Source organism: Bos mutus, chromosome 11, assembly GCF_027580195.1.
Source record: "Bos mutus isolate GX-2022 chromosome 11, NWIPB_WYAK_1.1, whole genome shotgun sequence".
NCBI lineage: Eukaryota > Metazoa > Chordata > Mammalia > Artiodactyla > Bovidae > Bos > Bos mutus.
The window spans coordinates 13,473,162-13,543,216 of NC_091627.1; the positions used below are offsets into that span (position 1 = coordinate 13,473,162).

Below are 70,055 nucleotides of genomic sequence, written 5' to 3' on the forward strand. Positions count from 1 at the left end.
AACTTCATATATATACATTTTAATAACTTTTGTGACTTTGTTTATTTTTTCTTCTTCTCCTTTTCTTTAATATTGTATTTCTGAAAAATCCAACCTCTACTCTAGAATTTTAATCTTTGCTTTTTGCTATTTGTTATCAATTTTGTACCTTTAAGAACCCAATCTTCAGTACCCACTTTTACTTGGGAGTGAGATTACTGGATTGACTGCTCTCTCGCCCTTTGGACTCTCCTTTTTCTCCACTAGGTTGCCTCTGTCTCCTCCCTTCCCTCTCTCTTCTCTACCCAACTCTCTGAATCTCTGTGTGTTCCAGACAGTGGAGAACACTTAGGGAACTGATTACTGGCTGGATCTGTCTCTCTCCTTTTGATTCCCCCTTTTATCCTCCTGGCCACCTCTGTCTCCTTCCTCCCTCTTCTCTTTCTCTGTATAACTCCATGAACATCTCTGAGCGGGCCAGACTGTGGAGTGCACATAAGGAAGTGATTACTGGCTAGCTTGCTCTCTCCTCTTTGATTCCACCTCATCTCATTTGGGTCACCTCTAACTCCCTCATCCCTCTTCGCTTCTCCATGTAACTCTGTGAACCTCTCTGGGTGTCCCTCACTGTGGAGAAACTTTTCATCTTTAACCTAGAAGTTTTATCAATGGTTCTGTATAGAAGGAGAAGTCTTGAGGCTACTGTAAAAATAAGACTGAAAACCAAGAAGCAGGAGGCTTAAGTCCAAATCCTGAGAACACCAGAGAACTCCTGACTCCAGGGAACATTAATTGACAGGAGCTCATCAAACGCCTCCATACCTACACTGAAACCAAGCACCACCCAAGGGCCAACAAGTTCCAGAGCAAGACATACTACACAAATTCTCCAGCAACACAGGAACACAGCCCTGAGCTCCAATATACAGGCTGCCCAAAGTTGCTCCAAAACCATTGACATCTCATAACTCATTACTGGACACTTCATTGCACTCCAGAGAGAAGAAATCCAGCTCCACCCACCAGAACACCGATGCAAGCTTCCCTGAACAAGAAACTTTGACAATCCACCTGTACAACCCCACCCACAGTGAGGAAACTCCACAATAAAGAGAACTCCACAAACTGCCAGAATACAGAAAGGCCAACCCAAACTCAGCAATATAAACAAGATGAAGAGACAGAGGAATACACAGCAGGTAAAGGAACGGGATAAATGCCCACCAAACCAAACAAAATAGCAAGAGATAGGGAATCTACCTGATAAAGAATTCCGAATAATGATAGTGAAAATGATCCAATATCTTGAAATCAAAATGGAATCACAGATAAATAGCCTGGAGACAAGGATTGAGAGGATACAAGAAAGGTTAACAAGGACCTAGAAGAAATACAAAAGAGTCAATATATAATGAATAATGTAATAAATGAGATAAAAAACACTCTGGAGGCAACAAATAGTAGAATAAGAGAAGCAGAAGATAGGATTAGTGAAGTAGAAGATAGAATGGTAGAAATAAATGAATCAGAGAGGAAAAAAGAAAAACGAATGAAAAGAAATGAGGACAATCTCAGGGACCTCCAGGACAGCGTTAAATGCCCCAACATTCAAATCATAGGGGTCCCAGAAGAAGAAGACAGAAAGACAATGAGAAAATACTCGAGGAGATAATAGGTGAAAACTTCCCTAAAATGGGGAAGGAAATAATCACTCAAGTCCAAGAAACCCAGAGAGTCCCAAACAGGATAAACCCAAGGCAAAACACCCCAAGACACATATTAATCAAATTAACAAAGATCAAACACAAAGAAAAAATATTAAAAGCAGCAAGGGAAAAACAACAAATAACACACAAGGGGATTCCCATAAGGATAACAGCTGATCTTTCAATAGGAACTCTTCAGGCCAGGAGGAAATGGCAAGACATATTTAAAGTGATGAAAGAAAGTAAACTACAGCCCAGATTACTGTACCCAACAAGGATCTCATTCAAATATGAAGGAGAAATCAAAAGCTTTACAGACAAGCAAAAGCTGAGAGAAGTCAGCACCACCAAACCGCTCTCCAACAAATGCTAAAGGATATTCTCTAGAAAGGAAACACAAAAAGGATGTATAAACTCAAACCCAAAACAATAAAGTAAATGGTAATGGGATCATATGTATCAATAATTACCTTAAACATAAATGGGTTGAATGCCTCAACCAAAAGACAAAGACTGGCTGAATGGATACAAAAACAATACCCCTATATATGTCGTCTGCAAGAGACCCACCTCAAAACAGGGGACACATACAGACTGAAGGTGAAGGGCTGGAAAAGGATATTCCATGCAAATAGAGATCAAAAGAAAGGAGGAGTAGCAACACTCATATCAGATAAAATAGACTTTAAAACAAAGGCTGTGAAAAGAAACAAAGAAGGACACTACATAATGATCAAAGGATCAATCCAAGAAGAAGATATAACAATTATAAATATATATGCACCCAAAATAGGAGCACCACAATATGTAAGACAAATGCTAACAAGCATGAAAGGGGAAATTAACAATAACACAATGATAGTGGGAGACTTGAATACCCCACTCACACCTATGGATAGATCAACTAAACAGAAAATTAACAAGGAAACACAAACTTTAAATGATACAATAGACCAGTTAGACCTAATTGATATCTATAGGACATTTCACCCCAAAACAATGAATTTCACCTTTTTCTCAAGCACACATGGAACCTTCTCCAGGATAGACCACATCCTGGGCCATAAATCTAGCCTTGGTAAATTCAAAAAAATTGAAATCACTCCAAGCATCTTTTCTGACCACAATGCAGTAAGATTAGATCTCAATTACAGGAGAAAAACTATTAAAAATTCCAACATATGGAGGCTGAACAACATGCCACTGAAAAACCAACAAATCACAGAACAAATCACAAAAGAAATCAAAATATGCATAGAAATGAATGAAAATGAAAACACAACAACCCAAAACCTGTGGGACACTGTAAAAGCCGTGCTAAGGGGAAAGTTCATAGCAATACAGGCATACCTCAAGAAACAAGAAAAAAGTCAAATCAATAACCTAACTCTAAACCTAAAGCAACTAGAAAAGAAAGAAATGAAGAACCCCAGGGTTGGTAGAAGGAAAGAAATCTTAAAAATTAAGGCAGAAATAAATGCAAAAGAGACCATAGCAAAAATGAACAAAGCCAAAATTTGGTTCTTTGAAAGGATAAACAAAATTGACAAACCATTAGCCAGACTCATCAAGAAACAAAGGGAGAAAAATTAAATCAATAACATTAGATATGAAAATGGAAGATCATAAGACAACACAGAAATACAAATGATCATAAGAGACTACTATCAGCAATTATATGCCAATAAAATGGACAACGTGGAAGAAATGGACAAATTCTTAGAAAAGTACAACTTTCCAAAACTGAACCAGGAAAAAATACAAAATCTTAACAGACCCATCACAAGCATGGAAATTAAAACTGTAATCAGAAATCTTCCAGTAAACAAAAGCCCAAGTCCAGACGGCTTCACAGTTGAATTCTACCAAAAATTTAGAGAAGAGCTAACACCTCTCCTATTCAAACTCTTCCAGAAAATTGCACAGGAAGGTAAACTTCCAAACTCATTCTATGAGGCCACCATCACCCTAACACCACAAGCTGACAAGGAGGCCACAAAAAAACAAAACTACAGGCCAATATCACTGATGAACATAGATGCAAAAATCCTTAACAAAATTCTAGCAATCAGAATCCAACAACACATTGAAAAGATCATACACCATGACCAAGTGTGCTTTATCCCAGGGACACAAGGATTCTTCAATATCCACAAACAAAACAATGTAATACACCACATTAACAAATTGGAAAATAAAAGCCATATGATTATCTCAATAGATGCAGATAAAGCCTTTGACAAAATTCAACATCCATTTATGATAAAAACTTTCAGAAAGCAGGAATAGAAGGAACATACCTCAACATAATAAAAGCTATATATGACAAACCCACAGCAAACATTATCCTCAATGGTGAAAAATTGAAAGCATTTTCCCTAAAGTCAGGAACAAGACAAGGGTGCCCACTCTCACCACTACTATTCAACATAGTTTTGGAAGTTTTGGCCACAGCAATCAGAGCAGAAAAAGAAATAAAAGGAATCCAAATTGGAAAAGACATAAAACTCTCACTGTTTGCAGATGACATGATCCTCTACATAGAAAACCCTAAAGACTCCACCAGAAAATTACTAGAGCTAATCATGAATATAGTAAAGTTGCAGGATATAAAATCAACACACAGAAATCCCTTGCATTTCTATACACTAATAATGAGAAAACAGAAAGAGAAATTAAGGAAACAATTCCATTCACCATTGCAACGAAAAGAATAAGATACTTAGGAATATACCTACCTAAAGAAACTAAAGGCCTATATATAGAAAACTATAAAACTCTGATGAAAGAAATCAAATAGGACACTAATAGATGGAGAAATATACCATGTTCATGGATTGGAAGAATCAATATAGTGAAAATGAGTATACTACCCAATGCAATCTATAGATTCAATGCAATCCCTATCAAGCTACCAATGGTATTTTTCACAGAGCTAGAACAAATAATTTCACAATTTGTATGGAAATACAAAAAACCTCGAATAGCCAAAGCAATCTTGAGAAAGAAGAATGGAACTGGAGGAATCAAACTGCCTGATTTCAGGCTCTACTACAAAGCCACAGTCATCAAGACAGTATGATACTGGCACAAAGACAGAAATATAGATCAATGGAACAAAATAGAAATCCCAGAGATAAATCCATGCACCTATGGACACCTTATCTTTGACAAAGGAGGCAAGAATATACAATGGATTAAAGACAATCTCTTTAACAAGTGGTGCTGGGAAATCTGGTCAACCACTTGTAAAAGAATGAAACTAGAACGCTTTCTAACACCATACACAAAAATAAACTCAAAACGGATTAAAGATCTAAACATAAGACCAGAAACTATAAAACTCCTAGAGGAGAACATAGGCAAAACACTCTCCGACATACATCACAGCAGGATCCTCTAGGACCCATCTCCCAGAATATTGGAAATAAAAGCAAAAATAAACAAATGGGACCTAATTAAACTTAAAAGCTTCTGCACAACAAAGGAAACTATAAGCAAGGTGAAAAGACAGCCTTCAAAATGGGAGAAAATAGTAGCAAATGAAGCAACTGACAACCAACCAATCTCAAAAATATACAAGCAACTCCTACAGCTCAATTCCAGGAAAATAAACGACCCAATCACAAAATGGGCCAAAGAACTAAATAGACATTTCTCTAAAGAAGACATACAGATGGCTAACAAACACATGAAAAGATGCTCAACATCACTCATTATCAGAGAAATGCAAATCAAAACCACAATGAGGTACCATTTCATGCCAGTCAGAATGGCTGCGATCCAAGTCTACAAGCAATAAATGCTGGAGAGGGTGAGGAGAAAAGGGAACCCTCTTACACTGTTGGTGGGAATGCAAACTAGTACAGCCACTATGGAGAACAGTGTGGAGATATCCTTTAAAAAACTGGAAATAGAACTGCCTTATGACCCAGCAATCCCACTGCTGGGCATACACACTGAGGAAACCAGAAGGGAAAGAGACACATGTACCCCAATGTTCATTGCAGCACTGTTTATAATAGCCAGGACATGGAAGCAACGTAGATGCCCATTAGCAGATGAATGGATAAGAAAGCTGTGGTACATATACACAATGGAGTATTACTCAGCCATTAAAAAGAATACATTTGAATCAGTTCTAATGAGGTGGATGAAACCGGAACCTATTGTACAGAGTGAAGTAAGCCAGAAAGAAAAACACAAATACAGTATACTAACGCATATATATGGAATTTAGAAAGATGGTAACGATAACCCTGTAAGCGAGACAGCAAAAGAAACAGATGTATAAAAGAGCCTTTTGGACTCTGTGGGAGAGGTAGAGGGTGGGATGATTTGGGAGAATGGCATTGAAACATGTATAATATCATATATGAAACAAATCGCCAGTCCAGTTTCTATGCACGATACTGGATGCTTGGGGCTGGTGCACTGGGACGACCCACAGGGATGGTATGGGGAGGGAGGTGGGAGGGGGGCTCAGGATGGGGAACACGTGTATACCTGTGGCGGATTCATGTTGATGTATGGCAAAACCAATACAATATTGTAAAGTAATTAACCTCAATTAAAATTAATAAATTTATTTTTTTAAAAATACTATAAAATAGAGAGCCCAGAAACACACACACCCTGCCCCCTGTTGGTATACACTTGACACAAATGAGGTGCATTTTTTCTTAAGTGCAGCTTAAGACAGTTGGAAAATCACATGCAAAAAATGAAACTGGATTCTTACCACATACCATATGCAAAAATTTACTCCTGATGAGTTACAAACTTACATATGAAAACCAAAAACTAAAAATGTTTAGAAAGTAATATAGGAGAATATCTTTTTCTCCTAAAGATAGAAAAATATTTCTTTAATAAGAAACAGAAAGTAAGCACTAACCATAAAAGAAAATTGTAAATTAGACTGTGTTACTATCAAAGACATCATAGCAGAAAAAGACAAATAACAAAATAGTAAAAGGTATTTGAAATTCAAAAACCAATTAAAAACTCAATTAAAATAAGAGTACATAAAGATCCCTAGAAATCAGTAAGAAAAACAAGCAAAGCTGGGGCTGAGGGAGATGAGGGTCTAGGAAAAAAATTAAATAAACATGTCACAAAAGAGAAGAAAATCTAAATGACCAATAATCATATGAAAATATGATGTGTTACATTAATAATCAGAGAAATTAAAATTAAATAACAATGGGAAGCCACTGCACACCAACAGATAACAAAAATTAGAATTCTGAGGATAAATATGAAAAGTTTAAAAAATATGAAGCAATATAAAATTATGCTGTTAGTGGCAATATAAATTGTACAGTCACTTTAGGAAACAATTTGCTATCATCCATATAGTTCAAGTAAAGATATAGCAAGGTGACTAGGTTTAACAAGACTGTGCTGTACATTTGAAAATTTTTATGACAGTAGATTTTAAAAGTTGTCACTACAAAAATCAAAACTATGGATATGTTAACTAACATTATTGTGATCATCATTTTGCAATAAATACATCTGTCAAATCACTGTGTTGTACACATTGAACAATGTTCTATGTCCATTATTTCTCAATAAACTGTAAATAAATAGTATTTGTCAAGAGATTAAATTAATAGAAAGAAAGCCAGCCATCTGAATAGTAATTAGAAGATGCAGGACCCAAATCCAGGACTTTCTGTCTCTATAGTATTTACTCTTAATATGTAGATAAAATTTTTAAATTAAATTCACAGGTAAGGGAAAAGACACACATGTGTTGTATGAGGCACTGGCTTATACTGAGGGCAGTAGCAGAATGTACTTTTTCCCTATATCCTTGCTGTGAATGATATTCACCAAAATACACAAGTATTCTCTGTATAAAATCCAAAAGGAAATTTGCTCCCTGATTTCAGTGCCAAGAAGAGTTATATCTTCATTTAGCAGAGGAAGGACTTGAAGTTCATAGAGCTAAGTAACTTCTCAAAAGGAACTACTAAGAGACAAGAACAGCGTTCTAATAAGTATCTATTTTCCTCATTGCTGAACCCCAAAGCTCTGAGACTAAACTCTGAAAACACACGCATTATTTGATCCAAAGTCCGTTTGCTATATGACAATAACCATTGCCTGACCCTATGATTTAAGCCTATATAAACTTACACTAGCCTAATCCCACATACAAAAATGTCTAATCCATGTGCCTCCCCAGACACTGGAAAGCATATTTACACCATTGAACTACCCCTCACTGAATATCCTAAAAATTGCAACCTCCTCATTTTGGCTTGTCTTCCCCAGATTTAGAATACACCTTGGTCGACATCCGAATCCCCCAAATTCAAGTTTTCACCTACATAAGTATCTGTCCATCCCTCATAACTCATAGTTGGGGAAACAGAAGTATGCCCTTGAGATGTCACAGAGAGATTAAGAAGATCAAAGATCAGTCCCAACATCTAAACAGGAAGCCTCAGGGGTCCTCTGTCCCCTTGGAGACAAACCCCCTAGAGAGTTCATCACATCACAACATCCTTAGCCTAATAAGAATCTGAGAGGCCACAGAGGAGACCTCAGACTGTGAGAAGCTGGCTGTACTGCCACAATCAAGAGAGCCCTCCCACTTGAGTCAGAGCATCTCTGCCTTCTGAGATCTGGAGCTGGGAGAGCAGCAGTGAGCTAGGGACCAGGGACCGTTAAGAAAGAAGGACGGGGGTTGAGGTCAGGGAAGGAAAACGTGTTACCCCTTTGGAGTAGTATATCAGCTCCTCCTCCATCCCTGCTTGTTTCCTTGTCAATCAGCCCTGAATTTCATGGGAGACACATGAGGAAGCTGAGCTTTGACTGAGAAGCGGACGTGACTTGACGAACGCACATGGCGCACATCAGCTTCTGGAGAGGCTGAGAAAGAAGGAAAAGCATCTGGACATAGAGGTGAGCTTCAGAAGCTGGCCACCCACTTGGCTACTCCAACCCACTTTGGTACCTTACTTGTTTTCTCCCAGATACTTTCAAATATCTCACAGATTGAGACATCCTAAGGTCCAAGTAGAACTTCCATGTGGCATTTGGTCTTTAGTTCAACCAGTTTGATCTCTAACCCATTTATACCATTGGTTTTATTGGAAGTAAAACCCCACCAGTATAAGGGAAAGAAAAGAAAACCCATCATATTCACAGCCTGATCCACTCACCCTGTGCTTTTAGAACGATTCTTCCTGATTCTCAGATCCAAAATGTTCCTCCTTTTTTCTAGTCATCAACCTGTGTGTTCTTCACATCTGTGACCTGTAGCACCGAATCCCATTAATTCACTAACTCTGCACTAACTTTTGTATTCCACATTCCCCAGGCAAGCCTTCCATAAATACCTCATCTTTGAATATTGATTAGTGTGTGATACACTGCTTTACAGACATAGTATCTCAGTTGCTATTCATTAAACATCAAGAATGAGTTTGTGAACAGATGATGGAAGACAAATCAAACTCCCACAATTCAACTTTAGTCCAGGGCACTGTCCACTCCAGGACCCCAACTCCACTCACTAGACACACAGCGGTCACACATAGTCAAAATTTTCCACCTGATTTTGGCCAGTTTATCATGGAGATTCAAAATTTCAACTTCCTCCATCTCTACTTCACAGAAAGATAGGCTACCTCTTTTGCAACTCCAAGGATGCATTCTGATCATGGAAGAAGAAACATTGTCAGTTAAGGGACATAGAAGGGTAATTCGTGTAGGAAACTGTCAAAATGAGGAAAACAGTGTCTGTGCCTGATTGTGATAGACAATAAATATACCAAAACTGGAGGAGAGGTACATAATGCTTAAGAGCATAAGCTTGGTGTTTGATACCTGATTGCTATTCAACTCCTTAGTAACCATGAGCAAACCACTTCACCTCTGTAAACCTTAGTTTCCTGAAACAATGCATGCTTCATAATTCCTTATCATGGGATTTAGTCAAGTGCTTAGCATAGGTTTCATAGGGAATATGTATTTGTAAACACTGGTTGTTATTTTCTGCTTTAACTACTGATACACTCAAATCACTAGATGCATGAACAAATATTCCTTCCATAAAATTTTGCAAAATGATATCATGCCATGAGGTAAGGAGGATTAGCTTTCCATTCTGTGCCCAAACAAGGAAAATAAAACAATGTTGACCTAGCTTCACCATTCCTCTTAGACTGGCCCTGTTGGTTGTTTCAGCAAACCTTTACCCGTTCCCCAGATATGCAAAGTTAAATCCAATAGGATAACAACTTATTGTGCTTTAGAAGGAATGATGGTTCTGTGACTTCTGTGTTTCACCATCCACACCCTCCAGCCATCTCCATTGTCTTATAATACCCTATTTTGCTAATAAAACTTCTCTTCACCTGATATAATGTTCCATATTCTGTTTGTCCATGATTTATCTCCCAAAATACAACATGAACTACACAAAGCAAATATTATTTTTTGTTATGTTCCCATTAGGGAAACATAGTTTCTCCCAGAATAGGAACTAAGCAACTTGAAACAAAGAAGACCACTCTGATGGATTCTATAGGAAAACTCTTCTTCTGTCCCTACAGCTTGCTATATAAGGTCCTTATGATGCCCATGGATTTGGGAAGCTAAGACCACATCATGGACCATGAGGATGAGAAGCTTTCCCTGCATACCTGCTGTGAAAGTGAAAGTGTTAGTGGCACTATGGACTGTAGCCTGCCTGGCTTCTCTGTCCATAGAATTCATCAGGCAAGAATGCTGGAGTGGGTAGCCATTCCCTTCTCCAGGGAATCTTCCCAACCCAGTGATTGACCCAGGTCCCCTGCATTACAGACAGATTATTTGGGAAAGTACAGTTGCTACTGGTAACCAAAAAGCCTTGGTGGGTTCTCCTGTTTTGGACAATGGAATTGGAGCATGTGAAATAACAAAACAATTGCATATAACTTAGACCCAAGTCAATGGAAAGACTCAACCAAACCAGTAGTGTCTCTGAATTCATCCTCCTGGGACTCTCCTCCCGGCCTTAGGACCAGAAGCCACTCTTCATCCTCTTCCTCATCATATACCTGGTCACCATAACAGGGAACCTGCTCACCATCCACTCTGACCCTCAACTGCACACCCCCATGTATTTCTTCTTGAGTTTCCTGTCTTTCACTGACATTTGCTTCACAACAACCATTGTCCCCAGGATGCTGGTGAACTTTCTGTCACACAAGACCATCTCCTATGCTGGGTGTCTGACCCAGATGTATTTTATATATGCCTTGGGCAACACTGACAGTTGGCTTCTAGTAGTCATGGCCTTTGACCCCTATGTGTCCATCTGTGACCCCTTCCACTATGTCACCATCATGAGTCACCACCGCTCTGTCCTGCTGGTGGCCATCTCCTGCTCGTTGCCTCACTTCCACTCTCTCCTACACACACTTCTGCTGAATCACATCACCTTCTGTGACTCCAATATCATCCATCATTTTCTCTGTGACCTCAGCCCTCTGATGAAATTATCCTCCTCCTCCACATTTGTCAATGAAATTGTGTTAATGACAGAAGCATCTGCCTTTTTGGTGACTCCTTTTCTATGCATTGCTTTTTCTTACATACGAATCCTCATCACGGTTCTCAAAATTCCCTCAGCTGCTGGGAAACACAAAGCCTTCTCCACCTGTGGGTCTCACCTCACTGTGGTAACACTCTTTTATGGCAGCATTTTCTATGTTTATTTACAGCCTGTGTCCACCTACACTGTCAGGGACCACGTGGCAACAATTGTCTACACAGTTCTCTCCTCCATGCTCAATCCTTTTATCTACAGCCTAAGAAACAAAGACCTGAAACAGGGTCTGAGGAAGCTGGTGGTCAGGAGGAAACCTCAGGCAGCAGCCCCTTGATGAAAACACAAGGGAATCTTCCCCATTTGAATCTGGTTTCTACTGGGTCTTGGTGAACAAGCAAGCTCTTGGAGGTTAACATTTTTAACCCATGTGAGAATAGGCATTGTGGTCAATTACATCCATTGATGAAGACCCTTTATTTGACTTTGCTTCTGCTTAAATCATGATGTTCTTCCCCACTGTTTCTCCTCCTTCCTATGAAGATTCATTACTTTGCATCTTCCAGATGAGATGCTTTAAACCAATCTTTTTCACACAGATATTTCCTGAACAAATTTCTCATTTCAAGACTTATCCTCCAAAATCCTTCACATTTCAGTATATTGCTAAAAATCATTACTTAATTTGTAGCTGTTGGATGCCTTTGCAAACATTTGAAAGGGGAGACGGAAGGAGAGGAGGAGGAGAAAGAGTACATTTTAGCTAACTTTCATTTTGAATATTTTTATAATTCCTCATTTTTCTCATTCAAAAATGTTTTCTTGTTTAAAACTTCAGTTTTCACTTTTTCTCCTCTTAGTTTTTCTGTTCCTCACTTATTGTATTGCTATGACTTTATTTCTTTTCATTTCATCATTTTTTAACCAAACAACTAAAAATTGCTAATGACCAGAAAGAATCAAGAAATTATCCATTCCACAGGGGAATGCTGAAACCTTTCCTCCCTCCATCTATCACTAAATTATGTTTTAAAATATATAATTTAATACTTATTCTAGAAACTTCAAGTCTTAAGAATCTCACAGAAATATTGCCATAACCGTATGTTGAGTGTAGAGATTTTATTTGAGTGAATCTTAGTTTTTAATATAAAAATAGGCCAAAACATTAAATCTTATCAATAGGAAATAAATCAATTATGATTAACTGCATTATTGTTTTAATGCATAAGGGCTGTAGTAGACAGAGAATGGGAGACATCTGTGTTTCAAAAAATAGTGTGCATCCATAAAAAGCCAGGAGTCTGATCTTCAAAGCAGAAAGCTTTTCCACCCCATCATAATAAAAATAGTGCAAACTCCAAGTAGCAGACAGATTATATAGTGACTTATTTGGTAATTGCTGTTGTTCAGTCACTAAGGACCTGCAGCATGTCAGGCTTCCCTGTTCTTCACTGTCTTCTGGCGTTTGCTCAAACTCATGTCCATTGAGTAGGTGATGCCATCCAATCTTCTCTTCCTCTGTCTCCCCCTTCTCCTCCTGCCCTCCATCTTTCCCAACATCAGTTTTTTCCAGTGAGTCAGGTCTTTGCATCAGGTGGCCAAAGTATTGGTGCTTCAGCTTCAGTATCAGTCCTTCCAATGAATATTCAGGACTGATTTCCTTTAGGATGGACTCATTTGATCTTGCTGTCCAAGGGACTCTCAAGAGTCTTCTCCAGCACCACAGTTGAAAAGCATCAATTCTTCAACAGAAATGGAGGAAAGCAGCAGCTCTGGAGAGTCTCATCTTGCTGCATGCCTATAGAGGGTGGTAGGGTTGAACCAGAGCTGATTATCCAGAGAATTCCGGTTTGGGTTAGGACAGGTAGAAATCAGAAAAAGTGCAAGAACTAAGGCAGGTGAAGAGAGATCACCTAATGAAAAATAAAGGCAGGAATGGGATTCGATATTCCTTTCTTAAGAAACTACCTCAAAGCAAGAGTTTAGTGTTCTTAACTGTTTATCTCATGTGTAGTGCTGAGTCATGGCCAATAATGTTCCAGAATTCATTTTTCCATGAGACGAAGAATTGGACCAAACCTACATTAAAACAATTTTCTGAGACCTTTTATTTTGTTGTTGTTTGGTTGCTAAATCTTTTCCAACTCTGAGACCCCATGGCCTGCAGCATGCCAGGCTTCTCTGTTCTTCACTATTTCCTAGAGTTTGCTCAAATTCATGTCCATTGAGACCGTTTATATACAATTTATGTACAATTTAGAAAGACGATGTCAATGAGTTCCTTAAAGACCTGCCTAAACTATAGTAATTTGGGCTTATCACTTGAGTCACATATCATTACGTTTGCTGTTGCACTAGGAGGATGCCTGCCTTTGAACCTCTATGACATACTGTGACTGTCAGGTAGTAACTGCTACTTTATGTTTCTGTAGCCAGAATAACACCCTGGTTAAAGCAAGTACTTGATTGTGAGAGAGACACATTACTGTCCTCTGCCTGACACATTGGAATCTAATTTGGTCTTTCAACTACACCAGATTTCAATGTGGATGGAAAATTATACTGGAAGGAATTTACAAAGTTAAAATGGAACTGCTAAATGATCCAGCAGTTTCACTTCTGGATATTTACCTGAATTAAAGAAAAACACTAATCCAAAAAAATGCACCCTGATGTTCATTGAAGCATTATTTACAATAAAGAGGGTATGAAAGCTCACTAAGTGCTCATCAGTAGATTAATAGATTAAACAAAGATGTGGTGTGCATGACACAGAGCAGGCTGCTACTTTTGGGGGTGCCCACCCCCACGACCATCATGTCCTCTGCCTGCCTTTTGTCAAAGAGTAAGTTTAATCAGAGAAGAACTGCAGAAACAAAGGAAAACAGTCAAAGGAGACCAAATAATAATAAGGTGGTCATTAAGCTTGAACTAAAGTCAAGGACTTTTAGTGCTTTCTCAAGGGCTGTAGATAATATTCTGAGCCATATCCTGGGAGCTGTCTTATAGATACTAGAATACCCAGGTGGAGAAGTTAACTGCTTGATGACCAGACTGTACCCAGGACATGAGGGGCCACAATTCTGAGAACTGGCTGAAAAGAAATGGGAACATATGGACCCTGAAACTGAAGATTAACTGTACCTAAAACAACCAAGATGATGCTGGTCAGATCAACGATGACCAGTTTGAAAATGACTATGCTGTTTCTATACATTGCTCGCCCCCACTCCCACCCCGCCACCAGTCTGTCTGTAAAAGCTCTCACCCCCTGCTTGTTGGGGTCGGGGTGGAAGTCGGCCTTTGGACAGATGTCGATGTCGGCCACCCTTCCCCGCAGTTGCCGGCACCTGAAATAAAGCAAACTTTCCTTTCCACCAACCTGATCTGTCTGTTGACTTTTGAGAGGTGAGCAGCCAAACCCCACATACCTTTCAGTAACATGCATAGAAAATGGATGATTACTCAGCCATAAAAAATGAAATCTTGCCATTTGCAACAAGATGGATGAACTTGAGGCTATTATACTAAGTGAAATAAGTCACACAAGAGAAAGAGAAATACCATATAATATCACTTTAATATGTAATCTAAAAAACAAAACAAAATGAAAACAGGCTCATAAATACAGAGAACAAATGGGTGATAGCCAGAGGGGATTTGGAGGGGAGGGGGAAAGTGGAAGGGGATTAGAGATACAAGCTTCCAGCTATAAATCAACAAGCTGCAGAGATGCACCATACATCATAAGAAGTCTGGTCAATAATAATGTAATAACTCTGTGTGAGGACAGATGATGACTGATTCACAGATAGAGAACAAACTAGTGGCCGCCAGTGATGAGAGGGAAGAGCGGAGAGGCAATAGAGGCTTAGGGATTTTTTTTAAGGGTTATTATGGAATTATATGAAATCATGTAAGTGGAACTTCAAAATTGTAAAGGCACTATATAATTTAAAGAATCTTTCATTGAATAAAAACAAGGATCTAAATAAAACAGTTTCCCCTTAAAAAAATAAAACAGAGAAAGACAAGTACTGTCTGATAATACTTAAATATAGACTACTGAAAAAATAAACTACTGAAAAAAGGACACAGATTCATGAATACATGGAACAAACTATACGTTAGCAGTAGGGAAGAGGGGAGGGAAGAGGCAAGATGGGGTAGAGAATTAAGAGTTACCAACCACTATGCAGAAAATAAGTAACCTACAAGGACATATTGTTCACCACATGGAATACACCCAATATTTTATAGTAACTATAAATGGAATATGACTGTAAAATTATGAGTCACTATGTTGGATACCCAAACTTATATAATATTGTACATCAACTATAACTCAGTTTGAAAAAAAAATTTTTTTAATCGTCTGAGTGAGCAGATATAAAAGTTCTCACCAAAACAAGTCAATAAGTTTTAACCATGTAAACGTATGGATGTGTTAACTAACATTACTGTAGTGATCATTCTTCAACAAATACATGTTCTGTGTGAGGCAGTGGTACTCTGAGGGTGGTAGCAGAATGTGTTTTATTTCCTATAATATTGTTGTAGATATTATTCACCGTAATATACAATATTCTCAGTATAGAACTCAAAAGGAAATTTCATTTCTTGTTTTGGTGCCAGAATTGTTACACTAATTTTTCAGATGAAGAACCTGAAGCTTATAGAGGCTAAGAAGCTTATTAAAAGCAACTACTAAGTGACAAGGCCAACGTTCTAGGAAATATCTCCTTTCCCCAACACTTTACCTCAAAACACTGCTCTTAGTCTAAACTATGAAATACATACCTATTTTCCAAAGCTCTTTTGCTAAATGTGACAGTAACTTTTGCTGGAACCTGCCCTTTAAATATACATTAATGTTAACCTAATCTCACCTAGTAAAATATCTACTCTACATGCAGACAGACAGTGGAAAGCATGTACACACCATTGATCTACCCCCATGGAATCCCCTAGAAACTGCAGCCTTTCACATTGACTCATGACCTCCCCAAACCTAGAATACATTTTGGTCCACATCTGAGTCTCCAAAAATAAAAGTATTCACCCACATAAATATTTGTCCACTCTTGATAATCCATAGTAAAGGAAATTGAAGCATGCCCTTGAGATGTCACAGTGAGGTTTGGAAGCTCTGAGATTAGTCCTAACATCTAAACTGGAAGCCTCAGGGGTCCCCTGTCCCTGGGAGTCAGCAGTGCTGACAGTGATTCCCATTCTGCTTTCTCTGTCTGCTCTCTACTCCCTCTCTGGGGACAAATTCCCCTGAGAGGTCATCACACCTCAACTCCCTCAGCCTAACAAGTGCCCCAGACACCAGTAGAGCAGACCTCAAACTCATGAGAAGCTGGCTGGGCTTCCTCAATCAGGAGAGTCCTCCCACTTGAGTCAGAGCATCTCTGCCTTCTGAGATCTGGAGCTGGGAGAGCAGCAGTGAGCCCAGGACCAGGTGTTGGGAAAGAGGTGGGTGTTGAGGTCAGGGAAGGGAAACATGTTATCCCTTTGGAGTAGTAGATCAGCTCCTCCTCCATCCCAGCTTCTCTCATTGATCAGCCCAGAAGTTCATGGGAGACACATGAGGAAGCTGAACTTTGTGTGAGAAGCAGACGTGACCTGATGAACAGATGTGGTGCAGAACAGCTTCTGGAGTGCCTGGGAAGGTAAGAAAAGCATCTGGACATGGAGGTGAGTTTCAGGAAACTGGCCACCCACTTGGCTACTCCAATCCAGTTTGGTATCTTACTCTTTGCTCCAAGATACTTTCAAATAACTCATGGATTGAGAAGTCATAAGGTCCAAGTAAAATTTCCACATGCCATTTGGTTTTAAATCCATCCAGTTGGACTTCTAGGCTATCTATACCACATTTTAAAAAATGTTGGCTGCACCGCGTCTTTGTTGCAGCATGCGGACTCCTAGTTGTAGGATATGAATTCTTAATTTTGTCATGTGGGATCTAGTTCCCTGACCAATGATCGAACCCAAGCCCCCTGTGTTGGCAGCATGGAATCTTAGTCAACCAGTGATTGAACCCAAGCTCCCTGTGTTGGCAGCATTGAGTCTTAGTCGCTGGACCACCAGAGAAGTCCCCTTATACCACATGTTTTAATGGAAGCAGAGCCCATAAGTAGAATAGAAACAAAAACTATGGAATCCCCAGCCTCATTCACTCACCCTGTGCTTTTAGAATGTTCTTCCTTGTTCTCAGATCCGAAACCTTCCTCCTTTTTTCTAGTCATCAGCCTGAGTGTTCCTGAGATCTACAACCTGGAGTACTCAACCCCATTCATTCACCAGTTCAGTTCAGTTCAGTCACTCAGTTGTGTCTGACTCTTTGCAACCCCATGGACTGCAGCACGCCAGCCCTCCCTATCCATCACCAATTCCCGGAGTTAACCCAAATTCATGTCCATTGAGTCGGTGATGCCATCCAACCAAATCTCCACTAATTGTTGTATTGAGCATTCCCCAAGCAGCCCTTTCGCAAATGACTCATTTTTTTAACATTGATTTGTGTGTGATAAACTGCTTTACAGACAAAAACAAAGTATCTCCCTTGTTATTCACAAAACATCAGGAACCAACTTGTGAGCAGGTGATGCAGGACAAAACAAACCCCTACTTTTTGTCTTCAACTCAGGGCAGTGTGCATCACAGGGCCACAGCTCCACATACCAGACATATCCCAGTCGTGCATGGCCAATTATTTCTGCCTGATTATGGCCAGTTAATCATGGATATTCACATTTTCAAATTCTACCATCTCTACAACATAGAAAGATAACTCACCTCTCTTGCAAGTGAGTATGGGAGAAGAAACATTGTCAGTTAAGGGAATAGAAGGGTAATTCATGTAGGAAATTATCAAAATGAGAAAATAGAACCTTGCCTCATTGCAACAGAAAATTAATATACCAAAGCTAGAAGAGATTTAGCATAATGCTTGAGAGCATATGCTTAGAGTGAGTCTGAAATCAGAGTGGGGTTCAAATCCTGATGGCTATTTACTACCTTTAGTAACCTTGGGCAAATTGCTTCATTTCCATAAAACTCAGGCACCTGATGACAACACATATCTCCCAATTCTTTATTGTGGGGTTTAGTGAGATGTTTAGCATAAGCACGATATTGAAAACTTTCAATAAATATTGATTAATAACAATATTGACTTCATTTGCTCACTTAGTCACTCAGCCGTGTTGACTCTGCACACTTGGACGGTAGCCCCCCAAGTTGCTCTGTCCATGGAATTTTTCAGGCAAGAGTGCTGGAGGGGGTTGCCATTTACTTCTCCAGGGGATCTTCCAAACTACAGATCAAACCTGCGTCTCCTGTGTCTCCTGCATTGCAGGAGGATTCATTACCTACTGAGCCATCAGGATGTGTTGAGGTTTTTACAAGATTTTATGGAAGTAATATTTGTTATACATTGAGCTTTAAGTAATAATTATTGATTCACTCAAAGCTAAATGCCTAAACAAACATTTCTTCCATAAAATTTTGTAAAAACCTGAAATTAGCCTGACAATTTGACAGTGAGGGATAATGTAAGTGTGTATTGTGGAGATTTTTACAGTAACCAAAAATATATAACCAATATCTCAAAATGCTTACAAATCCCTATGGAATATGTCTATTCACAAGGCATGGGTGGATGTGCTGACTCTAAAAATTTTATTTAAAGCACTTTGCTAGTGTAAGATCTCTCATTACCTAGTTTTTTACAGCACCAAGAAACAGGTTTTTTCAATATCCACTGTTAGACAACTGGATATGATTGAAAAAAATGTATATAAATGTTTCTCATATATTTTTAAATAAACATATGAAAGAGGAATTTTTAAACATGAATTGAATAATCAACAAAGGATGCCCATCCTGTACACATGAGATTTAGGACAGGGGAATTAAAGAAAGGAAAAATTATATACAACTTGCACAGGCTGGTGATGATAGCATCCCATGAACTAAGAAGGATGAACCTCTCATTCTCTGCCAAGAGGAGGAAAAAATGCTGTTGAACTACATTTACCGTTCTTCCTAGATTTGCCCTGTTGATTATTTTCACAAATGCTCTTATTCTATCCAAAACACTGCAAAGAAAAACTTTAGAATTATGCAACAGAATTTGCTTTAATAAAAAATGAGGGCTCTCTGACTTCCCTATCTAAAATACCTCCACCTCCACTCCCCAGTCAGCTCCATTCTCTTAGGTTGCTCTATTTGCTTAACAAAATTTATCCATACCTGATACTATGTTATGTATTTGTTTGTTGATGATCTAACTCCCAAAGTACAACATAAACTACACAAAGGCAAAATTTGTCAGTTTTATTGCTATGTTCCCAGTAAGGAAATAGGACTTTTCCCAGAATAGGAACTAAGGAACTTGAATCAGAGAGGGCCACCTCTGGCAATTTCTAAAGGAAAACTTGTCTTCTTCTGTCTCTCCAGCTTGCAATACAAGGCCTTTATGATGCCCATGAATTTGGGAAGGGAAGAACACATCAACGACCATAAGCTGGACACGCTTTCCCGGGACGGCTACTAACAGTGACCAAATAGAGGAAAGAAAGACTTGCTGGGTTATCATGACTTGGGCTATGGAATTGGAATATGACAAATAACAAACCTTCTTGTATATGACTAGATGCAAGTCAATGGAAAGACTCAACCAAACCAGCAGAGTCTCTGAATTCATCCTCCTGGGACTCTCCTCCCTGCCTGAGGACCAGAAGCCACTCTTCATCCTCTTCCTCATCATATACCTGGTCACCATAACAGGGAACCTGCTCATCATCCTGGCCATCCACTCTGACCCTCAACTGCACACCCCCATGTATTTCTTCTTGAGTTTCCTGTCTTTCATTGACATTTGCTTCACAACCACCATTGTCCCCAGGATGCTGGTGAACTTCCTGTCACATAAGACCATCTCCTATGCTGGGTGCCTGACCCAGATGTATTTTATATATGCCTTGGGCAACACTGACAGTTGGCTTCTAGTAGTCATGGCCTTTGACCGCTATGTGGCCATCTGTGACCCCTTCCATTATGTCACCATCATGAGCCATCACCGCTGTGTCCTGCTGGTGGCCTTCTCCTGCTCATTGCCTCACTTCCACTCACTCCTACATACACTTCTGCTGAATCAGGTCACTTTCTGTGACTCTAATATTATCCACCACTTCCTCTGTGACTTCAGCCCTCTGGTGAAATTATCCTGCTCTTCCACATTTGTCAATGAAATTGTGATGATGATAGAAGGATCTGTTTTTTTGGTGACTCCCTTTCTATGCATTACTTTTTCGTATATATGAATCCTCCTTGCAGTTCTCAAAATTCCCTCGGCTGCTGGGAAATGCAAAGCCTTCTCCACGTGTGGGTCTCACCTCACTGTGGTAACACTCTTTTATGGAAGCATCTTCTATGTCTATTTACAGCCTGTGTCCACCTACACCGTCAGGGACCACATGGCAACAATTGTCTACACAGTTTTAACTTCCACCCTCAATCCCTTTATCTACAGCCTGAGAAACAAAGACCTGAAACAGGGCCTGAGAAAGCTGTTGGTTAGAAGGAAACCATAGGCAGCACCCTCTTGAGAAACACACGTGTGGATTCTGCTCCACTTGAATCTGGTTTCTGCTGATTCTTGGCAAACAAGCAAGTTCTTGGAGGTTAGCTTCTTTAACCCATGTGAGATGAGGCATCATGGGTAATTACATCCAGTGATGATGATCCTTCAGTTGGCTCTGCCTCTGCTTAATCAAGATACTTTCCCTCTCTATTTCTCCTCTCTCCTATCAAGAGTCATCACAGTGAATCTTCCAAATGAGATGCTTAAACTAATCCTTTTCCCACGGATACTTCCTGAACAAATTGCTCTCTTTTCAAGACTTATCCACCAACATCCTTCACATTTCAGTATATCGCTAAAAATAATTTCCTAATTTGTAGCTCTTGGATGCCTTTGTAAACATTTGAAAAGGGAAAGGAAGAAAGGAGAGGAAGGAGGAGGAGGAGAAGGACAAAGTACATTTTAGCTGATTTTCAATTTGAAGATTTTCATAATTCTTCATTTTTCTCTTTCAAAATTTTTTTGTTTAAAACTTAAGTTTTCACTTTTTCTCTTCTCTTGGTTTTCCATTCCTCCTTTATTATATTGCTATGTCTTTCTTTTCAATTTCCTCATTTTTCCAAACAATTAAAAATTCATTTTGATGTATGGCAAAACCAATACAACATTGTAAAGTAATTAGCCTCCAATTAAAATAAATAAATTTAAATTTAAAAAAAATTGCTAATGATCAGAAAGAACAAGAACCAAGAAATTATCCATTCAACAATAGGAATGTTGAAACCATTTTTTCCTCCACCTCTTCCTACAACTATATGTTTATTTTTTTTAATAAGAAAAAATTTGCCATATATCAACATTAATCTGCCACAGGTATACATTATATAATTTAATATTTCTTCTAGAAACTCCAAGTCTTGCAAAATATAGGAAGCTTGGGGCTGGTGCACTGGGATGACCCAGAGGGATGGTATGGGGAGGGAGGTGGCAAGGGGGTTCAGGATTGGGAACACATGAATACCCGTAGCAGATTCATGTTGATGTATGGCAAAACCAATACAATATTGTAATTAGCCTCCAATTTAAAAAAATTTTTAAAAGATAAAGCATTTTAGTATTAATAAGCAAAAAAATAAGCAAAAAAATATAATACAAAAATTTTTATGTAAAAATTTAAAAATTACCATAACCTCATGACCTAGAGGCAGTGACTGGTAATATAAAATTACACAATCACTTTGGAAAGCAGTATGGAAATTCTTATAAACATAAAAATACTTTATGTTTATTAAAAACTCAAAAATATTCATAGTATTTTATGTTAGGAAAAACTAAACACAAATTAAATGGTCATCAACAAGAAAAAGATGACCAAGTCATCAGTAAAATGCTGTACACATAAGATTTGTCATTTTACTAACTAAAAATTATGTATCACTTAAAAAAAGCCAGGAACCTGGAGATAATAAGCAAAGGCTTTGGGGATGATTCATCACTGGTGCACAATAAAGATTAATACCAGCTGAATGTGCGCTTCATCTGAATACAAGGGAATGAGAGGGTCAAGGGCAATGTTACCCTTCACCTCACAAAATTTACCTTCAACTCACCAATTTTCTCTTTGTCTCGTGTGGTGGCTCAGATGGTAAAAATCTACCTGCAATGCAGGAGACCCAGGTTCGATCCTGGGAAGATCCCTGGAGAAGGGTATGGCAACCCACTCCAGTATTCTAGTCTGTTGAATTTCATGGACAGAAGAGCCTGGTGGGCTAAATGAAGTTCCATGGTGTCTCAAAGAGTCAGACACAACTGAGCAACTAACACGTTCACCAGTTTACTCTTTGTCTTGGGAATCCAATTGATTTAAGTTAAGGGTACTATTTATATGTCCATACCAAAGGAGACAGTGCTGCTGAGAATTCTATTTAATTCCAACCAGTTTTCCTACAAAGGTCTGTATAGTCAAAGCTATGGCTTTTCCAGAAATCACATATGGATGTGAGAGTTGGGCCATAAAGAAGGCTGAATACCAAAGAATTGATGCTTTTGAACTGTGGTGCTGGAGAAGACTCTTGAGAGACCCTTGGACAGCAAGGAGATCAAACCAGTCAATCCTAAAAGATATCAACTCTGAATATTCATTGGAAGGACTGGTGCTGAAGCTGAAGCTCCAATACTTTGGCTACCTGATGTGAAGAGCTGACTCATTGGAAAAGGCCCCGATTCTGGGAAAGACTGAGGGCAAGAGGAGAAGCGGTCAGCAGAGGATGAGATAGTTAGCATCACTGACTCAACGGACATGAATTTGAGCAAACTCCAGGAGATAATAAAGAACAGAGGAGCGTGGTATGCTACAATCTATGGGGTCTCCAAGAGTCAGACATGACTTAGCAACTGAACAACAACAAATTTTGACTGTGCCTACTTCTAAAGGAAAAATGTTCTGGAGCATGCCTTCGTCCCAGTCAGTTCAGTCAATCCGTCGTGTCTGACTCTTTGCGACCCCATGAATCGCAGTACATCAGGCCTCCCTGTCCATCACCAACTCCCGGAGTTCACTCAGACTCAAGTCCATCGAGTCAGTGATGCCATCCAGCCATCTCACCCTCTGTCGTCCCCTTCTCCTCCTGCCCCCAATCCCTCCCAGCATCAGAGTCTTTTCCAATGAGTCAACTCTTTGCATGAGGTGGCCAAAGTACTGGAGTTTCAGCTTCAGCATCATTCCCTCCAAAGAAATCCCAGGGCTGATCTCCTTCAGAATGGACTGGTTGGATCTCCTTGCAGTCCAAGGGACTCTCTAGAGTCTTCTCCAACACCACAGTTCAAAATCAATTCTTTGCTGCTCAGGTTTCTTTACAGTCCAACTCTCACATCCATTCATGATGACTGGGAAAACCATAGCTTTGAGTAAATGGACCTTTGTCAGCAAAGTAATGTCTCTGCTTTTTAATACGCTGTCTAGGTTGGTCATAGTTTTTCTTTCAAGGAGCAAGTGTCTTTTAATTTCACAGCTGCAGTCACCATCTGCAGTGATTTTGGAGCCCCCAAAATTAAAGTCTCTCACTGTTTCCATTGTTTCCCCTTTTATTTGCCATGAAGTGATGGGACCGGATGCCATGATCTTAGTTTTAGGACAGCTAGTAATTGGAAAAAGTGGGAGAACTAAGGCAGCTGAAGTGAGATCACCTGATGAAAAATAAAGGCAGGAAAGGGATTCAGTGTTCCTTTCTTGCAAAACTACCTCAAAGCAAGAATGTAGTGTTTTTAACTGCCTCTCTCACATGTAGTGCTGAGTCAGGGCCAATACAGGATGTTTCCAGGGTTCATTTTTCCAGGAGATGAAGTATTGGGCCAAAGCCAAACTATAATAATTTCCTGAGACATTTTGTATATAATTTAGAGAGAAGATATCAATGAGTTTCTTAAAGACCTGCCTAGACAATAGTAAGTTAGGATTATCACTTTAGTAATATCACATATTTGCTGTTACATTTGCTGTAGCACTAAGACAGGGCACCTGCCTTTGAACATCAGTGACATACTGAGACTGTCAGCGAGCAGCTGCTGCTTTATGTTTCTGTAACCAGGATGACACCTTGGTTAAAGCAGGCACCTGAGTACAAGAGAGACATGTTTGGTCCTCCACCCTGTATGGTGGAATCTAACTGGTCTTTTAACTATAACAGACTTAAATTGGGTGGAAAATTATACTGGAAGGAACTCAAAGAGTTAAAAATAGAACTGCCACATGATCCAGCAGTTTCACTTCTGAGCATTTTCTTGAGGAAAACAAACACACTAATTGAAAAAAAAAGTGCACCCTAACGTTCACTGGAGCATTGTTTACCATAGAGAAAGTATGAAACTAATTAAGTATCCATCAGTAGATAAATAGATTTTAAAACAATGTGGTATGCATACAAAATAGAATATTACTCAGCCAGAAAAAATGAGATCTTGCCATTTGCAACAACATGGATGAACTTAGAGGGTATGATGCTAAGTGAAATAATCACACAGAAAAAAAAAATATCATATGATCTCACTTCAATGTGGAATCTGAAAAACAAAACAAGCAAAACAAAATGAAAAGTCTCACACGTACAGAGAAGAGATGGGTGGTAGCCAGAGGAGATGGACTTTGGAGGGGAGAGGGTATAATTAAAGGAAACTAAAAGATACAAACTTCCAGTTATAAATAAATAAGTTGTGGAGATGTAATGTACATCTTGGAGAAGGAAATGGCAACCCACTCCAGTATTCTTGCCTGGAGAACCCCAGGGATGGGGGAGCCTGGTGAGCTGCCACCTATGGGGTCACACAGAGTCAGACATGACTGAAGCGACTTAGCAGCAGCAATGTACATCTTAAGAAATAAGGTCAATAGTATTATAATAACTTTGCATGGAACAAATGATTACAGACTCACAGCTATACAGAAAGAACTAGTAGTTACCAGCGGGGAGAAGGAGAAGGGGAGGGGAAACACAGGGGTAGGGAACTTGTTAAAAAGGGTTACTGTGGGATTATATGAAATTGTGTAACTGAAACTTTTAAAAGTTGTAAAGCACATAGAACTTAAAGAATCTTTCATTGAATAAAAACAAAATGCTAAATGAAACAATTTCCCTAAAAAAACCAACAGAGACAAATACTACAACAGAGACAAATACTATATGATATCACTTATATATAGACTATTAAAAGACAAACTAATGAAAATGTTTAAAAGACAGAATCATAGATACATACACCAAACTATATATATAGCAGTAGGCAAAGAGAGAGGGAAGAGACAAGAAAGGGGTAAAGAATTAAGAGGTACAAACCACTATGTAGAAAATAAATAACCTACAAACACATATTGTTCAGCACAGAAAATATACCCAATATTTTATAATAACTATAAATGGAGTATAACCTTTAAAAATTGTGATTCACTATGTTGGATACCCAAACTTACATAATATTGTATATCAACCATACCTCAATTTTAAAAAAATTAAAGAAAGAACTTAACCTCAAAACACTGCTCTAGGTCGATCCATGTTGTTGCCAGAGGCAAGATTTCCTTTTTTCTGGCTGAGTAATATTCTATTTTGTATGCATACCACCTGAACTCTGAAATACATACATTTTTTTCCAAAAGCTCCTTTGTTAAATATGACAATATATTTTGCCTGACCCTGTACATTAAAAATACATTAATATTAACCTAATCCCACACAGAAAAAATCTAATCCACATGCACCCCAGACACTGGCAAGCACATACACACCATTGATCTCCCTCAACTGAATCCCCTGAAAAGTACAATGTTCCCACATTGACTTATGATCTGCCAGATCTAGACTACACCTTGGTCCATACCTGAATCCCCTGAAATAAATGTACTCACCCACATAAATATTTGTCCACTCATGATAGCCCATCCTGGGGAAACTGAAGCATAGTCTTGAGATGATGTACTGAGGTTCAGAAACTCTGAGATTAGTGCCAACATCTTAACAGGAAGCCTCAGGGGTCCCCTGTCCTCTTGGAGTCAGCAGTGCTGGCTGTGATTCCCATTTGCTTTCTCTGCCTACAGAGATTCAAGGACAAACTCCTCTGAGAGGTGCTCACATCACACTCCCTCAGCCTAATAAATGCCCCAGAGACCAGCAGAGCAGATCTCAGACTCATGAGAAGCTGGCTGGGCTTCCACAATCAGGAGAGTCCTCCCACTTGAGTCAGACCATCTCTGCCTTCTGAGATCTGGAGCTGGGAGGAGCAGCATCATGCTAGGGACCAGGCGTTAGGGAAGAAATGGGGGTTGAGGTCAGGAAAGGGAAATGTGTTATCCCTTTGGAGTAGTATGTCAGCTCCTCCTCCATCCCTGCTTCTCTCCTTGTCAATCAGCCCAGAAGTACACGGAAGACACATGCAGAAGCTGAACTTTGACTGAGAAGCAGATTTGACCTGATGAACAGATGTGGTGCACATCATCTTCTGGAGCAGCTGGGAAGGAAAGAAAAGCATCTGGACGTGGAGGTGAGCTTCAGAAGCTGTCCACTCACTTGGCTACTCCAACCCAGTTTGGTACCTTACTTTTTTCTCCCTGATACTTTCAAATATTTCATGGATTGAGAAGTCATAAGATCCAAGTAACATTTCCATATGTCACTTGGTTTTAAATCCATCCAGTTGGTGACTTCTAGGCACCTATACCATATGTTTTGGTGGAAGCAAAATCCTTCAATAGAAATAAGAGGAAAGAAAGAGTTGTATTCCCAGCATCATTCATACACCCTGTCCTTTTAGAGCTAATCTTCCTGATTCTCAAATCCAAAACCTTCCTCTCTTTCTAGTCATCAGCCTGGGTGTTCCTCACATCTCTGACCTGGAGGCTCCAATCTCATTAATTCACCAGATCACCACTGATTTTTAATATTCCACATTGCCCAGGAAGACCTTTCACAAGTGACTCATTTTTGAATACTGATCTGTGTGTGATAAACTTCCTCATGCACATGATATTCCCTATTTATAAAACATTAGGAATCAGCTTGTGAGCAGGTGATGCAAGATAAATCAAATCCATACTTTTTGTCTTCAGGGTACTGTCCACGGCACAGTCACAGCTCCACACACCAGGCACACCCCAGCCAAGCATGGCTAATTATTTCTGACTCACCTGGGCCCTTTAATCAAGGATATTCCAATTTTCAAATTCCACCATCTCTTCAACACAGAAAGGTAGGTCAACTCTCTTGTGACTATAAGAACATGGAGGAAGAAAGACTTGTCAGTTTAAAAGGGTAGAAGGATAATTCATGTAGGGAATTTTCAAACAATAAAAACAGTGCCTATGTTGATGGTGATTGATAATAAGTATACCAAAACTAGAGAAGGGTAGCATACTGCTTGGGAGCATGAGCTTAGAGTGAGACTGAAATCAGAGTAGGATTCAAATCCTGATTCCTACTCACTTCCTTCATGACCTTGGGCAAACCGCTTCACCTCCATAAGCCTCAGTCTCCTGATAAAAACACATGCCTCTCAATTCCTCTTTTTGGGGGATGTAGTGAGGTGCTTAGCATAAATGTGGCATGTAATAACTTTTCAATAAATAATTAGGTATTATTATTAACTCTACTAATTCACTCAAGGCTCAAGGCATAAACAAGGTGTTCTATAAAATCTTGGAAAATCCTGAAATTAGCCTGACAATTCAATGATGAAGAATGTGGTATTTTATACACGTGAATTAACTGATTATGAGAGCATCTGGAAATAGCACATAAGGAACGATGACACAAGGATTGATGAGTACCAACATCTTCTCGTGGATGTTTACAATATGCTTGTCTTTGTTTCAAGTGTTTTAACTGCCTTCTCTTACTAAACTTTCATGAGAATGTAGATATTTGTGTCCAATATTACATATGAAGTAAGTGAGGTTTAAAAATGTTTATTATCAGATAAAAATAAGCAGTTAAACCACAAATGATGTACCATTTCACACCAATCCAAGAATGTTAAATAAATTAATATGTAATAAATGCTGGAAGGGTGTGGAGAAAAGGTTGCACTTAGTGTTGGTGGGAATGCAAAGTGCAGGAGTTGTAGCCACACAGATCCAATCCCTGGGGTGATCTCCTGAAAAAAATGGCAATAGAACAGTATTCTGACCCTGAAAATCCCACTGCAAAGGAGCCTGGCAGGCTATAGTCTTTGAAACCAGAATTGAAAGAGACACGTGAACACACATGTTCACAAGACTTAAAGTCCTGTTTATAACTGGAAGACATATTTACATGTTTCCTAGATGTCCAATAAATAGATGAATGGATAAATTTTAAAACATAAATTGTATATTAACAATGGAATATTACTCAGCCATTAAAAAGAATACATTTGAATCCGAATCTAATGAAAGAGGGATGAAACTGATGATAGCCTGATTAGTTCAGGAGGGTTAACCCAGAAAGAAGAACACTTCATTCTGTGTCCAAACAAGGAAAAATACTGTTGAATTTAGACAGATGGTAACAGATATTCACTGTTGATTATTTTGGCAAATGCTTATTTCAGCAAAGAGACACAAAGTCTAGATGTTATAGAACTGAATTTGCTTTTGGAAAGAATAGGGTCCTTCATGTTGATGAGAGGCAGAACCAATGAATTATAAAGAATTAGCACTTAAAATAAATAAATTTATATTTAAAAATAGAAATGAAAAAAAACTCACCAGTCCAATGATCTCTATCTGCTTATACTAATAATACTGGTTTTTTTTAACAAATGTATCACTGGTTCAGTTCAGTGGACAACCCATGTCCAACTCTTTGTACCCTATGGACTGCAGGGGGGCTTCCCTGTCCATCACCAACACCCAGAGCTTGCTCATGGCATGTCCATTCATGTTGATGCTATCCAACCAAATCCCAATTTTCCCCTTTTCAATGTTTTAATCTTTCCCAGCAATCAACCTTTTCCAATTAAAAAAATAAATTTATATTAAAAAAAAAGTTTCATCTTCAGATTTTCCTCAAATAATATTCAGGAAATTTATAAAAAACTGGTTTGATCTGTTTAGTCCAAGGGACTCTCAAAAGTCTTCTCCAACACCACAGTTCAAAAACATCTATTTGTTCAATGATAGTAATAATTAATGCATCCATTCATGATCACTGGAAAACAACAGAGAACTAGATGCACCTGGTAAAGTAATGTCTCTGCTTTTAATACTCTTGCCTAGAGAACCCATAATTTTGGAGGAGCCTGGCATCTTTAGTTTACATGCCTGCAAAGAGCATCTGTATGATTTTGAACCCAAGAAAATTAAGTCTGTCACTGTTTCACAGTTTTCCAGTCTATTTTCAAAATGGGACTGGAGACCATGATCTTAATTCTTTGAAAATTGATTTTAAACACTTTTCACTACAGTTTCATGTTCACTGTAGAGATTTTTTTCTTAACTTTCATCTATAAATAACCAATATCTAAAAATGATTGAAATTTCTCTTAGGAATGATTCCAGCTATGAAAATCCAACCCGGATTTTGAATATGTACTGACTCTAAGTTAAATAAGCTTGACAATAAACACCTTTTTATTCTGTAACACTCTGCAGATGTATCACTACCTGATACTATTATTTTACATATTATGTTTGTTGATCTGTCACCCAAACTACAACATGAATGGCACAAAAGGCAAATATTTCTTAGTTGAATTGCTATGTTCCCAGTAGGGAAACAGTGCTTTCCCCAGATTGGGATCTAAGGAACTTGAATCAGAGAAGTCCACCTCTGATGACTTCTAAAGGAAAGCTCTTATTCTCTCCCTCCGACTTTTAACATAAAGCACTTATGATGCCCATGGGTTTGGGAAGGGAGGTCCACATCAAGAACCATGAGAGTGACATGGCCTGAATAGCTGGTAATGATGACCAAATAGAGGAAACAAAGACTTATCATGATTTGGGCTATGGAATGGTAAGATGTGAAATAACAGAATGTCTTGTATTTAACCAGACCCAAGCCAATGGAAAGACTCAACCAAACCAGCAGTGTCTCTGAGTTCATCCTCCTGGGACTCTCCTCCCGACCTCAGGACCAGAAGCCACTCTTCATCCTCTTCCTCATCATATACCTGGTCACCATAACAGGGAACCTGCTCATCGTCCTGGCCATCCGCTCTGACCCCCAACTGCACACCCCCATGTATTTCTTCTTGAGTGTCCTGTCTTTCACTGACATTTGCTTCACCACAACCATTGTCCCCAGGATGCTGGTGAACTTCCTGTCACATAAGACCATCTCCTATGCTGGGTGTCTGTCCCAGATGTATTTTATATATGCTCTGGGAAACACTGACAGCTGCCTTCTGGCAGTCATGGCCTTTGACCGCTATGTGGCCATCTGTGACCCCTTCCACTATGTCACCATCATGAGCCACCGCCGCTGTGTCCTGCTGGTGGCCTTCTCCTGCTCATTGCCTCACTTCCACTCACTCCTACATGTACTTCTGCTGAATCAGCTCACCTTCTGTGACTCTAATGTTATCCATCATTTTCTCTGTGACATCAGCCCTCTGATGAAATTGTCCTGCTCCCCGACATTAATCAATGAAATTGTGATAATGACAGAAGGACCTGTTCTTTTGGTGACCCCCTTTCTATTCATTACTTTCTCTTATATACAGATCCTCATTGCAATTCTCAAAATTCCCTCAACTTCTGGGAAACACAAAGCCTTCTCCACGTGTGGTTCGCACCTCACTGTGGTAACACTCTTTTATGGAAGCATCTTCTATGTCTATTTACAGCCTGTGTCCACCTACACTGTCAGGGACCACGTGGCAACAATTGTCTACACAGTTCTATCCTCCATGCTCAATCCTTTTATCTACAGCCTAAGAAACAAAGACCTGAAACAGAGTCTGAGGAAGCTGGTGGGCAGGAGGAAACCTCAGACAGCATCCCCTTGATGAACACACAAGGGAATCTTCCCCATTTGAATCTGGTTTCTACTGGCTTTTGGTGATCAAGCAAGCTCTTGGAGGTTAGCATTTTTAACCCATGTGAGAATAGGAATTGTGGTCAATTACATCCATTGATGAAGACCCATCAATTGGCTCTGCCTCAGCTTAAATCATGATACACCCCCTCACCATTTCTCCTCTTTTCTATGAAAATTCATCACATTGCATCTTAGAAATATTGCTTTGAGATAAGCCTTTTCTCACAGATATTTCCTGGACTAATTTCTGTCTTTTATCAATAATTATCCTCCAAAATTCTTCAATTTCAGTTAATGGCTAAAACTAATTACTTAATTTATAGTTGCTGATTGTCTTTGTAAATGTTTGAAAGAGGAGATAATGAATGGAGAAAAGGAAAAGGAGAAGATGGAGTATATTTTACTTAATTATCTCAATATCAGGATTTTTTTTTTGCATTTATAGAGATTTTATTCAAATATCAACATCTGAAAAACATTAAATTACACTTCTCATTAAAGTTGGCACATTCCTAAACATTTACAGGTCCCCATAAATGCAATCTTACATGTATACTTTTTATTTTTTTCTTTTCTTTAATTTTTTAACTTTACTTTACTGTATTCGTTTTGCCATATATCAACATGAATCTGCCACAGGTATACACGTGTTCCCCTTCCTGAACCCCCCTCCCTCCTCCCTCCTTGTACCATCCCTCTGGGTCATCCCAGTGCACCAGCCCCAAGCATCCAGTATCGTGCATCAAACCTGGACTGCTGACTCGTTTCATATATGATATTATACATGTTTCAATGCCATTCTCCCAAAGCATCCCACCCTCTTTAATAACACCTTAATTTTCTCTCCAAAACTTTTTCTTGGCTTATTAAGTTTTCACTTCTACTACTCTCTTATCTTTCTCCTGATTTACTATATTTCTATGGTTTTATACCTTTTCAGTTTCATATTTTTTTAGCACACAACTCCCAAATGCTAATGGCCAGAAAGAATGAGAATCATGAATGATAACATAAAATTATCCATTGCGTAGTATGTATATTGAAACATTTCTTACTTCTGTCTATCCTTAAACCTACATGTTTAAAATATACGATTTAAACTGTATTCTAGAAACACCAATTCTTGAGTCTGACTTGAAGGTATATTATTAATATCATAAGTGTATATTGATTCCAGACAATTTATTTTAGTCAATCAATTTTATAACAGATAAAAATTTGGGAAAAACCTAAAATCCTACCAATAAGGACTGGAGAAACTAATTGTGATTAATTATCGAATATAACAATATGCAGCAGGCAGAAAATATCAAGCAGATCTCTGTTATTTTCTTGAAATATCATTAAATAGAAATCTTAAGTAGACCTGAGTATGAAAGTATGAATTCATTTTAGTTTTCAAAATAATATGTTATATATCTATATAGTCACTGGAATAAGAATGGAAGTGTAAGGCTAGGGAGGGACACAGAGGGAGAGAAATTGCACTTCTTGATACACATTCATCTGAATTTGTATAAATAAATATTGATAGCTCATGGAATTGAAATCTATTAATAAATCAAATGACCAATGCAATGGTGAAAGACTGTTTGTAAAATACCAGCTGAAGAGAAACTTTTTAGGTGCTTGCAAATATGAAAAATATCATTGTTTGGCTCTTTCACTTGAATCATAATTTGATAGGATACAGCATTCTAAGTATGGAAACTTCTGGAACATTAAGGACATATCTAATTGTTCTACTGCATCAAGTGTTTTCAGTGAGAATCAAGAGGTCATTATAATGTGATTGCCTCCCTTTTGTTGTTGTTCAGTCACTGAGTCATGTCCAACTCTTGGCGACCCCATGGACTGCAGCACACCAGGCTCCTCTGGCCTCCACTATTTCCTGGAGTTTGTTCAAATTCATGTCCCTTGAGTCGATGAGGCTATCTAACCATCTCATCTTCTATCACTCCCTTCTCCTTTTCCCTTCAATCTTTCCCAGCATTAGGGTTTTTTCCAATGAGTCAGCTCTTTGCATCAGGTGGCCAAAGTTTTGGAGCTTCAGCTTCAGCAATCCTTTCAATGAATATTCAGTGTTGATTTCCTTTAGGATTGACTGCTTTGATCTCCTTGCCATCCAAGGGACTCTGAAGTCTTCTCCAGCATCACAACTTGAAAGCATCAATTCTTCGGCACTCAGCCTTCTTTATGGCCCAGTTCTCACATTCACACCTGCCTACTGGAAAAACCATAGCTTTGACTATACAACCTGTGTCCACAAAGTTACATCTCTGTTTTTTAATAGGCTGTCTAGGTTTGCTGTAACTTTCCTTCCAAAGAGCAAGCATCTTTTAAGTTCATGCCTGGAGTTATCATCCTCAATGATTTTGGAGCCCAGGAAAATAAAGTCCATCACTGCTTCCACTTTTCCCCCCACTATTTGCCGTGAAATGATGGGACCAGATGCCAAGATCTTAGCTTTTTGAATGTTGAGTTTCAAGCCAGCTTTTTCACTCTCCTCTTTCACGTTTATCAAGAGGCTCTTAGTTCCTCTTCACTTTCTGCCATTAGAGTGGTATTATCTGCATAGCTGAGGTTGTTGACATTTCTCCTGCCAATCTTGATTCCAGCTTGTGATTTATTCAGCCTGGCATTTCGTATGATGGGCTCTGCATGTAAGTTAAATAAGCAGGGTGACAGTATTCAGTTTTGACATACTCCTTTCCCAGTTTGAAACCAGTCTACTGTTCCATGTCTGGTTCTAACTGTTGCTTCTTGACCTGCTTTCAAATTTCTCAGGAGACAGGTAAGGTGGCCTGGTATTTCCATCTCTTTAATAATTTTTTTGAGTCACACAAAACCCTTTGCAAAGACAAAGCTGTGATCCATGCAGGGGAATATAGGAGAAGGGAATTTTTAAAAGGGCAATTGTGGGGTTATATGAAATCATGTATGTGAAACTTTTGAAAATTGTCAAGCACTATAGAATTGAAAGACTCTTTCATTGAATAAACAAAAGAAAACTAAATAAAGCAATTTTCCCCTAAGAAAAAACAGAGAAAGACAAATACTGTATGATATCACTTATATGTAGAATGTAGAAATAAAAGAAACAATTGAAAGTAGCAAAAAAAAAAAAAAAAATGCCGACATAGAGAACAAACTCTAGGTTAACAGTGAGGCAGAGCAAATAGGGATAGAGGTTTAAGAGGTACAAATCACCATATATAAAACGATGACCTATTTATACAAGCATGTATTGTTCAGCACAGATAATATACCCAATAGTTTATAATAACTATAAATGGAGTACAATCTTTAAAAATGAGAATCACTATGTTGTACACTTTGAACTTAACACATTGCACATCAAGTGTACCTCAGTTTTTAAATTTCTTTTAAAGAAAGACAGTTGCTAAAAGGACAAAAATTTAAAAGTTCCCACCAATAGTACATAGAACTCTACTCAGCACACTGTAGTGGCCTATATGGGAAAAAAATCTAAACCAGAGTGGATATATGTATATGCATAACTGATTCATTCTGCTTACATCTAACTAATGAAATATCATAAATCAAATATACTCTAATAAAAAATTTTTTTTAAAGGAAAATAAGAAAATTTACCAGGTTGTGCAAGAAAAAATGTTCTCACCAAAACAAATAAGTTGTAGCTATGTGAGGTTATGGATGTGTTAACTAACATTATTGTGGTAATTATTGTGCTTAATAAATACGTCTCAAACAACTGTGTTGTATACCTTTAACTTACACAATGCTATATGTAAATCATCTCAATAAAGCTGGAAAATAATAATTAAATATTTGTTGGGTGAATGAATGGAAACAAAAGAAAGATGAAGGCCACATGAAGAGTAAGTGCAGGAGGCATGACTCAAACCCAGGGGTTTCTGCCTCAGTAGTATTTACTCTTGGTAAGTAGATTAAACTTTCTACACTCAACTCAAAGGTAAGGAAGAAGACGCAGATGTTTTGTGTGAGACAGTAGTTTACCCTGAGGGCAGTAGCAGAATGTGTTGTTTTTCCTATATTTGTGGATGATTTTTAACAAAATATACAATATTATCTATATAAAGCTCAAAAGAAAATGTTTCTGGTTTTAGTGCCAGAAAGAACTGCTATCCTGCTTTTTCAGATGAAGAAACTGAGGCTCATAGAGGCAAAGTCTCTTGTTAAAAGCAACCCCTAAATGAGTAGGCCAGCATTCTAATAAGTATATCCTCTCCCTCAATACAACTTCAAATCACTGATTTGAGCCTAAACTCTTAAATACATACATGTTTTTCAAAGCCCCTTTGCTAAATATGACAACATTTGCCTGACCCTGTGATTTTAAACATATGTAAATTCACAGTAGCCTAATCCCTCACTTAAAAAAAAATCTAATCCACATGCTTCCCCAGATACTGGAAAGTACATACACACCATTGATCTTCACCAATTGATCCCCTTAAAATTGGAAAACTCTGCATATTCATTTATGTATGATCTGTCTGGTTCTAGAATACACCTTGGTCCACACCTATTTTCAATAAAATGAAAATATTCACCCACATGAATATTTTCCTATCCTTGATAAAATACAGTTGAAGCCTGACCTTGAGACAGTGCACTGAGGTTCATTAGCTCTGAGATTAGTCCCACAGCTAAACAGGAAGCCTCAGGGGTCCCCTGTCCCCTTGAAGTCAGCTGGGCTAGCTCTGATTCCCTTTGTGCTTTCTCTGCCTACAGAGATCCCAGGATGAAATTTCCTGAGAAGTCATCACACCACAACTTCCTCAACCTAACAAGCACCCCAGGGGCTAGCAGAGAATACTCCAAACTCACGAGAAGCTGGCTAGTCTTCCACAATCAGGAGAGTCCTCTTACTTAAGTCAGAGCGTCTCCCATTCCATGGGAGACACACGAGGAAGCTGAGCTTTGGCTGAGAAGCAAACTATGACCTGATGAACAGACATGGTGCAGATCAGCTTCTGGAGAGGTTGGGAATGAAAGAAAAGCATTTGGACATGCAGGTGAGCTTCAGGAAACTGGCCACCCACTGGGCTACTCTATCCCAGCTTAATATCTTACTCTTTTCTCTTTGGATACTTTCAAATATTTTATGGATTGAGAAGTCATAAAGTCCAAGTAGAACTTCCATGTGGCATTTGGTTTTAAGTTCATCCAGTTGGACTTCTAGGCTACCTATAACATAAGTTTTGGTGAAAGCAAAGTGCTTCAGCAGAAAAGAAGAGGGAAAAAAAAACTGTTGTATTCCTATTCTGATCCACTTACACTGCTTTTAGAACTATTCTCCCCGGTTCTCAGATCCAAAACCTTCCTCCTTTTTTCTAGCCTGGGTGTTCTTCACATCTATGACCTGGAGCATCCAATTTAAATAATTCACCAAATTGCCACTAATTTTTGTATTCCACATTCCCCCAGGCAGCCCTTTCACAAATGACTCACCTTTCAATCTTGATTTGTGTGTGATAAACTGCTTTGCAGACATGGTGTCTCCCTTGTTATCCTTAAAATGTCAAGAACCAACTTGTGAGCAGGAGATGCAGGACAAATCAAACCCCATTTTTTGTCTTCAGGGTACTGTCACTGCATGGCCACAACTCCACACTCCAGACACACCCCAGTTATAAAAGCCCATGATTTTGGTCAATTAATCATGAATATTCAAATACTCAAATTCTACCATCTCAGCAACAAAGATAACCAGATCACCTCTCTTGCAACTACAAGGATAGATTCAGAACATGGGAGAAGAAAGCTTGTCGATAAAGGGCAATAGAGAGGTATTTCATGTTAGGAAATTGCCAAAATGAGGAAAATAGTGCATGATTGATTGTTGGTGACTGTGACAGATGATAAATATACCAAACCTAGGGGAGGGGTAGTGTAATGCTTGAAAGCATGAGCTTAAAGTGAGTCAGAAATCTGAATGCGTCCAAATCCTGATTGTGATTCCTTAGAGACTTTGAGCAAATTGCTTCACCTCTATAAGCCTCATTCTCCCATTTAATAACACGTGCTTTCCAATTTCTTATTATGGAATTTAGTGAGGTGACTGTAATAAGCTTGACATGTAATACATTTTCAACAAATATTGGTTTATTCTAATTAACTTTAATTACTGATCCACTCAAAGCTCAATGCACTGAAACAAAACAAATATTTCTTCCATTGCTGTTGTTCAGTCACTAAGTCATGTCTCATTCTTTGCAATCCCATGGACTATAGCACACCAGGCTTTCCTGTCCATCACTGTCTCCCTGAGTTTGCTCAAACTCATGTCCATTGAGTCAGTGAAGCCATCCAACCATCTCATCCTCTGTCACCCGCTTCTCATCCTGCCCTCAATCTGTCCAAGCATCAGGGTCTTTTCCTTTCTTCCGTAAAATCTTACAAAATCATAAAATTAGCCTGAAAATTTGGCAGTGCAGGATGTGATATTTTACACAGGTGAATGAGTTGATTTTGAGACCTTCTAGAAATAGAAGATGAGGGAGGGTGACATGGGGATTGATGAGTATCAGCAGCTTCTCCTGAGTGTTCATAATATGCTTGTCTTGAGGTGTTTGAAATGTGCTATCTCACTAACCCCTCATGAGAATGTGGATGCTTTTGCTCAATATCACACATGAAGTAACTGAAGTAACTTGGGGTAACTTAAAACTAAAATGTAAGCACTTACTTATTTTTTCTATTAATTAATATGATAATATATCAATGTACTTTTATACCAATGTGCATTCAAAATGTCTGAAAGGATATGGTGCCTCTAAAGAAATTATTTTAGACACTTTGATGATATGTGTGTTTCATGTCATATATGATATGAAAGTATATATGTTGAGATTTTTACTGTAGCTAAGAATGTATAAATACCCAAACATCTCAAAAATGTATCAAAATCCCTAAGGGATATGTCTATTCACAAGATATAGGGGGATACGCTGACTCTGAAATCTTGATTTAAAGCACTTTGTTAGAGTACTTTGTAGATGCACAATCCCTCATTATAGAACTTTTGCAGTAGTAAGAAACAGAGGCTATTTTAATGTCCATTGCTAGGTCACTAGATACAACCAAAAAAAAAAAAAAAAACATGTATGTAGACATGTTTCTCACAGTTATTTTTGGATAAACATATGAAAGAGGAATTTTAAGGAAAAAATTGAAGAGTCAAAAATGGATGTCCATACTATACAAATGTAATTTACAACAGGAGTTTAAAAAAAGGAAAATGGGTTTACAAAGAGGGAAGATCTGCATAGACTGACGCTCATATCCCATGAGCTAAGGAGGGAGAGCCTCTCATTCTGTGTGCAGACAAAAGGAAAAATCACTATTGTACTGGATTCAACATTCCTTTGAGATTAGCTCTGTTGGTTATTTTGAAAAATGGTTATTTCCACCCAAGACCTAGTATACCAACTGAATTTGCTTTGATAAGGAATGAGTGTTCTGTGACTTCAATATCTAAAATGCCCTCTAATCCCCAGTCACCTCCATCTTCTTGTATTTTGTTTAAAAATGTATCCCTACATGATATAATATTACCTACTCTGCTGATGATCTGTCTCCCAAACTACAAAATGAACAACTCAAAAGAAACATCTGTTTTATTGTTATGTTCCCAAGAAGGAAATAGGAATTTTCCAGAATAGGAATGAAGGAACTAGAATCAAAGAGGTTCACCTCAATATTTTTTTAAGTAAAACTCTTCTTCTGTCCCTCCAGCTTGCAATATAAGGTTCTTATCAAGCCCATGGATTTGGGAAGGAAGGACCACATCAAGAACGATAAGGGTAACATGCTTTCCCTGCAGAGTGGCTAATGATGACCAAATAGAGGGAACAACGACCTGCTGGGTTCTCATGATTTGGGATACGGAATTGAAGCATGTGAAATAATAAACCTTCTTGTATATAGCTATTAATAGACCCGAGTCAATGGAAAGACTCAACCAAACCAGCAGTGTCTCTGAGTTCATCCTCCTGGGACTCTCCTCCCAGCCTGAAGACCAGAAGCCACTCTTCATCCTCTTCCTCATCATGTACCTGGTCACCATAACAGGGAACCTGCTCATCATCCTGGCCATCCACTCTCACCCCCAACTGCACACCCCCATGTATTTCTTCTTGAGTGTCCTGTCTTTCACTGACATTTGCTTCACAACAACCATTGTCCCCAGGATGCTGGTGAACTTCCTGTCACATAAGACCATCTCCTATGCTGGATGTCTGACCCAGATGTATTTTATATATGCCTTGGGCAACACTGACAGCTGCCTTCTGGCAGTCATGGCCTATGACCGCTATGTGGCCATCTGTGACCCCTTCCACTATGTCACCATCATGAGCCACCGCCGCTGTGTCCTGCTGGTGGCCTTCTCCTGCTCGTTGCCTCATTTCCACTCACTCCTACACACACTCCTGCTGAATCAGCTCACCTTCTGTGACTCTAATATTATCCATAACTTTCTCTGTGACCTCAGCCCTCTGATAAAATTGTCCTGCTCCCCCACATTTGTCAACGAAATTGTGATATTGATAGAAGGATCTTTTATTTTAGTGACCCCTTTCCTATGCATTACTTTCTCTTATATACAAATCCTCATTGCAGTTCTTAAAATTCCCTCAGCTTCTGGGAAACGCAAAGCCTTCTCCACATGTGGTTCGCACCTCACTGTGGTAACACTCTTTTATGGAAGCATCTTCTATGTCTATTTACAGCCTGTGTCCACCTACACTGTCAGGGACCACATGGCAACAATTGTTTACACAGTTGTGTCCTCCATGCTCAATCCTTTTATCTACAGCCTAAGAAACAAAGACCTGAAACAGGGTCTGAGGAAGCTGGTGGGCAGGAGGAAACCCCAGGCAGCACCCTCTTGATGTACACACAAAGGAATCATCCCCATTTAAATCTGGTTTCTACTGGCTCTTGGTGATCAAGCAAGCTCTTGGAGATTAGCATTTTTAACCCATGTGGGGCAAGGTATTGTGAGCATTTACATACTTTGCTGATGGCCTATTAATTGGCTCTGCCTGTGATTAAATCATGATACTCTTCCCCACTATTTCTCCTCTTTTCTACAAAGAGTCATCACATTGCATCTTTCAAATGCTGCTTTAACCTAATCCTTTTCCCACACTGGGTGGATGGCTCAAACAGTAAAGAATCTTCCTGCAATGCAGGAGACTTGGGCTCAGTCCCTAAATTGGGAAGATCCCCTGGAGAAGGAAATGACAACCCAATCCAGCATTCTTGCCTGGAGAATTCCGTGAACAGAGGAGCCTGGCGGGCTACTGTCCATGGGTCACAAAGAGTCGGACACAGCGATTAACTTTCACTTTTCCCACATAGATTTCCTTAACTAGTTTCTCTCTTTTATTAAGAATTATCTCCAAAATCCTTCAAATTCAGTATAATGCTAAAAAAAAAAAAAAGTTCTTAATTTGTAGCTGCCAACTGTCTTTGAAAATGTTTAAAAGAAGGAGAATGAAAGGAGAGGAGGGAAAGGAGAAGAGGATGGAGGGATGCATTTCAGCTAATTTTCTCATTTGAGGACTTTTATAATCCCTTATTTTTCTCCTCCAAAACTTCTTCTTTTTTAATTACTAAGTTTTCAAGTTTAGAATTCTCTTATCTTTCTATCCTTCCTTCATTACATTGCTGTAGCTTAGTTTCAATTTCTTTTTTTTTAACAGACAATTGAAAATGTTAATGGCCTAAAAGAACAAGAATCAAGAGTGGTGACTTTAAAATATCCATTCCATAGTGGAATGTTGAAATCTTTCTTGTCTCCATCTATCCCTAAAGCTGTATGTTTAAAATATGATTTAATACTGTATTCTAGAGACTTTAGCACTCGAGTGTCTAACTGAAGGAATATTATCATAAGTGTATATTGAGTACTGAGATTTTATTTAGTCAGTCTCAGTTTATAACAGATAAAAATTGGCAAAAACCTAAAACTCTATTAATAGGAAATAAGAAAATTGTGGGGTTTTACGTAAAATGTAACAATATTCAAAAGGCTGAAAAAATGAAACAGATCTGTATTACTTTCTTGAAATGTCATTAATTAGAAAAAATTAAGTATAACAAAGTACAAAAGGATGAATCCACTATAGTTTTTAAATTTTTATGATATATATTTTTATAGTCACTGAAATAAAAATGGAAGTGTGAGGGGAGGCAAGGACTGAGAGGGAGAGAAATTCCACTTCTTGGTATATATTTGTAATGTCTGAACTTCTTCAAATAAATATTTATAGCACATGGAATTTAAAAGTATTAATAAATTACATGACCCGGACAATGATGAAAGACTTTCTTTGTAAGATACCAGCTGAAAAAAAAACTTTCTTGCAAATTTGAAAACCATCATTGCATGGCTCCTTCATTTAAATCACAATTTCATAGAATATACTATTCTTGGTACCAAAACCTCTGATACTTTAAAGACATATTTCACTGTTCTACTGCATCAAGTGTTTTTGGTGAAAAACAAAAGAATGTTCTAATGTGTTCTTTGTGATCACCTCCCCTAAACACAGTTTATAACCACCAAATATAGACATGGTGCCACTGTTTTTGGCTTTAGGGGAGCAGATTCGAGTCCACACAGTATACACCAAGTGTGGGTAAAGGTCATTGTCTTTGGAAATAATTCAATTCTAAAGCTGAATGGAAATGAGAATGGTCTGGATCAGCCATGAAGTATTAGTCACTCAGTCATGTCCAACTCTTTGCGACCCCATGGACTATAACTGCCAGTCTCCTCTATCCTTGGGATTTTCCACGCAAGAATACTGGAATGGGGCTTTCTTCTCCAGGGGACCTTGCTGACCCAGGTCTCGAACTTGGGTCTCCTGCATTGCAGGCAGACTCCTTACCATCTGACCCACCAAGGAAGCCCATACAATCCTGAAGAAAAATCACAAAATTGGAGCACACACATTAAAAAATTTCAAGATGTACTACAAAAGTGAAGTAATTAGTATGTGTAACATTTATATAGGAAAAATATATACAGAAATGTAAAGAATAGAAGACCTAGAAATAAATCTTTATTAATATAATCATTTTATTTTGGGCAAAGTGCTAACTTAATTTAAAGAGGAGAGTAGGACCCATTCAATATGTTAAGTTGGAGCAACTGGTTATACACATATACTGTGTCTCATATTAAATATAAAGCATAAGAACCATATGAGCATCTCAATAGATCCAGAAAAAGCTTCTGACAAAAGTCCTCATTCATTTATGATTCAGTTCAGTTCAGTTGCTCAGTCATGTCCTACTCTTTGCAACCCTATGAATCGCAGCACGCCAGGCCTCCCTGTCCATCACCAACTCCCAGAGTTCACTCAAACTTATGTCCGTCAAGTCGGTGATGCCATCCAGCCATCTCATCCTCTGTTGTCCCCTTCTCCTCCTGCCCTCAATCTTTCCCAGCATCAGGGTCTTTTCCAATGAGTCAACTCTTCGCATGAGGTGGCCAAAGTATTGGAGTTTCAGCTTTAGCATCATTCCTTCCAAAGAAATCCCAGGACTGATCTCCTTTAGAATGGACTAGTTGGATCTCCTTGCAGTCCAAGGGACTCTCAAGAGTCTTCTCCAACACCACAGTTCAAAAGCATCAATTCTTTGGTGCTCAGCTTTCTTCACAGTCCAACTCTCACATCCATACTTGACCACTGGAAAAACCATAGCCTTGACTAGACGGACCTTTGTTGGCAAAGTAATGTCTCTGCTTTTCAATATGCTGTCTAGGTTGGTCATAACTTTCCTTCCAAGGAGTAAGTGTCTTTTAATTTCAATCATCTTCAGTGATTTTGGAGCCCAAAAAAATAAAGTCTGACACTGTTTCCACTTAAAAAACTATAAAGAAGATCAGTATAGAGGGAACATACCTCAACATAATAAAGGCCATACATGGGAAAACATTGAGGGCAGGAGGAGACGGGGGTGACAGAGGATGAGGTGGTTGGATGGCATCATCTACACAATGGGTATGAGTTTGAGCAAACTCTGAGTGAAGAACAGGGAAGCCTGGCACACTGCAGTTTATGGAATCGCAAAGGGTCAGACACAACTTAGCAACTGAACAACAACAACAATGGCAAACTGACAACCACACACTCAGTGACGAAAAGCAGAAGACATTTCCTTGAAGATTACAAACAAGATGTAATGGATCTTAACGTAAGGAGGCCCAGTCTTCCCACGTTTATTCAACATTGTATTGGAAGGTCCTACCCACAGCAGTCAGAAAAGAAAAAGAAATAAAAGGTATTCAGATTGCAAAAGAAGTAAAACTGTCATTGTTTGCAGATGACAAGACACAATATGTAGAAAATCCTAATGAAATTACCAAAAAACTGTTAGAACTAATAAATGAATTCAGTAAATTTGTAATACTGTATGATATCACTCACATATGAAATCTAAAGAATCAACAAACTAGTGAATAAAGCAAAAAAGAAGCACACTTACAGATATAGCAAAAGAACTAGTAGCTACCAGTGGAGAGAGAGAAGTGGGGAGGAGAAATATAGAGATAAAGATTTTTAAAGGGTTTTTATGGAATTATATGAAATCATGTACATGAAACTTTTGAAATTTGTAAAGAATTATAGACTCAAAAGAATCTTTCATTGAATAAAAAAGGAAAGCTAAATAAAACAATTTCCCCTAAGGAAATGAAAACACTCAGAGAAAGACAAATACTGTATGATATCACTTATACGTGATTATAAAAAATAAAACAAATTATTGAAAATAACAAAAAAGAAACAGACTCACAGTTACAAAGAAGAATCTATAGGTTAGCAGCAAGGAGAGAGGGGGTGAGGACTAAGATAGGTGTAGAGAATTAAGAGTAACAAAACCACTATGTAGAAAACAAATAACCTACAAGATACATTGTTCAGACAGGTAGTATATCCAATACTTTATAACCATAAATGGAGGATGCTGCTGCTAAGTCGCTTCAGTCGTGTCCAACTCTGTGCAACCCCATAGACGGCAGCCCACCAGGCTCCCCCGTCCCTGGGATTCTCCAAGCAAGAACACTGGAGTGGGTTGCCATTTCCTTCTCCAGTGCATGAAAGTGAAAAGTGAAAGTGAAGTCACTCAGTCGTGTCCGACTCCTAGCGACCCCATGGACTGCAGCCTACCAGGCTCCTCCTTCCATGGGATTTTTCAGGCAAGAGTACTGGAGTGGGGTGCCATTGCCTTCTCCATAAATGGAGGATAACCATTAAAAATTGTGAATCACTAATTAAAAGACGCTTACTCCTTGGAAGAAAAGTTATGACCAACCTAGATAGCATGTTCAAAAGCAGAGACATTATTTTGCCAACAAAGGTTCGTCTTGTCAAGGCTATGGTTTTTCCTGTGGTCATGTATGGATGTGAGAGCTGGACTGTGAAGAAAGCTGAGCACCAAAGAATTGATGCTTTTGAACTGTGGTGTTGGAGAAGGCTCTTGAGAGTTCCTTGGACTGCAGGGAGATCCAACCAGTCCATTCTGAAGGAGATCAGCCCTGGGATTTCTTTGGAAGGAATGATGCTAAAGCTGAAACTCCAGTACTTTGGCCACCTCATGTGAAGAGTTGAGTCATTGGAAAAGACTCTGATGCTGGGAGGGATTGGGGGCAGGAGGAGAAGGGGACAACAGAGGATGAGATGGCTGGATGGCATCACTGACTCGATGGACGTGAGTCTGAGTGAACTCCGGGAGTTGGTGATGGACAGGGAGGCCTGGCGTGCTGCGATTCATGGGGCCGCAAAGAGTCAGACACGACTGAGCGACTGACCTGATCTGATCTGATCTGATGTTTACAAAGCAAGATAGCTGCTGAATGAAACATGGGGAAAACGCTGGACTCAGGAAGATTCCTCCCCAGGTAGGACAGCATAAAACTTGATCCCACTACCTCAGAAAGGAAATCCTATTCAAAAGGTAAGGTTGGACAAAACTTTTGCATACTGAAGTGCTAAGGGAAAAAGGGCAGAAATGAAGACACATTTGCTGGAAAATGAGCAAGGTAGTTTCATGTCATCTTAATTTTTTGAGCAACACTCTGAGATGAGTTTTCTTCAATCAAATTGTCTTCTTTCAGACACATATACCCCAGTGTTCACTGCAGCACTGTTTACAATAGCTAGGACATGGAAGCAACCTAGATGTCCATCGGCAGATGAATGGATCAGAGAGTTGTGGTGCATATACACCATGGAATATTATTCAGCTATAAAAAAGAATAACATTTGAGTCAGTTCTAATGAGGTGGAATGGTATGGACCAGAAATGATATGGACCTAACAGAAGCAGAAGATATTAAGGAGAGGTGGCAAGAATACACAGAAGAACTGTACAAAAAAGATCTTCACAACCAAGATAATCATGGTGGTGTGATCACTCACCTAGAGCCAGACATCCTAGAATGTGAAGTCAAGTGGGCCTTAGGAAGCATCACTACGAACAAAGCTGGTGGAGGTGATGGAATTCCAGTTAAGCTATTTCAGATCCTGAAAGATGCTGTGAAAGTGCTGCACTCAATACGCCAGCAAATTTGGAAAACTCAGCAGTGGCCACAGGACTGGAAAAGGTCAGTTTTCTTTCCAAGCCCAAAGAAACGCAATGCCAAAGAATGCTCAAACTACTGCACAATTGCATTCATCTCACATGCTAGTAAAGTAATGCTCAGAATTCTCCAAGCCAGGCTTCAGCAATACGTGAACCATGAACTTCCTGATGTTCAAGCTGGTTTTTGAAAAGGCAGAGGAACCAGAGATCAAATTGCCAACATCCGCTGGATCATGGAAAAAGCAAGAGAGTTCCAGAAAAACATCTATTTCTGCTTTATTGACTATGCCAAAGCCTTTGACTGTGTGGATCACAAGAAACTGTGGAAAATTCTACAAGAGATGGGAATACCAGACCACCTGACCTGCCTCTTGAGAAACCTGTATGCAGGTCAGCAAGCAACAGTTAGAACTGGACATGGAACAACAGACTGGTTCCAAATAGGAAAAGGAGTATGTCAAGGCTATATATTGTCACTCTGCTTATTTAACTTATATGCAGAGTACATCATGAGAAACACTGGGCTGGAAGAAGCACAAGCTGGAATCAAGATTGCTGGGAGAAATATCAATAATCTCAGATATGCAGATGACACCACCCTTATGGCAGAAAGTGAAGAAGAACTAAAAAGCCTCTTGATGAAAGTGAAAGCGGAGAGTTAAAAAGTTGGCTTAAAGCTCAACATTCAGAAAACTAAGATCGTGTCAGCTGGTCCCATCACTTCATGGGAAATAGATGGGGAAACTGTGGAAACAGTGGCTGACTTTATTTTTCTGGGCTCCAAAATCACTGCAGATGGTGACAGCAGCCATGAAATTAAAAGACACTTACTCCTTGGAAGGAAAGTTATGACCAACCTAGACAGCATATTAAAAAGCAGAGTCATTATTTTGCCAATAAAGGTCCATTTAGTCAAGGCTATGGTTTTTCCAGTGGTCATGTATGGGTGTGAGAGCTCGACTATAAAGAAAGCTGAGCACCAAAGACTTGGTGCTTTTGAACTGTGGTGTTGGAGAAGACTCTTGAGAGTCCTTTGGACTGCAAGGAGATCCAACTAGTCCATCCTGAAGGAAATCAGTCCTGAATATTCATTGGAAGGACTGATGCTAAAGCTGAAATTCCGAAGCTTTGGCCACCTGATGTGAAGAGCTGACTCATTTGAAAAGATCCTGGTGCTGGAAAAGATTGAAGGTGGGAGGAGAAGTGGATGACAGACAATGAGATGGATAACATCACCAACTCAATGGACATGAGTTTGGGTAAACTCCTGGAGTTGTTGATGGATAGGGAGCCCTGGCATGCTGCAGTTCATGGGGACGCAGAGTCAGACACAACTGAGACACTGAATTGAGCTGAACTGAATGAGGTGGATGAACCTGGATCATATTATACAGAGTGAAGTAAGTCAGAAAGAAAAACATCAATACACTGTATTAATGCATATATATGGAATTTAGAAAGATGGTAACGACGACCCTATATGCATGGCAGCAAAAAAGACACAGATGTAAAGAACAGACTTTGGGGACCATGTGGGAGAAGGCAAGGATGGGGTGATTTGAGACAATAGCATTGAAACATGGATATTACCATATGTAAAATATATAACCAGTGCAAGTCCGATGCATGAAGCAAGGCACTCAAAGCTGGTGCTCTGAGACAACCCAGAGGAATGGCGTAGGGAGGGAGGTGGGAGGGGGCGTTCAGGATGGGGTGACACATGTGCACCTGTGGTTGATTCATGTCAGTGTATGGCAAATACCACCACAATATTGTAAAGTAATTATCCTCCAATTAAAATGAATCAATTAATTATTTTTAAAAAGGGGAAAAAATGTCTTCGTTCAGGAAATGAAAAGGCAGAAATATCATGCAGATGAAGGAACAAGGTAAAAACCCACAAGACCAAATAAGCGAAGAGGAAAAAGGCAACTACTGGTAAAAGAATACAGAGTAATGATAGTAAAGATGATCCAAAATCTCAAAAATAGAATGGAGAAAATGCAAGAATCATTTAACAAGTTAACTAGGACCTAGAAGAAATAAAGCATAAACAGTGATGAGCAACACAATTACTGAAATTAAAAATACTCTAGAAGGAATCAATAGCAGAATAATTGAGGTACTATGTTGTATACCTGAAACTTACATGCTATTGTACATCAACTATACCTCAATTAAAAAAAAATTTTTTTTAAGACAGTTACTGAGAGAGAAGATTTAAAGGTTCTCACTAAAACAAATGAATATGTTTTAACTATGTGGGTTTATGGATATGTTGTTAACTAACATTACTGTCAAAATCACTGTGCAATAAATATGTCTATAAAATCATTGTGTTGTACACCATAAACTTACACAACGTTATGTCAATCATCTCAATAAAGCTGGAAATTGATTAAGAGCTACTTATTAGATGAAGGAATAGAAAAACAGAAACACGAAAACCACATGAAGAGTAAGTGCAAGAGGCAGGACTGAAACCCAGGGCTTTCTATCTCTGTAGTACTTATTCTTAATATGTAGATTGAAATTCTTTAATTAAATTCAAATCTAAAGAAGAAGACACAGATGTCTTGTGTGAAACAGTGCTTTATTCTGACCAGCAGCAAAATGTTTTGCATTTCCTATAACATTGTGGATGATGTTTACAATAACACACAATATTTCCACTATAAAACTCAAAACCCCTTCATGGATCACAGCCTTGTCATGGTGAAGGAGCTTGAGTAATTCAGTGAAGCTATGAACCAAGCAGTTAGGTCCACCCAAGACAGAGGGGTCATAGTGGAGAGTTCTGACAAAACATGGTCCACTAAAAAAGGAATGGCAAACCACTCCAGTATGCTTGCTGCGAGAAACCCCATAAACAGTATGAAAAGGCAAAAAGATATGGTACCAAAAGATAAGCCCACCAGGTTGGAAGATGTCCCATATGCTACTGGGGAAGAGGAGAGGGCAACTACTAATAGCTCCAGAAAGAATGACATGGCTGGGCCAAAGTGGAAACAATGCTCAGTTGTGGATGTGTCTGGTGGTAACAGGCCAATGCTATAAAGAGCAAAATTGCATAGGAACCTGGAATGTTAGGTCCATTAATCAAGGTAAATTGGATGTGGTCAAAGAGGAGTTGGCAACAATGAACACTGACAACTTAGGAATCAGTGAACTAAAACGTACGGGAAAGGGTGAATTTTGGAAGCAGTAACCGATTTTACTTTTCTGGATACAAAATCACTGCAGACAGTGACTGCAGCCATAAAATTAAAGGACACTTGCCCCTTGGAAGGAAAGATATGACAAACCTCAGGCAGTGCAGTTCAGTTCAGTCGCTCAGTCATGTCCAAATCTTTGCAACCCCATGAATTGCAACACAGCAGGCCTCCCTGTCCATCACCAACTCCCGGAGTTCACTGAGACTCAGATCCATCGAGTCAGTGATGCCATCCAGCCATCTCATCCTCTGTTGTCCCCTTCTCCTCCTGCCCCCAATCCCTCCCAGCATCAGAGTCTTTTCCAATGACTCAACTCTGCATGAGGTGGCCAAAGTACTGGAGTTTCAGCTTTAGCATCACTCCTTCCAAAGAAATCCCAGGACTGATCTCCTTCAGAATGGACTGGTTGGATCTCCTTGCAGTCCAAGGGACTCTCAAGAGTCTTCTCCAACACCACAGTTCAAAAGCATCAATTCTTCGGTGCTCAGCTTTCTTCACAGTCCAGCTCTCACATCCATACATGACCACAGGAAAAACCATAGCCTTGACTAGATGGACCTTTTTTGGCAAAGTAATGTCTCTGCTTTTGAACATGCTATCTAGGTTGGTCACAACTTTTCTTCCAAGGAATAAGTGTCTTTTAATTTCATGGCTGCTGTCACCATCTGCAGTGATTTTGGAGCCCAAAAAGGTAAAGTCAGCCACTGTTTCCACATCTATTTCCCATGAAGTGATGGGACCAGATGCCATGATCTTCATTTTCTGAATGTTGAGCTTTAAGCCAACTTTTTGACTCTCCTCTTTCACTTTCATCAAGAGACTTTTTAGTTCCTCTTCACTTTCTGCCATAAGGGTGGTGTCATCTGCATATCTGAGGTTATTGATATTTCTCCTGGCAATCTTGATTCCAGCTTGTACTTCTTCCAGCCCAGTGTTTCTCATGACGTACTCTGCATAGAAGTTAAATAAGTAGGGTGACAATATACAACCTTGATGTACTCCTTTTCCTATTTGAAACCAGTCTGTTGTTCCATGTCCAGTTCTAACTGTTGCTTGCTGACCTGCATACAGGTTTCTCAAGAGGCAGGTCAGGTGGTCTGGTATTCCCATCTCTTGAAGAATTTTCCACAGTTTCTTGTGATCCACACAGTCAAAGGCTTTGGCATAGTCAATAAAGCAGAAATAGATGTTTTTCTGGAACTCTCTTGCTTTTTCCATGATCCAGCAGATGTTGGCAATTTGATCTCTGGTTCCTCTGCCTTTTCAAAAACCAGCTTGAACATCAGGAAGTTCATGGTTCACGTATTGCTGAAGCCTGGCTTGGAGAATTCTGAGCATTACTTTACTAGCGTGTGAGATGAGTGTAATTGTGCAGTAGTTTGAGCATTCTTTGGCATTGCGTTTCTTTGGGCTTGGAAAGAAAACTGACCTTTTCCAGTCCTGTGGCCACTGCTGAGTTTTCCAAATTTGCTGGCATATTGAGTGCAGCACTTTCACAGCATCATCTTTCAGGATTTGGAATTGCTCAACTGGAATGCCATCACCTCCACTAGCTTTGTTTGTAGTGATGTTTCCTAAGGCCCACTTGACTTCACATTCCAGGATGTCTGGCTCTAGGTCAGTGATCACACCATCATGATTATCTTGGTTGTGAAGATCATTTTTGTACAGTTCTTCTGTGTATTCTTGCCACCTCTTCTTAATATCTTCTGCTTCTGTTAGGTCCATTCCATTTCTGTCCTTTATCGAGCCCATCTTTGCATGAAATGTTCCCTTGGTATCTCTAATTTTCTTGAAGAGATCTCTAGTCTTTCCCATTCTGTTGTTTTCCTCTATTTCTTTGCATTGATCTGTGAAGAAGACTTTCTTATCTCTTCTTGCTATTCTTTTGAACTCTGCATTCAGATGCTTATATCTTTCCTTTTCTCCTTTGCTTTTCTCTTCTCTTCTTTTCACAACTATTTGTAAGGCCTCCCCAGACAGCCATTTTGCTTTTTTGAATTTCTTTCCAAGTCTGTTACATCTTTTGAATATGCAGGTGTGTTCTTTACCACTAGTGCCACCTGTGAAGTGAAGTCGCTCAGTCATGTCCGACTCTTTGCAACCCCATGGACTGTACCCTACCAGGCTCCTCCCTCCATGGGATTCTCCAGGCAAGAGTACTGGAATGGGTTGCCATTTCCTTCTCCAGGGGATCTTCCTGACCCAGGGGTCAAACCCGGGTCTCCCACATTCCAGGCAGATGCTTTAACCTCTGAGCCACCTGGGAAGCCCTAAATAAACACTAATATTAACCTAATCCCACACATAAAAAAAATCTAATCCACGTGCCTCCACAGACACTGGGAAATACACACCATTGTTCTCCCATTGAATCCTTTGAAAACTGCAACCTCCCCTTATTGATCTATAATCTGAATGGATCTAGACTACACTTGGATCCACATCTGAATCCCCCAAAATTAAAATATTCACCCAGATAAATGTGTTTCTACCCTTGATAACCCATAGTTGGGGAAACTGAAGCAAGACCCTAAGATGTCATAGTGAGGTTCAGAAGCTCTGAGATTAGTCTCAGCGTCTAAACAGGAAGCCTCAGCGGTCCCCTGTCCCCTTGGAGTCAGCAGTGCTGGCTGTGATTTCCATTCTGCTTTCTCTACCTGCTCTCTACTCCCTCTCCAGGGACACATTCCCCTAAGAGATCATCACACCTCAACTCCCTCAGCCTAACAAGTGCCCCAGAGGCAAGTAGAGCAGGCTTCAGACTCATGAGAAGCTGGCTGGGCTTCCTCAATCAGGAGCGCCCTCCCACTTGAGTCAGAGCATCTCTGCCTTCTGAGATCTGGAGCTGGGAGAGCAGCAGTGAGCCCAGGTGTTGAGGTCAGGGAAGGGAAACGTGTTATCCTTTTGGAGAAGCAGATCAACTCCTCCTCCATCCCTGCTTCTCTCCTTGTCACTCAGTCCAGAAGCTCATGGGAGACACACAAGGAAGCTGAGCTTTGTGTGAAAAGCAGACATGACCTGATGAACAGATGTGGTGCAGATCAGCTTCTGGAGGGGCTGGGAAGGAAGAAAAGCATCTGGACATGGAGGTGAGCTTCAATGCTGGCCACTCACTTGGCTACTTCAACCCAATTTGGCATCTTATTCTTTTCCTCTCCTATACTTTCAAATATCTCATGGATTTGAGACATTATAAGGTCCAAGTAAAAGTTCCATGTGGCACTTGGTTTTAAGTCCTTCCAGTTTGACTTCAAGGTCCTCTATTTCATTTATTTTGAAGGAAAACCCCATCAGTAAAAGGAAAAGGAAAAAAAGACTGTTCTATTCTCAGCCTGATTAACACACCTTGTGCTTTTAGAATATTCTTCCTGATTCTCAGCTCCAAAACCTTTATCCTTTCTTTTAGTCACCAGCATGGGTGTTCCTCACATCTACAACCTGCAGCATCTGATCCAACTAATTCACCAAATTCCCACTAACATTTGTATTCCTCATTTCCCAGATCGCACAGTCTGAGGACGATAGCATCCCATGAGCAAATGAGAATGAAGTTCTCATTCTGTGCCCAGACAAGAGGAAAAACACAGTTGAACTGCATTCAGCATTTCTCTTAGATTTCCCTGTTGGTTGTTTTGACAAGCCCTTATTTGTTTCTCATACATATAAAGTTAAAGTCTAGTTATAACAACTGAATTTGATGAAGAATGATGGTTCTGTGACTTCCCTGTCAAAAATATTTCCATCCCAACTTCCCAGTCACCTTCATCTGTTATACTGCTCTATTTTTTAAAATAAATCTCTCCCCACCTGATATCATATTATATATTCTACTTGTTAATGACCAAAACTGCAATATGAACTACAGAAGGACAAATATTTCTTGCTTTATTACTATGTTTCCAGAGGGGAAACAGTGCTTTTCCCAGAAAAGAAACTAAGGAACTTGAATCAGAGAGGTTCACCTGTGATGATTTTTAAAGGAGAACTCTTCTTTTGTCCCTCCAGCTTGCAACATAAGGCACTTATGATGCCCATGGATTTGCGAAGGGAGGATCACATCAAGGACCAGGAGATTGGCAAGCTTTCCCTGCACAGTTCTTAATGCTGACCAAATAGAGGAAACAAAGACTTGCTGGGTATCATGACTTGGGCTATGGGATCAGAGCATAATAAATAACAAAATGTCTTGGGTATAACTAGACCCAAATCAATGGAAAGACTCAACCAAACCAGCAGTGTCACTGAGTTCATCCTCCTGGGACTGTCCTCCCGGCCTGAGGACCAGAAGCCACTCTTTATTCTCTTCCTCATCATATACCTGGTCACCATAACAGGGAACCTGCTCATCATCCTGGCCATCCACTCTCACCCCCAACTGCACACCCCCATGTATTTCTTCCTGAGTGTCCTGTCTTTCACTGACATTTGGTATACAACAACCATTGTCCCCAAGATGCTAGTCGACTTCCTGTTGGAGAAGAAGACCATCTCCTATGCTGGATGTTTGACCCAGATGTATTTTATATATGCCTTGGGCAACATTGACAGCTGTCTTCTTGTAGCCATGGCCTATGACCGCTATGTGGCCATCTGTGATCCCTTCCACTATGTCACCATCATGAGCCACCAACGCTGTGTCCTGATGGTGGCCTTCTCCTGCTCATTGCCTCATTTCCACTCACTCCTACACATACTTCTGTTGAATCAGCTCACCTTCTGTGACTCCAATATTATCCATCATTTTCTCTGTGACCTCAGCCCTCTGATAAAATTGTCTTGCTCCCCTACATTTGTCAATGAAATTGTGTTGATGACAGAAGCATCTGCTTTTCTGGTGACCCCCTTTCTATGCATTGTTTTCTCTTATATACGAATCCTCGTTGTGGTTCTTAAAATTCCCTCAGCTGCAGGAAAACGCAAAGCCTTCTCCACATGTGGTTCGCACCTCACTGTGGTAACACTCTTTTATGGAAGCATCTTCTATGTCTATTTACAGCCTGTGTCCACCTACACTGTCAGGGACCACATGGCAACAATTGTTCACACGATTTTATCTTCCATGCTCAATCCTTTTATCTACAGCCTAAGAAACAAAGACCTGAAACAGGGTCTGAGGAAGCTGGTGGGCAGGAGGGGTCTCCAGGCAGCAACCTCTTGATGAACACACATGCGAAATCTGCTCCACTGGAATCTGGTTTCTGTGGTTCTTGGGAAACAATCAAGCTGCTGGGGGTTAGCATTTTCAACCCATGGGAGACAAGGCTATTGTGGACACTTAACATCCATTGATGATGGTCCATCAATTGGTTCTGCCTCTGGCTACAATCATGATACTCTTAGAGTGGATGGCCAGTGGATGACCACTCCTCTCTCATAGAACACTCCTCTCTCATATGAAGATTCATCACTTTCCTGTCTTCCAAATGTTGCTTTAAATTAAGCCTTTTCCCACAGGTATTTCCTGAACAGATTTCTCTTTTGTTGAGAATTATCCTCAAAAATCTTTCACATTTCTGTATATTGCTAAAAATAATTACTTAATTTATAGCTGTTGAATGTCCTTGAAAATGTTTGAAAGAGGAAAGAATGAATAGATAGAAGGAAGAAGAGGAGAAGGTGTACCTTTCAGCTAATTTCCACAATCTGAAAATTTTTTATAGTTCCTTATTTGTCTTTTTAAAAATTTTTTCTTGCTTAAAAATTGTTTTCATTATGATTCTTTTCTTATCTACCCTTCCTTTATTATGTTGTTATGGCTTTATTTCTTTTCAAATCCTTCTTATTTTTTTCAGTTCAATTCAGTTCAGTCACTCAGTTATGTCCTTTGCGACCCCGTGGACTGCAGTATGCCAGGCTTCCCCATCCATCACCAACTCCTGGAGCTTGCTCAAACTCATTTCCTTTGAGTCAGTGATGCCCTCCAACCATCTCATTGTCTGTCATCCCATTCTCCTCCCACCTTCAATCTTTCCCAGCATCAGCGTCTTTTCCAATGAGTTTTTTTCCAATTTTTTTTTAACCAAACAATAAAAAATGTTAATGGACAGAAAGAACAAATGCAACAATGATAATGTGAAAATTATGCATTCCACAGTGGGGATTTTGGAAACTTTGTTCCCTCCATCTATCCATAAAGCTGTGTGTATAAAAATATGTGATTTAATATTTTATTCTAGAAATTCTCACTCTTAAAAGTCTGACTTATAAAAATATTATCATAAATGTATATACAATATTGAGGCTTTTTTTAATGAGTCTCAGTTTAAGAGATAAAAACTGGCAAAAACCTAAAATCCTAATAACAGGAAACAGAATAATTATGATCAATTACATAGAATGTAACCATATGCAACAAATTGAAAGAATCAAACAGATCTCTATTACTTCTTTAAAAATAAATTAAGTAAAAAAATAAAGCTGTAGAACAAACTGTAAAAGCATTATTCCATTATGCTTTAAAAAATTATATGAACATGGGACTTCCACGGCAGTCCAGCGGTTGGGACTCCATGATTCCACTGCAGGTGGCTCGGGTTTAATCCCTGGTTGGGGAAAGAAGATCCTACGTGCTGCAGAGAATAGGCAAAAAGTAATAACTATTATATGAATATGTATGTGTGTATAGTCACTGCAGTAAGAATGGAGGAGCGGAGGGAGACAGAGAGAGAGAGAATTTCCACTTCTTGATTCACATTGGTAATGTCTGAATTTTTTCAAATAAATATTTGTAGCTTGTGGAATTTAAGACTACTAATCAATCAGATGACCAATGCAATGGTGAAAGACATTCTTTGCAAGATTCAGCTGAAGGGAAACTTTCTAGGTGTTGCAATTAGAAAAACATCATTGTTTGGCTCTTAGACTTGAATGATCATTTGATAGGATACAGCATTCTCAGTACCAAAACTATTGAAACTTTGAGGACATATCTCACTGTTGTACTGCCATCAGGTGTTTTTGGTGAGAAGCAAGAGGCCATTCTAATGTGTCCTTCATGATCTTCTCACCTAAGCACAGTCTACACCCTACATCCAATGTGACCATGTTGCCTCTACTTAGACCTTATGAGTGCAGACCTTAATTTCACTTATTTACTCAAAGCCTAGGCAAAGAATCTCAGTTATTGTCCATGGAAACAGACAAACCAATTCTAAAATTTGAACAGAACTTTGCCAACAAAGGTCCATCTAGTCAAGGCTATGGTTTTTCCAGTAGTCATGTATGGATGTGAGAGTTGGACTGTGAAGAAAGCTGAGCACAGAAGAATTGATGCTTTTGAACTGTGGTGTTGGAGAAGACTCTTGAGAGTCCCTTGGACTGCAAGGCGATCCAACCAGTCCATCCTAAAGGAGATCAGTCCTGGGTGTTCATTGGAAGGACTGATGTTGAAGCTGAAACGCCAATGCTTTGGCCACCTAATGCAAAGAGCTGACTTATTTGAAAAGACCCTAATGCTGGGAAAGATTGAGGGCAGGAGGAGAAGGGGACGAGAGAGGATGAGATGGTTGGATGGACATGGGTTTGGGTGGACTCTGGGAGTTGGTGATGGACAGGGAGGCCTGGCGTGCTGCGGTTCATGGGATCGCAAAGAGTCGGACACGAACTGAGCAACTGAACTGAACTGAACTGAAAATGACCTTGAACACTCAAGGCAATCTTGAAAAAAATCACAGACTTAGAGGACACACATTACCAAACCAACTACAAAGTTAAAGTGATTTGTATGCATATTTTTATAAGACCCTATAAATAGATCAATGTAACAGAATAGAGAATATCAGGGCTTCACTGATAGCTCAGTTGGTAAGAATCCGCCTGCAATGCAAGAGACCCCGGTTTGATTCCTGAGTTGGGAAGATCCGCTGGAGAAGGGATAGGCTACTCACTGGAGTATTCTTTCGCTTTCCTTGTGTCTCAGCTGGTAAAGAATCTGCCTGCAATGCGGCAGACCTGGGTTCGATCCCTGGGTTGGGAAGATCCCCTGGAGAAGGGAAAGGCTACCCACTCCGGTGTTCTGGTCTGGAGAATTCCATGGATTGTAGAGTCCATGGGGTCACAGAGAGTCAGACACGACTGAGCGGCTCACTATACTATAACAAAATAGAGAACTCAGAAATAAATCTTTATTTACACAATCATTTCATTGTTGGCAGAGTGCCAGTGCCATTTAATGTGGAGAAGAGGAGGCGTAGAGTAACTGGATGTGCAGGCAGGAAACAGTTAAACCTGGACCCCTTACTCTATACCACACACAAAAATTAATTCAGATGGGCTCGTAGACCTAAATGCAAGGAATAAAATTATAAAATTTCTTGAAGAAAAGAGAAAACTATATTTTTAAAATATTTGTGATCTTTAGATGAGTGGAGAGTTCTTGGTCAAGAAACAAAAAGGACTAACCACACCAAAAAATTATTAAATTGGATTTATTATTTTAAATTTTTTTATCAAAAGACACCTTAAGAAAATGAAAAAGGAAAAAATATTCACAACTCACGTACCTGACTAGAGACATACCAGAATATACAGAGAACTCACGTGAATCATAAGTAGACACATACTCAGTTTGTTCAGATGGCCACAAACGTGAACAGTCATTTTACAATAAAAGATATTCTAATGGCTGATACCATATATGAAAAGACATGCTGCTAAATGCCTCTAGAGGGCAGTATAGCTGAGCCATTGATGCCAAACAAACTCAATCAGGTTTGACAGATACTAATTGGGAAAAACGGGAGGACTATGAGTGCTGAAAGAGATCACATAATGGGAAATAAATAGCAGGAAAGGTAGTTTCATAAGAAACTGTCTCACAGAAAGACAGTAATATTCTCATACATGGTACTGAGTCAGGGCCAAAACAAGATGCTCCGGGATTTATTCTCTACTGAAAAGAATTGGACCTAGGTCACATTACAACAATTTACTGAGACCTTATGTATACAATTGGAGAGAAGACATTAATGACTTCCTTGATGACCTGCTTTGTTGTTGTCGTTTAGTTGCTCAGTTGTGTCGGACTCTTTTTGACCTCAGGGACTGTAGTCCCCAGACCCCTCTGTCCATGGGACTTCCCAGGCAAGAATACTGGAATGGGTTGCCATTTCCATTTCCAAGGAGTCATCCTGACTGACCCAGGGATCAAACATTATATTTCTGTAATCAGAATAAGTGAAGTTGCTCAGTCGTGTCTGACTTTTTGCAACCCTATGAACAGTAGCCTACCAGGCTTCTTTGTCCATGGGATGTTCCAGGCAAGAATACTGGAGTGGGTTGCCATTCCCTTCTCCAGGAAATCTTCCCGACCCAGGGATCAAACCCGGGTTTCCCGTATTGCAGGCAGACACTTTACCCTCTGAGCCACCAGGGAAACACTGGTTAAAGCAGATACCTGAGTGTAAATGAGACACGTTGCCATCTTCTGCAAATTGAATATTCTCTTTTAACTGTCCCAGATATGATTGTGGATGGAAGACTATGCTGGCAAAAATTCAAGGATCACAGTGATGTCTAAGAGTGGAAAGTTGACATGACAGAGTTGTCACACATCAATTATTTCACTCTGGAACTTCAAAAAAAAAGAACAATTTGGGGGAAGGCTTTGAGTTATTTGAACTAAATCACATTTAAGTGAAGATGCTCACCTGACAATCTCCTTAGGAACTCAACACCATTTTGGTGCATGTGTGTGTGTGTGTGTGCATGCTAAGTCACTTCAGTCGTGTCTGACTCTTTGCAACCCCATGGACTGTAGCCCTCCAGGCTCCTCTGTCCATGGGATTCTCCAGTCAAGAGTACTGGAGTGGGTGGCCATGCCCTTCTCCAGGGATCTTCCCAACCCAGAGATTGAACCTGTGTCTCTTACAGCTGCCTGTATCAGTAAGCAGGTTCTTTACCACTAGTGCCACCTGGGAAGCCCTTTAGTGTGTGTAGTGTACTTGAATTAGTTTCATGCCATGAATACTATGGCAACAATATTTGTGATCATATAACATCAGCCCAGAGAACGAAGAGGGACTTAGGAAGTTGGGAACTTGGTTAAGTGTGTTGACTTAAGTAGAAACACTTTGGGGACTCACCATTATAGTCTGTTGGTCACTAGAGGGAGTCCTCTCCAGAAAACTGGCTAACTTGGCAGTTGGCTCAGAAATATGATGAAGCAATATTTAAATAGACCATGCATTTGCTAAACTGAATCTGTATCTTGCTTGTTCATAACCGTGGGAAAGAACACATACCCTCAGGCAAGAAGGAACAACTGCCGTTTGATAGCAATAGCATCTGATATATTTAAACAGTAGTGGTTAGCTGTGCTACAGGCTTAGGCAAGAAGAGGTTTATTTGTGGGAATACTATGAACAGGATGAACCGAGGCAAGATTTTACTGGTAAACCTGACATTTGCTGAATCTCCATCAGAGCCGCAGTGTTAAAAAGTGTAATTGGCTCTTTATGATACAATTGGTAGAGTTTGAACAGGTTATAGATCAACTTTGGGATATCCTTATGAGGGACAGATGGGCAGTGCTCCAAAATGATACCTAGACCCTGAGTGAATATAAAACTTGTTCTTTGGTGGATGAAATATAAGTATGCCTAAAGACCAGATGCAACCTAGAGTTTACTGAGCCATGACTTTTAGAAATTATACCAGTTATGAGAAATAAAAGATATATGAGCAAACATTATTTTTCCAGGAAAGTTTAAAAAATTGGCCTTGTTATAGCAACCAATGTATATTATATGTATGTGCAAATGATTTATTCTCTCTGCCACAGCTACACAGCATAGTCAAGAATTTTAGACTAAGTTATAAAAATAAATGAAAATGGAAGAAACATAGGTATGAAATGGTTGCAGAGAGGTGGCCAAGGTGGCAGAGAAGGCAAACCCTGAACGCACCTTTTCCCATGGACACACTAAAATTACAACTACTTATAGAGCAAATGGGCTTCCCAGGTAGCACAGCGGTAAATAATCCTACTACAAATGCAGGAGATGCAAGAGTCATGGGCTCGATTCCTGGGACTGAGAAAAACCTGGAGGAGGAACCGGCAACCCATTCAAGTATTCTTGCCTGGGAAATCCCATGGACAGAGGAGCCTGGCATGCTACAGTCCATGGGGTTGCAAATAATTGGACACAATTTAGCAATTGAGCCCACAGAGCAAATATCTATGAGAATGACCTGAAGATTAGCAGAAAAGATTTATCACAACTAAAGACGTAAAGGAGGAACCACAATGAGACAGGTAGAAAGGGTGGAGATGCAGTGCAGTTAGGACCGATACAGCCAGGTCGTGTATGGGTGCATGCTAAGTCGCTTCACTTGTGTCCAACTCTGTGCAACCCTATGGACTGTAGCCCTCCAGGCTCCTCTGTCCATGGGATTCTCCAGGCAATAATATGGGGGTAGATTACCAAGCCCTCCTCCAGGGGATCTTCCGGACCCAGGGATCGAACTGGCATCTTTTATGTCTCCTGCTTTAGCAGATGGGTTCTTTACCACTAGTGCCACCCATGTCAGCAATCTGCAAATTAGAGGAACACCACAGTTGCTGAGATCATCCCCCAAGAGCAAGGTGTCTGCGCTTCACAGCAGGCTGCCCAGCAGGAGGTCCTGCACTAGGAGGATGGGCTCCTAGAAGATGCAGCTTTGAAAACCAGCAGGACTACATTTAGAAGAGCTAGACTGCTATTAATACTAAAAAGAGAGATTCTACTCTTAATGAGCATCCACAAAATCTCACATGATGCAAATCCAGTACAAAGGAAGTGGTTTGAAAGTGGCCTGGTTCAGATCCGCATTGATCTTGGAGTGACTTCTAGAGAGGCAAGGGACAACCAGGACTCCCCTTAGGGATGGAGATGATAGTGGCAGCCATTTTTGAGCTTGTACTGGCAAATGCCATTTTGGAATTCTCCTTCAATTAGTGCCCAGTACTTGGCTGCACACACTAAAGGCCAGACCAGTCCCAAGCCCCACCCTCCCCCAGGCCCAATCCATGTCAGGCAGATAGCTGCACAGAAACTTCAGCCCCATCCACCAGCAGGCAGGCACCAGCCCCTAGCCCCTGGCTACAGTCAACTGTGCAAGAAGGCTATCCCACCCTCCAGTGGGTCCACAGCCATCACATAAGTGAATCACAGTTACACAGACAAGCAGCAATCATCCCAGGGATGCAAGGATGGTTTAATACCCACAAATTTGTTAAACTGACTCATCTCATTAACAAAATGAAGAATAAAAACCAATCATCTCAATATATGAATAAAAAGTATTGACAAATTTCCACATCTGTTTTTAATTTTAAAAAACTCTAAGGTTTCCTTGGCAGCTCAGTGGTAAAGAATCCACCTGCCAATGCAGGAGACACGAGTTCAATCCCTGATTCAGGAAGATTGCACATGCCGTGTGCCACAACTATTGGACATTCATTCTAGAGCCTGGGAGCTGTAACTACTGAGGCCTATTCCTGAAGCCCGCATGCCCTAGAGCCCATGTTCCACAACGAGAGAAACGATGGCAATGCGAAGCCTGTGCATGCACAGTAACGAAAGAGTAGCCCCACTTGCACAACTAGAGAAAAGCCCAGGGAAGCTATGAAGACCTAGCATAGCCAAAAATAAGATAAATTAAAAAAATAAATCTCAAGTAAGTCAGTATTAAGAGGACATCACATCAGATCAGATCAGATCAGTCATTCAGTCGTGTCTGACTCTTTGCGATCCCATGAATCGCAGCACGCCAGGCCTCCCTGTCCATCACCAACTCCTGGAGTTCACTCAGACTCACGTCCATCGAGTCAGTGATGCCATCCAGCCATCTCATCCTCTGTCATCCCCTTCTCCTCCTGCCCCCAATCCCTCCCAGCATCAGAGTCTTTTCCAATGAGTCAACTCTTTGCATGAGGTGGCCAAAGTATTGGAGTTTCAGCTTTAGCATCATTCCTTCCAAAGAAACCCCAGGGCTGATCTCCTTCAGAATGAACTGGTTGGATCTCCTTGCAGTCCAAGGGACTCTCAAGAGTCTTCTCTAACACCACAGTTCAAAAGCATCAATTCTTCAGCGCTCAGCCTTCTTCACAGTCCAACTCTCACCTCAACATATTAAAGGCCATATAGAGCAAACCCACAGCCAGTATAATACTCAATGATGAAAAGCTGAAGGCATTTCCTTCAAGACCAGGAACAAGACAAGGAGGCCCACTCTTGCCACTTTTAGTCAGCATAATATTGGAAGTTTTAGCCACAGCAGTCAGAAGAGAAAAAAATAAAATAAAATGAATCCAGATTAAAAAGGAAAAAATTTGTAGATGACATAATGGTATATATAGAAAATCCTAAAGATACTGTCAAAAAACTATTAGAATTAATAAATGAATTCATTAAAGTTGCAAAATACAACATTATGTACAGAAATTTGTTACATTTTCATACACTAAAAATGAAGTATCAGAAAGAGAAATTAAGAAAATAATCCTATTTATAATTGTATCAAAAAGAATAAAATATCTAGGAATAAATCAAATCAAATAGTTAAAAGACTTATATTCTGAAAACTGTAAAACACTTATGAAAGAAATTGAAGACAACATAAATAAATGGGAAGATGTACCATGCATATGGATTGCAAGAACTGATATTGTTACAATGACCATACTACCCGGGACAATCTTCAGATCCAATGCAATCTCTTATCAAAATACCACAGGCCTTTTTCACAGAACTAGAATAAAAGGTTTTAAAATTTGTTCAGAGACACAAAAGATTCTGAATAGCGAAAGCCATGTTGAAAAAGAAGAACAAAACTATAGGTAACACACTCTCCTATTTTAAATTATACTGCAGTGCAACAGTAATCAAAATAGTATGGTACTCACACAAAAATTATTCAGTGGGGCAGAACAGAAGCCCAGAATTAAAGCCACACTTACATGGACAATTAATCTATGACAAAGGAGGCCATGGGGAAGGGGGACTTCTGAGATGCTAGTAAGAGTTCAGCCGTGGTTAAGTCCATGTTTTCATCTTGTGATTACTCAAATCTCTTGGGACTTGTATAATTTTCTATATATGTATCACACTTCCACAAAATGTTTTTAAATCAATCCGTAAACTATGTATAAACCGATAAATTATTTTGCAAGTATTGAAATGATTTGATAAGCTATTGGCTTTCAGCTTTTAATGATTTATTTTTGTGAAGCAATTCTATAAGATTTGGCAGAGTTCAGCAAATGTTTTGTGTAAAGCCCCAGATAGTAAATGCTTTGCGGGCCATACAATCTCAGTCATAGCTATTCAATTCCCTGTCATAGTGCAGAAACAGTCATGGACGATATGTTAGTGGATGAGTGTATTATGTTCAATAAAACTTTTTATTTAAATAATGTAAGTATTATATAACAAAAATGGGTGGTGGACCTGTTTTCATAGCAGGCCATAGTTTATGGACCCTTGATGTTTACAGTTTAGTTTTAGACACTAAATAGAACTCTATTTTTTTAATTTATAAATTAGTTTACATTAGTACGGAGGGAAGTGGAAGTGTTAGTCTCGCAGTCATGTCCTACTTGTGACCCCATGGACTGTAGCTGGGCTTCTCTGTCCATGGCACTCTCCAGGCAAGAATACTGGAATGGGTAACCATTCCCTTCTCCAGGGGATCTTCTCAACCCAGGGATCAAACCCGGGTCTCCCACATTGCAGGCAGATTCTTTACCATCTGAGCCACATTAGTATGCCAGTTGGTCAACATTCTTAACATCAGTGTTGTCTATAGGAACTGAAACAATACTCTGTGGGAGAAAGAAGTCACAGGACAATATAAACAGCATAGTTTCATTTGTGCTTCTACTTTGTATACAAATGGAAGAGCTCTTTGGAACTGGGAGGTGAAGACTTTCACTTTTACTAACTAAACATCTGAATTATTTTAATATTTGGCAATGAGCATACACTACTTCTGAAATTTAAGCATGGAACTACAGAAGGGAAGTTCCAGGCTTAAACGATGGTGACCCTGCTCTCTGGCATGAAAAATTAGTGGCCTTGAGTATTGTGTTAGAACAGACACCAGATTTCTCTTCTATGGGATGCTTGGATATATCAGGGGAACTTTACGGACGCACTTCCAAGCAAAAGTAAGTTAACCTCCTAAGCAGGTAAGAGTGTATTGTCCCGTTCCACAGGATACCGGTATCATTAACCAGAATGAGCAAAGGCCCCATCCTCATTCTGCTAAGTCGCTTCAGTTGTGTCTAACTCTGTGCAACCCTATGGACTGTAGCCAGCCTGGCTCTTCTGTCCATGGAATTTTCCAGTCAAGAATACTGGAGTGGGTTGCCATTTCCTTCTCCAGAGGATCTTCCCGACAACTCCTCAATCTCCCCAGCAAGATCTCAGCCATATCCTTTCATGACTGACGTGTGCTCTAAGGCCATGTGCATGGGCGTGCCAAGTCATTTCAGTCGTGTCTGACTCTTTGTGACCCTATGGACTGTAGCCCACCAGGCTCTTCTGTCTATGGGATTCTCCAGGAAAGAAAACTGAAGTGGATTACCATGCCCTCCTCCTGAGGATCTTCCCAACCCAGGAATGGAGCCCATGTCTCTTACATCTCCTGCATTGGCAGGCAGGTTTTTCACCACTAGAACCACCTGGGACAGTGAAAGCTAATTGTCCAACCCTTACTAAACATGCAGGACTTTCTAAGTGGGGCTAGTGGTAAAGAATACACCTACCAGTTCAGGAGATGCAAGAGGTGTTGGATCGAAATCCTGAAGTCGGGACGATCCCCTGGAGTAGGATACGGCAACCCACTCCAGTATTCTTGCCCCAAAATTTCCATGGACAGAGAATCCTGGTGCTATGTAGTTGCAAAGAGTTGGACGTGACTGAACACACTTTCACAGACACTCAGAGGAGTGGCCCTCTGCACACTTGCTAATACAGGACTCATTAACACGATTATTAAAACCTAACAGAGGGACTTCCCTGGTTGTCCAGGGATTAAAAATTCGCCTTGCAATGCAGTGGACCCAGATTTGATTTCTGGTCAGGGAACTGAGGAGCCTGTGTGTGGAAATTAAAGATTCCACATGGTGCAGTGAAAAATGAATATCCCCATGCTGCAACTAAGACCTGGCACAGCTAAATAAATGACAAATACCTAATGGAGATAAGTTATATTCATGGAGGGCTTCAGCCCTCTTACATAGATGGCTCAATCTATTTTGGGCCAAGGATCATTGTGAGCATCTGATGTTAATAATCTACATCATTCCGGGGGAGGAGGGGAAGCACATTTCTACGTACATACAAAAGGCACATGCCATGTCGGAGGGCACATAGTCCTGTGTAGCCCAACTAACAATTTTCTTGGAGAGTCAGAGGCATTTCTAAATTGAGAACCACTTAAGTGAAGACTAATGTTGAAATAAGCCAGACCATCAGAGGGCAGAATACCTGCAAATACTATGGACCCCCTTAGGATCACTGCCGCTAAATTAGATCTTGGCAGATTGCCCCCTAGGTCCCACTGAGGACCTTTAGAAGGATTCAGAAGAATGTTTCCTCTAAGGATCTTGTTGAAAAGGCTTAGCTTTGCATTGCACTGTAATCGCTTCATGAAAATCCATGGGACACAGTTCTCTTAAATCACAGAGCCAGAATTGGTAATGCATGTCCTAAATAATCTACTTGTTTTTATCTCTTAGATACTAAGAATCATTTAAATTATCTTCCCACCTTCTTCACATTGGTCATTAGTGAGTTTAGAGTCAGTTGAACTTCTAACAAAGTTATCAGAACCTCTTTCTGAGTTTGTACATTCGTTTTACACTTGTTCATTCAGTTGTGTCCGATTCTGTGTGACCCCATGGACTGCAGCACGCCAGGCTTGCCTGTCCTTCCCTATTTGCTCAAACTCATGCCCACTGATGCCATCCAACCATCTCATCCTCTGTCGCCCCCTTCTCCTCCTGCCTTTATTCTTTCCCAGCATCAGGGTCTTTCCCAATGAGCAGGCTCTTCGCATTAGGTGGCCAAAGTATTGAACTTCAGCTTCGGCATCAGTCCTTCCAGTGAATATTCAGGGTTGATCTTTTTCTTACACTTTGCTTTTTTTGAAGATTTGTTTATGTGGACCATTTTTAAGGTCTTTTTCAAATTTGTTACCATATTGCTTCTGTTTTATGTTTTGGTTTTTTGGCCACAAGGCACGTGGGATATTAGCTCACAGACTGGGATCGAAACTGCATCCCCTACAGTGGAAGTCTCCACCACTGGACCAACAGGGGAGCTCCATCCTACACTTTTACTTTTTTCCTTCTTGTCCCTCTGTTATTTTTATGTTTTTTCTTGTTGTATCTACCTTTCTAAACAATCCAGTTCTTTTTAGAAGTAAATACAGTGGGAAAAAAATAAAAGAAACAGAAAGAAGAAAAAGGAAAGAGCAAGTGAAAAAAAAGAAAGAAAGAAAAGAGGATTGGGAGGAAGAAATCCAGCCAGACACATACTTGGTTAGTTTCTTTTCTTGTGAACCTGGGGTATTTCAAAGTATGACTTAGTGACCCCAAGATGTAAATGAACAGAAAGTCAGGTCTCTCTCCTGAACAAGACCCCAGCTCCTGTGATATGTACAGAAGCTCTTGAGGATGCTTCCCAGAATTCAAAGGACCAGGCCTACATCCTCCTCCTTGGCCCGGGAGCCAGAGGTGTTCCCTGGAGACCAATGACTCCACATCAGCTAACAACTGGGAAGAGCTGTTTGGCCGATACTGCAGTTGAAACTGAAATAATTAATGCTAAGAGCCATCCCAATTTATAAATCATATAAAACATTATTGTAACTCCATACTGAAAATTCACTCGGAGGGGCACCTGACATCAAGATGTCTAGAACCCAAAGAAGCTGATGGTACTTCATAAACCAACCTGGAATTCTATCCTACCTTCATCACTTGTCTGTGGATTAGCATTAGCACACACACACACACACACACCACACACTTTTTCATCACCAGAAGTCTACTGTTCTCCCATGTTATTTCATGGCAAGTAGACGGGGAAGCAATGGAAACAGTGACAAAACTTTATTTGGGGGGCCCCAAAATCACTGTGGACAGTGACTGCAACCATAAAATTGAAAGATACTTGCTTCTTGGAAGAAAAACAATGACAAAGCTAGACTGCATATTAAAAAGCAGAGACATTACTTTGCCTCCAAATGTCCAGAGGTATAGTCAAAGCTATGATTTTTTCAGTAGTCGTGTACAGATGTGAGAGCTGAACTATAAAAAAGGCTGAGCGTCAAAGAGTTGGTGCCTTCAATCTGTGGTGCTGGGGAAGACTCTTGAGAGTCCCTTGGACAGAAAGGAGATCAAACCAGTCAAACCTAAAGGAAATCAACCCTGAATATTCATTGGAAGGACTATGCTGAAACTGAAGCTCCAATACTTTGGCCACCTGATGTGAAGAACCGACTCATTGGAAAAGACCCTGATGCTGGGAAAGATTGAGGGCAGGACGAGAAGGAGGTGACAGAGGATGAGACAGTTGGATAATATCATCAACTCAATGGACATGAGTTTGAGCAAACCCCGGGAGATGATGCAGAACAGAGACTCCTGGGATGCTGCAATCCATGGGGTTGCAAATAGTTGGACATGACTGAGCAACTGAACAACAACATATTACTCTATCCCCGATCTTTAAAAAAAAAAAAAAAATCCCTATTTTCCAGAATACCCACCATTGTTCCTCAATCCTAGTGGTCAATAAGTGGGGTGGCTGAGTCACATCTGTGAGACATGACCGTGAATCCAAGGAGGCTCTGGGAATATTCTCAGCACTAAGCGGGAGGCACCTGACATTCTCCATCTCCCTTGGGCAGAGTTCCCTGGGGTCTAGCAGGAAGAGAGAACACCTTCTCCCTCAGAGATAAGGAGCTCCAAAGAGGCCAGGCCAAAGATGCTAAACTATTATGGGCTGGGAGGATCCTCAGCTCAATGATTCTGGGGAGCTCTGTCTTATGAAAAGAGGAGTCAGGATGGAGCTGGGCACCAGAGGTGGGGAAAGAGAAAGGATTTGAAACAGCGTCGGGAAACCCATCACTCTTATTGACCACATTCTCAGTGGTTTCCTTTAACAGGGGTTGGGGAGGAGGGTAAGGAGGCTGGGACCTTCAGCTGAAGTGTGGGTTCTGAATACACTTGCCAACATGGCATGGAAAAGGCTTCCACATCTGGAGAGACAGCTGTGGGAGAGAAAACTTCTGGACTCAGGAAACAACCAGGACTAAACAATCCACACTGAGCGGGCACGCCTTCTTCCCTGCCCGCCATCTGAAATCGGTGAGTCCCAAAGTGGCCATGAATCAAACCTTGTCAAAAAACTTGAATGTTTTGATGTCAGTGAATCAGGAAAATGTTATCCTTGTGTTATTGTCAAAATTAACCAAATGAAATCGAGTGTTATCTATGTGTACACAAAGGAATGAGTGACCACTGTGAGTAAGCCTCTGGTTTTCATATGTGTGGTTACCTAATTGCAGACCAGGCAGACTTCCAACATTTAACCATGACTGGTTGCTTACTTGATCAAATGTTTTTCTCTGCCTCGTAGTATAAGTAGCTAACTTTGGGGGTGGAGGTGCTGACGTTAGGTGCTGTGCTTTGACGTTAGTTCACTGAGTCCTCTATGAGATAGGGCCTCCCATTATCCCCATTTTAAGGGTGGAGAAACTGTGTCCCAGAGAGGTTAAGTAACTTGCCCTAGACCATTTGCCTGATGATGACAGGACCCCAGACCTAGAAAGTGGGCCAGAGCCCGAGCTCTTAGCCTCTCTGCATCCATAACAGGCAGAGCATAACCTAGACGCTTCAGGGAGAAGCCAAGTTGCCTGGGTTCCAGTCCTTGTTCTAACAATCAAAATATCATGATAATAAGGTCCTCCCACCCCCCATGCCTTCATTTCCCCCTTCTTTAAGACAAGCAAATTGGACTACAGTCTTCTCTGGTGGCTCAGTGATAAAGAACCCACCTGCCAATGCAAGAGATGCAGGTTCGATCCCTGGGTCAGGAAGATCCCCTGGAGAAGGAAATGGAAATCCACTCCAGTATTCTTGCCTGGGAATTCCCATGGACAGAGGGATCACAAAGAGTCAGACAGGATTTGGCAACTGAGCACCCACAAATTAGACTACACGATCTCTAAGAGTTTCTCTGGCTCAGAGCTCCACTGTGTGTGCTTTAAAGTTGAAGCGATGAGAAGTCAAGAGGCACCTTCCAGGAGAGCAGGCTCGAGCTATTCCTGCCTGGACTCTGCCCCAACCGCATGCGGTGAATGAAATGGAATGCTGCTCTTAAGATTGCAACTTGAGATCTGCCACAACTCTTCCTTCCATCTGTTCAAACTCCTAAATGACCATCCAGGCATGCTTTCATTTTACAAATATTTATCAAGGGATTTTTATGTCCCAGGCATGGCGCCAGAGTGGATGGTGTAACGAAGAACCAGACACAATCCTCATTCTTATGCAGCTTAAGTAGGGAAGACAGCCTTGGAAATACTGAGATTCAGTTCCGTGCTATGTGTGCCAAAGGGGCACCTCACCCAGGTGCCCATCCAGGAAGAAGGGCAGGCCAGGCTTCAGAAAGGATGGGGTATCCATTCTGAGTGACCACCAGCCACCAGAGCTAACAAACGGGGTATGGGGAACATTTCAAACAGATGGAACAGTAAATCCCCAAGGCAAGAAGAAGCAAGAAATGCTGGCATGAAAGAGAGTAGAGAGGGAGGCAAAAGATGAGACGCAGAGCCCAGCAGGAGACACATCATAGGATGCACTGTAAGCTCAGGAAAGAGTTGGCCTTTAGTCTG

General features: G+C 40.0%; 3 protein-coding genes and 2 pseudogenes across 3 annotated transcripts; all 5 read left to right on the plus strand.

The window, feature by feature from the left end:
• The first annotated feature begins 10,636 nt into the window (after positions 1–10,636).
• On the plus strand, positions 10,637–11,572 carry LOC102276611 (olfactory receptor 1L8-like; annotated as a pseudogene).
• Positions 11,573–19,913: 8,341 nt separating this feature from the next.
• On the plus strand, positions 19,914–20,843 carry LOC102277386 (olfactory receptor 1L8-like; annotated as a pseudogene).
• Positions 20,844–30,361: 9,518 nt separating this feature from the next.
• Positions 30,362–31,306, plus strand: LOC102279442 (olfactory receptor 1L8). Its single transcript, XM_005911445.2, has one exon. The coding sequence runs from the start codon at positions 30,362–30,364 to the stop codon at positions 31,304–31,306; it is 945 nt and encodes a 314-aa protein (XP_005911507.1).
• Positions 31,307–39,296: 7,990 nt separating this feature from the next.
• LOC102279726 (olfactory receptor 1L8) lies at positions 39,297–40,241 on the plus strand. The gene has a single exon (XM_005911446.2). The coding sequence runs from the start codon at positions 39,297–39,299 to the stop codon at positions 40,239–40,241; it is 945 nt and encodes a 314-aa protein (XP_005911508.2).
• Positions 40,242–53,376: 13,135 nt separating this feature from the next.
• Positions 53,377–54,324, plus strand: LOC102280006 (olfactory receptor 1L8). Its single transcript, XM_005911447.2, has one exon. It carries the CDS (start codon positions 53,377–53,379, stop codon positions 54,322–54,324), a length of 948 nt encoding a protein of 315 aa, XP_005911509.2.
• The last annotated feature ends 15,731 nt before the right edge of the window (positions 54,325–70,055 follow it).

Excerpts from the sequence above, each read along its gene's own strand:
- LOC102279442 (XM_005911445.2), top strand. The coding sequence starts at position 30,362 with ATGGAAAGACTCAACCAAACCAGCAGTGTCTCTGAGTTCATCCTCCTG.
- LOC102279726 (XM_005911446.2), top strand. The coding sequence starts at position 39,297 with ATGGAAAGACTCAACCAAACCAGCAGTGTCTCTGAGTTCATCCTCCTG.
- LOC102280006 (XM_005911447.2), top strand. The coding sequence starts at position 53,377 with ATGGAAAGACTCAACCAAACCAGCAGTGTCACTGAGTTCATCCTCCTG.